This window comes from Mirounga angustirostris, unplaced genomic scaffold, assembly GCF_029215605.1.
Source record: "Mirounga angustirostris isolate CCGP_5_RB_7025 unplaced genomic scaffold, mMirAng1.0.hap1 SCAF_8, whole genome shotgun sequence".
In the NCBI taxonomy this organism is placed as follows: Eukaryota; Metazoa; Chordata; class Mammalia; order Carnivora; family Phocidae; genus Mirounga; species Mirounga angustirostris.
In genome coordinates this window covers 29,438,400-29,510,488 of record NW_026991716.1, presented here as the reverse complement: position 1 = coordinate 29,510,488, position 72,089 = coordinate 29,438,400, and the positions used below count along the sequence as shown (strand labels likewise).

Sequence of the window (72,089 nt, the reverse complement as noted above, 5' to 3'; positions counted from 1 at the left end):
CACAGCAAGCTGAGGAGAAGCAGCAGTAGAAGCATCCAGAAAGAACTCAAAGTAACTCACAGGGCTGGAACTTCTCCTTCCGCCAATCTATAAGAAAACCACAAGTTTCATGTTAAGGCTTTGAGAAGTCTAAACACATTGGTGTCTATATCTGGTCTTCTGAAATACAGTGATGCAAGAGTCACAGGGAAATATCTTTTGGAAATATTCAACTGATGTGTTTATTTCTTTTTCACATGCACACACAGCCATCATGCTACAGCCTTCATATGAAAGCCAAGCCATAAAACTTCACACCACTGAGAGGCTGTATAACAACCTGAAAAGAAGAATCTATGCCCTGATTTCACTTTTAAATTATGCTTTCTCAATCCCTAGCCACATATCCATCTTGAAAACTAGGTTTTCTTGAAAACAATGAGGGAGATCAAAATATAGGTACACAAGGCATACTTTAAAACACATGCACTACAGTGGTCCCTGCGTGGAACAGTCAGTTAAACATTTGGTTGTTGATTTTGGCTCAGGTCATAATCTCAAGGTGGTTAGATCCAGCCCCCTGTTAGGATCCACACTTCACATGGAGTCTGCGTGAGATGCTCTCTCTCCCTCTGCCCCTCCACCTACTCCAACATGCTCTCTAAATAAATAAGTAAATAAAATCTTTTTGTAAAATTTTTAAAAATTAAAACACATGCACATCAATTCAGCAGAGAAGGGGGAGATTCTAAAGAATGACTATTTGATCATTGTTTTTTCAAATAAATCCCAAAATCAGTGATGCTCTCTAAGAGGCCTCACACATCTGGACCCCTGGCTGCCTTCATCTCTGGCTTCCCCTTCTCTGCTCTCACAGTCTATATCCCTGACCATAAACAGAAATGAATCATTGAACACTAAAAATTAATAATAATAATAATATAATAATAATAAATAAAAATGAAACAGCCAAACAGTAAAAGCACATATTACACAGGTTAAAAGGGTCCAGATTCTTAACCCATCCCAGTGCTAAAGGATCCTCTTTTCATTGCTTTAGGATCCCCACACTCCTGTCCCAATGCCACTGGAAGATCAATATGATCTCATTATCAGAGGCAAACTTAGTTAGATGATTATTTCCAAACAGCTGAAAACAAATATAAGTCTTTTCAGAAATCTTTCAGACGGTGTCAGGGATTTATTACTTTTCGTACACACAAATAACTTGCACACCCTCTGTGTATGTCCCACTCAAACCGCCATGGCTGTGATTTGTGGTCTCATTTCTACCACTTTTATCTGCCCAAAATCTCTCCAAAGGAATCTCAGGCCCTCTATTTTCCTTCTCATCTCCTCCTCTTTTCCTAACACATTTTTTTTCCTGATTTGAACCCCACTTTTCCCTGGTAAAGAATTTTAACACCTCTAGGTTTCTCCTTTTGCAATCTTCACACATTGCCTCTAATAAGCCCAACCAAGTTCAAGCCCATCAGATAAGTGCAATATTCTCCTAAAAGGAAGGATAATGGTTGTGAACAATTATTAGTAGCTATTTTTAAAAATACATACATAGATTATGGAAAATGGAGAAGGAAAAGATGGCAGAAGAGGACCAATTGGTCCCCTGAATTGAACTGGATATCTACCAGACCAACTGAACACCCACGAAATCAGCCTGAGATGTAAGAAGATATATCTGGATCTCTACTAAGAGAATATTGCAGGTGGTTGGTTTCGAGGTATGAAGTGGGGAGCTGTGATTCCACAGGCAATTATCAGAAGATAAATGGAAGGGGGAGGGAGCCTTGGGTATCCTGCACCATCAGTGAGCTAAAGCCTCCCGATGGGGACAGGGCACAGACTCTTAGATTGGTAGCAGCAAGGAAAGGACTTTAGGGCAGCCCCCCAGACTGAAACCTGGAGCAGCGGGGCCATGTGTGCAAAGGGGGGGCGGCTGGCAGTTTTAGAAGCACAAAGGGCAGAGACGTGTCCCCCAAAGCCCCGACCTAGAGGTGAGGACTAGGAGCCCTGCTGAGGGGCACACAACCCAGGACACTGCAGTTTATACCAGCACAGACAGAAATGGAGATAGTGTGGCCTGGAGAACTCACTGAAGAACAGACTGCGATCTCTCTGCTCTGAGGCAGAGGTTTGGAAATGATCTCTTCTGCTGACTCTCAGAAGAGATGCAAAAGCCGCCAGAGAACAGAAGCCACCAAAAACCAGTTTCCACTGAACCCATCCCTTCCCACACACAGGGGGCAGGGCAACTCTGCCCAAACAGGGTTGACTGAGTAACAGCAGGACACATCCCTCCCCCAGAAGACAGGCTGGGACAACAAGAGGCCAACAACCCTAAGGTCCCTATAAGACAGATGCATCTTGCTTGGATTGTGCTCAATAATTTGGACTCTATACATTCCCTCAACCACCCCTCAACAGAATGACTAAGAGGAGGAACCCCCAAAATAGGAAAGACTCAGAGAATGTGACTTCCGCCACAGATTTACAAATGGATACAGATATAACCAAGATGTCTGAAATGGACTTCAGGGTAACAGTTATGAAGATGATAGCTAGAATGGAGAAATCAATCAATGGCAACCTAGAGTCTCTAAGGGCAAAAATGAAAGCTGAACTGGCAGAATTTAAAAACACTATCAGTGAGATCCAATCTAATCTAGATAATCTAACAGCTAGGGTAAACAAGGCAGAAGAACAAATTAGTGATCTAGAAGACCAACTGATAGAAAAGAAGGATAAAGAGGAGGCCAGGGAGAAACAACTCAAAATCCATGAAAACAGAATCAGAAATAAATGATGCCATGAAACATTTCAATGCCAGAATTATTGGAATCCCTGAGGGGGTGGAGAGAGAGAGAAGACTAGGAGATATATTTGAGCAAATCATAGCTGAGAACTTCTCTAACCTGGGGAATGAAACAAACATTCGTGTTCTAGAGGCAGAGAGGACCCCTCCCAAGATCAAGGAGAACAGACCAATGCACCAGCATGTAATTGTAAAACTCACAAATCTTAGAACCAAGGAAACCATCTTATGGGCAGTTAGGGAGAAGATATTTCTTAAGTACAGAGGGAGGAATATCAGAATAATGTTTGATCTATCCACAGAGACCTGGCAAGACAGAAAGGGCCAGCAAGACATATTCAGGGTACTAAATGAGAAAAACATGCAGCCAAGAATACTTTATCCAGCAAGGCTGTCATTTAGAATGGATGGAGAGATGCAGAGCTTCCAAGACTGGCAGAAACTGAAGGACTATGTGACCACTAAGCCAGCCCTGCAAGAAATATTAAGGGGGTTCTATAAAAGGAGAAAGACCCCAAGAGGGATATAGAACACAAATTTACAGAGACAATCTATAGAAACAAGGACTTCACAGGCAACATGATGATAATAAATTCATATCTTTCAATAATCACTCTCAACGTGAACAGCCTAAATGCTCCCATAAAATGGCACAAGGTTGTAGATTGGATAAAAAGACAGGACTCATCCATATGCTGTCTACAACAGACTCATTTTGAACCTAAAGATACATCCAGGGGCACCTGGGTAGCTCAGTTGTTAAGCATCTGCCTTTGGCTCAGGTCATGATCCCAGGGTCCTGGGATCGAGCCCTGCATCGAGCTCCCTGCTCTGCAGGAAGCCTACTTCTCCCTCTCCCACTCCCCTGCTTGTGTTCCCTCCCACCCTATCTCTCTCTCTCTCTGTCAAATAAATAAATAAAATTTTAAATAAAATAAAATAAATAAAGATATATCCAGACTGAAAGTGAAGGGATGGAGATCCATCTTCCATGTCAATGGACCTCAGAAGAAAGCTGGGTAGCAATTCTTATATCAGACAAAAGATTTTAAGCTAAAGACTGTAGTTAGAGGGTGCCTGGGTAGCTCAGTCATTAAGCGTCTGCCTTCTGCTCGGGTCATGATCCCAGGGTCCTGGGATTGAGCCCTGCATTGGGCTCTCAGCTCCACGGGAAGCCTGCTTCTCCCTCTCCTGCTTGTGTTCCCTCTCTCAAAGTGTTTCTCTGTCAAATAAATAAAATCTTTAAAAACAAAAAAATGGGGGGGAAAAGACTGTAGTTAGAGACACAGAAGAACACTATGCCATTCTTTTTATTCTATTTTATTTTATTATGTTATGTTAGTCACCATACAATATATCATTTGCTTTTGATGTAGTGATCCACAATTCATGGTTTTCAGATAACACCCAGGGATCCATGCAGTACGTGCCCTCCTTAATACCATTCTTAAAGGGTCTATCCAAAAGAAGATCGAACAGTTGTAAATATCTATGCCCCCAACATGGGAGCAGCCATCTACATAAGCCATCTGTTAACCAAAATAAAGAGTCATATTGATAATAATACGTTAATTGTAGGAGACCTCAATACTCCACTCTCAGCAAAGGACAGACCATCTAAGCAGAAAATCAATGAAGAAACAAGGGCTTTGAATGACACACTGGACCAGATGGACCTCATAGATATATACAGAATATTCCACCCTAAAACAACAGAATACTCATTCTTCTCGAGTGCACATGAAACTTTCTCCAGAATAGACCACATACTGGGTCACAAATCAGGTCTGAATCTATACCAAAAGATAGAGATTATTCCCTGCATATTCTCAGACCATAATGCTTTAAAACTGGAAGTCAACCATAAGAAAAAAATTGACAGAGATTCAAATACTTGGAAGCTAAAGACACTCTGCTTAAGAATGTATGGATCAACCGGGAAATCAAAGAAGAACTTAAACAACTCATGAAAACCAATGACAATGAAAACACATCCATCCAAAACCCATGGGATACTGCAAAGGCGATCCTACGGGGAAATACATAGCCATCCAAGCCTCACCCAAAAAAATAGAAAAATCCAGAATTCACCAACTAACTTTACATCTTAAAGACCTAGAGAAAAAGCAACAAACAATGCCTAAGCCACACATTAGAAGAAAAACAATTAAGATTAGAGCAGAGATCAATGAATTAGAAACCAGAAACACAGTAGATCAGATCAACAAAATTAGAAGCTGGTTCTTTGAAAGAATTAACAAGATCAATAAACCCTTGGCCAGATTTATCCAAAAGAAGAGAATGGACCCAAATTAATAAAATTATGAAGGAAATAGAAACAATTATTAGAAATTATTATGAACAACTAAATGCCAATGAATTAAGGAACCTGGAAGAAAGGGATGCCTTCCTGGACACCTATAAACTGCCACTATTAAACAGGAAGAAATTGACCACCTGAATAGGCCAATAACCTGTAATGAGGTTGAAGCAGTGATAAAAACCTCCCAAAAAAACAAGAGTCCACGGCCTGATGGATTCCCTGGGGAATTCTACCAAACATTCAAAGAAGAAATAATACCTATTCTACTGAAACAGAAGGAAAGTTTCCAGACTCATTCTTTCCAGCATTACCTTAATCCCCAAACCAGGGAAAGACCCCATCAAAAAGGAGAATTTCAGACTGATATCCATGATGAATATGGATTCCAAAATCCTCAACAAAATCCTAGCTAAAAGGATCCAAAAATACATTAAAGACAGCATCCACCATGACCAAGTGGGATCTATCCCCGGGATGCAAGGGTGGTTCAACATTCACAAATCAATCAGTGTGATAGAACACATTAATAAGAGGAGAGAGCAGGACCATTTAGTCCTCTCAATTGATGCAGGAAAAGCATTTGTCAAAATACAGCATCCTATCCTAATTAAAACTCTTTACAGTATAGGGATAGAGGGAATATTCCTCAAGTTCATAAAATCCATCTATGAAAAACCCACAGTGAATATCATCCTCAATGGGGAAAAGACAAGAGCCTTTCCCTTAAGATCAGGAACACATCAAGGATGCCCACGCTTGCCACTATTGCTCAACATAGTACTAGAAGTCCTAGCAACAGCAATCAGACAACAAAAAGAATTAAAAGGTATTCAAATTGGCAAAGAAGTAAAACTCTCTCTCTTTGCAGGTGACATGATACTTTATGTGGAAAACCCAAAAGACTCCACCCCCAAATTACTAGAACTCATACAGCAATTCAGTAGTGTGGCAGGATACAAAATCAATGCACAGAAATCAGTTGCTTTCTTATACACCAACAATGTAACTGTAGAAAGAGAAATTAGAGAATTGATTCCATCTACAATAGCACCAAAAACCGTAAGATACCTCAGAATAAACCTAACCAAAGAGGTAAATGATCTGTACTCTAGGAACTACAGAACACTCATGAAAGAAATTAAAGAAGACAACAAAAAGATAGAAAAACTTTCCATGGTCATGGATCAGAAGAATAAACATTGTTAAAATGTCTATGCTGTCCTGACCAATCTATACCTTCAACACCATCCCAATCAAAATTCCAATGACATTTTTCAAAGTGCTGGAACAAACAATCCTAAAATTTGTATGGAATCAGAAAAGACCCTGAATTGCCAAGGAAATGTTGAAAAAGAAAAACAAAGCTGGGGGCATCACGTTGCCAGATTTCAAGCTATGAGACAAAGCCATGATCACCAAGACAGCATGGTACTGGCACAAAAACAGACATATAGACCAATGGAACAGAATAGAGAGCCCAGATATGGACCCTCAACTCTATGGTCAAATAATCTTTGACAATGCAGGAAAAAAATATGCAATGGAAAAGACAGTCTCTTCAATAAATGGTGCTGGGAAAATTGGACAGCCACATGCAGAAGAATGAACCTCGACCATTCTCTAACACCATTCACAAAGATAAACTCAAAATGGATGAAAGACCTAAATGTGAGACAGGAATCCATCCAAATCCTAGAGGAGAACATAGGCAGTAACCTCTTTGACATCGGCCACAGCAACTTCTTTCAAGATACATCTCCAAAGGCTAGTGAAGCAAAAGCCAAAATGAACTTCTGGGACTTCATCAAGATAAAATGCTTCTGCACAGCAAAGGAAACAGTGAACAAAACAAAGAGGCAACCCAAAGAATGGGAGAAAATATTTGCAAATGACACTACAGACAAAGGGCTGGTATCCAAGATCTATAAAGAACTTCTCAAACTGAACACCCAAAAAACAAATAGTCAAGTCAAAAAATGGGCAGAAGACATGAAAGACACTACTCCTAAAAAGACATACAAATGGCTAACAGTCACATGAAAACATGTTCAACATCATTAGCCATCAGGGAAATTCAAATCAAAACACATTGAGATACCACCTTACACCAGTTAGAATGGCAATAATTGACAAGGCAAGAAACAACAAATATGGAGACGTTGTGGAGAAAGGGGAACCCTCTTACACTGTTGGTGGGAATGCAAGGTGGTACAGCCACTTAGGAAAACAGTGTGGAGGTATTCAAAAAATTAAAAACAGAGCTACCCTATGACCCAGCAATTGCACTCCTGGTTATTTACCCCAAAGACACAGATGTAGTGAAAAGAAGGGCCATATGCACCCCAATGATCATAACAGCAATGTCCGCAATAGCCAAATTGTGGAAACAGTCGAGATGCCCTTCAACAGACGAATGGATAAAAAAGATGTGGTCCATATATACAATGGAATATTACTCAGCTATCAGAAAAGATGAATATCCAACTTCTACATCAACATGGGTGGGACTGGAGATTATGCTAAGTGAAACAAGTCAAGCAGACAAAGTCAATTATATGGTTTCACTTATTTGTGGAACATAAGGAATAGCATGGAGGACATTAGGAGAAGGAAGGGAAAAATGAAGGGGGGGAAATTCAATGGGGAGACAAACCATGAGAGACTATGGACTCTGAGAAACAAACTGAGGGTTTTAGAGGGGAGGAGGGTGGGGGGATGGGTTAGCCCTGTGATGGGTATTAAGGAGGGCACATAATGCATGGAGCACTGGATGTTATATGGAAACAATGAAGAATGGATCACTAATCAAAAACTAATGATGCAGTGTATGGTGACTAACATAACATAATAAACTTAAATTAATATTAAAAAACTATATGCCAATAAATTAAGCAACCCAGAAGAAATGGATGCCTTCCTGGAAACATATAAACTACCAAGACTGAAACAGGAAGAAATTAACAACCTGAATAGGCCAATAACCAGTAACGAGATTGAAGCAGTGACCAAAAACCTACCAAAAAACAAGAGTCCAGGGCCTGATGGATTCCCTGGGGAATTCTACCAAACATTCAAAGAAGAAATAATGCCTATTCTCCTGAAGCTGTTTCAAAAAATAGAAAGAGAAGGAAAGCTTCCAGACTCATTCTATGAGGCCAGCATTACCTTAATCCCCAAACCAGGCAAAGACCCCATCAAAAAGGAGAATTTCAGACCAATATCCCTGATGAATATGGATTCCAAAATCCTCAACAAAATTCTAGCTAATAGGAGCCAACAATACATTAAAAGGATCATCCACCGCGACCAAGTTGTATTTATCCCCGGGATGCAAGGGTGGTTCAACAGTAGCAAATCAATCAGTGTGATAGAACACATTAAGGAGGAGAGAGAAGAACGAGATGGTCCTCTCAATTGATGCAGAAAAACATTTGACAAAATACAGCATCCTTTCCTGATTAAAACTCCTCAGACTAAGAGGACAGATCACAACCAACACCAAAGAAATACAAACAACTATAAGAATATATTATGAGAAACTATATGCCAGCAAATTAGATAATCTGTAAGAAATGGATGCATCCCTAGACATGTATCAACTACCAAAACTGAACCAGGAAGAAATAGAAAACTTGAACAGACCTATAACCACTAAGGAAATTGAAGCAGTCATCAAAAATCTCCCAACAAACAAAAGCCCAGGACCAGATGGCTTCCCAGGGGAATTCTACCAAACATTTCAAGAAGAATTAATACCTATTCTTCTGAAACTGTTCCAAAAAATAGAAATGGAAGGAAAACTTCCAAACTCGTTTTATGAGGCCACCATTACCTTGATCCCCAAACCAGACAAAGACCCTATCAAAAAGGAGAATGACAGACCAATATCCTTGATGAACATGGATGCAAAAATTCTCACCAAAATACTAGCCAATAGGATCCAACAGTACATTAAAAGGATTATTCACCACAGCCAAGTGGGATTTATCCCTAGGCTTCAAGGTTAGCTCAACATCTGCAAATCAATCAATGTGATACAATACATTAATAAAAGAAAGAACAAGAACAATATGATCCTTTCAGTAGATGCAGAAAAAGCAATTTGACAAAGTACAGCATCCTTTCTTGATCAAAACTCTTCAGAGTATAGGGATAGAGGTACATATCTCAATATCATAAAAGCCATCTATGAATATCCCACAGTGAATATCATTCTCAATGGGGAAAAACTGAGAGCTTTTCCTCTAAGGTCAGGAACGCGGCAGGGATGTCCACTATCACCACTGCTATTCAACATAGTACTAGAAGTCCTAGCCACAGCAATCAGACAACAAAAAGAAATAAAAGGCATCCAAATCACCAAAGAAGAAGTCAAACTCTCACTGTTTGCAGATTATATGATACTTTATGTGGAAAACCCAAAAGTCTCCACCCCAAAACTGCTCGAACTCATACAGGCATTCAGTAAAGTGGCAGGATATAAATTCAATGCACAGAAATCAGTGGCATTCCTATACACCAGCAACAAGACAGAAGAAAGAGAAATTAAGGAGTCAATCCCATTTACAATTGCACCCAAAACCACAAGATACCTAGGAATAAATCTAACCAAAGAGGCAAAGAATCTGTATGCAGAAAACTATAAAATACTCATGAGAGAAATTGAGGAAGACACAAAGAAATGGAAAAAAGTTCCATGCTCACAGATTGGAAGAACAAATATTGTGAAGATGACAATGCTACCTAGAGCAATCTACACATTTAATGTAATCCCTATCAAAATACCATCCACTTTTTTCAAAGAAATGGAACAAATAATCCTAAAATTTGTATGGAACCAGAAAAGACCCCAAATAGCCAGAGGAATGTTGAAAAAGAAAAACAAAGCTGGCAGCATCACAATTCCGGACTTCGAGCTCTATTACAAAGCTGTAATCCTCAAGACTGTATGGTACTGGCACAAAAACAGACACATAGATCAATGGAACAGAATAGAGAGCCCAGAAATGGACCCTCAACTCTATGCTCAACTAATCTTCAACAAAGCAGAAAAGAATATCCAATGGAAAAAAGTGTCTTCAACAAATGGTGTTGGGAAAATTGGACAGCCACATGCAGAAGAATGAAACTGGACTATGTCCTTACACCACACACAAAAATAGACTCAAAATGGTTGAAAGACCTCGATGTGAGACAGGAGTCCATCAAAATCCTAAAGGAGAACACAGGCAGCAACCTCTTCAACCTCAGCCGCAGCAACTTCTTCCTAGAAACATCGCCAAAGGCAAGGGAAGCAAGGGCAAAAATGAACTATTGGGACTTCATCAAGATAAAAGTCTTTTGCACAGCAAAAGAAACAGTCAACAAAACCAAAAGACAACCGACAGAATAGGAGAAGATATTTGTAAACGACATATCAGATAAAGGGCTAGTATCCAAAATCTATTAAGAACTTATCAAACTCAACACCCAAAGAACAAATGATCCAATCAAGAAATGGGCAGAAGACATGAACAGACATTTTTCCAAAGAAGACATCCAAATGGCCAACAGACACATGAAAAAATGTTCAACAGCGCTCGGCATCAGGGAAATCCAAATCAAAACCTCAATGAGATACCACCTCACACCAGTCAGAATGGCTAAAATTAACAAGTCAGGAAATGACAGATGTTGGAGGGGATGTGGAGAAAGGGGAACCCTCCTACACTGTTGGTAGGAATGCAAGCTAGTGCAGCCACTCTGGAAAACAGTACAGAGGTTCCTCAAAAAGTTGAAAATAGAGCTACCATTTGACCCAGCAATTGCACTCCTGGGTATTTACCCCAAAGACACAGATGTAGTGAAAAGAAGGGCCATATGCACCCCAATGTTCATAGCAGCAATGTCTGCAACAGCCAAACTGTGGAAAGTGCTGAGATGCCCTTCAACAGATGAATGGATAAAGAAGATGTGGTCCATTTATACAATGGAATATTACTCAGCCATCAGAAAGGATGAATACTCAACTTTTACATCAACATGGATGGGATTGGAGGAGATTATGCTGAGTGAAATAAGTCAAGCAGACAAAGTCAATTATCATATGGTTTCACTTACTTTTGGAACATAAGGAATAGCATGAAGGACATTAGGAGAAGGAAGGGAAAAATGAAAGGGGGGAATCGGAGGGGGAGACGAACCATGAGAGACTATGGACTCTGAGAAACAAACTGAGGGTTTTAGAGAGGAAGGAGGTGGGGGAATGGGTTAGCCCGGTGATGGGTATTAAGGAGGGAACATAATGCATGGAGCACTGGGTGTTATATGAAAATGATGAATCAGGGAACACTACATCAAAAACTAATGATGTACTATATAGAAACATAATAAAATAAGTCAAACTACCTCACTATGACTTACACAATGAAACATAATAAAATAAAATAAAATTTTAAAAAATAAAATAAAATACATATATATCATAAATCGTAATGTTAAATATTTAATATATAATACATATTAAATAATATAATATGATTATAATATATGTAAGTTATTGCTCTTGTTACACAAAAATATACAAAAGATATTGTATATAATTGCAGGTGGCTCACAGACCCCACCCCCAGGAATCCATAAATATCCTGGTGGCTCTGGATCTCAGATTCAGAACACCTGCTCTAAAGTATATAATTCCTCAGCAACCAAGCATGTTTAAAGGAAGAAACCCAGTTTGGACAGGGAGTTAGAGCATGAAGACCAATATGCCAAAGGTCTAGTAAGAAACAGGAAAACCAAAACCACAGCCAAAAAAGGTAGGAATTTCAGGGTAAAATGGATTCAGAACCAAGGATCCACTTAGAAGACCTGAGTCCTAAGCAGGAAAGCTAGATTTCTGAAATCCTCTACAAACAACAGTTTCTGATTTATACAGTCACTACCCTGTTCCAGACTCTCCTTATAAATGAATTCTCTGTTGTCAATGCACCAATTAAAAGTATAGTTGAACAAAGTATGTTCAGAGGGTGTCATTAACCCTAACCTGCACTAGAGGATGGGTCAGAATGGAGGCTGATCTGTGTTCCCAAGGACAGTCCTTGCAGTCTTCAGAGGAAGAAGACAAAAGTGACAAAGGGAGCATGGACACCAACCCCATCCTGGTGTGGGGTCCATGACATAGAAGGGAGCTGAACTGAGCCAGGGGAGGTAAGGAAACTGAGGAACATACCTGCATACAGCTGTGCCTTCCTCCAGGCTGAAAGGGAACACACCCTGGTTAGACCTGAGTCAGAACAAGCCTGCTCAGCATTGTTGGTGGGAATTTATCTACTGGCCCTTGCCTGCCCTCTGGAATACAGGTGACACTAACTGCAGAGTGGGGAGAGGCTGGAGAGGAGATGACCTCAGGCCACATGCTGACAGCAGGGTGTTGTGGGAAATTCTCTGGACCACAGGTCAGGAAGTCTGCCTTGCAGGCTGAGTTCCAACCCTGCCTGCTGATGCTACGTGTCCTTTGCCAAGTCAAGTAGTTCTCCCTGGCCTCAAAAAAACTCAAAAATTTTTATTCTATCTGTGGTCAATTTTACTACAATATATCAAAAATTATACAATGTGAGGCACCAGGGTGGCTCAGCCAGTTAAGCTCCCAACTCTTGATATTGGCTCAGATCATGATCTCAGGGTCATGAGACAAGCTCCGTATCAGGTTCTGCACTGAGCATGAAGCCTGCTTATTCTCTCTCCTTCTCCCCTGTGCCCCCCACCCGCCCCCCAACTGGCTCAGTCCACTCTCTCTCTCTCTCTGTCTCTCTCTCACTCTATCTCTCTCAAAAAGAGTGTAAAATATAATAATTTACATAAGAAAATTATACATTGTATGAAAATATTATAGGGATAAAATATACATTATTTGATATTTGTAAAAAATCATTACTACATCCAGTGATTTTGAGCATAGAGATATTTGAGAAATAACCCAAAAGGAGAGATGATTTCAGGCAGGGATTTGAGATGAACTCTAGGGTAAAAGTGGCCAATCTTTCTGAGATAACACAATCGCTATTTGGCGGCATTGACAGCTCATTCCACCACATTCTCACACATAGTCTGTCCAGACCTCTACCCATCAGTTTGTGATCACAACTTCCAGAAACTGGAGAGAACACACTCTCCCTAGTTGGTATTATATAGCTGAGGTCACACTCCTAACCTTAATGACCACATTAATTTATATAGTTCCTTTACTAAAATCTCAGAGCAGCTGGCTTTTGGATTCCAAGTGCTGACAGAACTAGTTGCACTGAAGGCTAAAAAGTTAGCAATATGGCAGGTAGGTCAGCACTGGAATAAACCCAAGACGCACGACAGACTCCAGGGACCACCATCACCCTCAGGTTCTCAAGCACTGGGTGGGAAACAGTGGCCCAGATTGAGGAAAGCTCAAGGAACAGGGTTCTGCTTCCCACCAGCTTCCACTTCTGCCCCAGGGAAGGGTCCTCAGTCCCTGCCTGAAACAAGGAGAGGGGACACCTTGACTTAGGTGGAACAAGAGACCCAAGGACATCTGGACAGTCACTCACCAGCCAGGTAAACAGATTTCCTCCAGTCTGAAAGGCAACACAGGAAACAGGTGAGCTAAGAACCAGAACCTCTCCTACAAAGAAGACACAGAAAGTTCTAGAGGAAAAGCAGAACTTACCAAGATCCGCTTGGAGTTCATCTGAAAGAGAGTGAGAAGTAAACATGAACTCCCATGTCTAAGAACAGCAAAGATTGCACCTGACAAACCCACAAATGCTCATCTCAGTACCCTAGAAGTTATACCCTAGATCCATTGAGCCTCCACAGCTCCAGCTGTCCTCTCTGGACCTCGTCAGCCACCCAGTCCAGGGCAAGGGTCCTCTGTCCACTTTTCCTCTGCACCAGCTGCCACACTCACAGGCCTTGGCCACTGTCCTGCCTTACCTCTGGCCTTCAGTGCCTCCTCCTTTGCCCACTGGTCCTCCTCCTTTTCCCTGTGGAGTTTCTCCCATTCCTGCATCTCCTGGCACTTTGCAGTATGTTCTCTCTTGGTGTAGTAGGCAGTCCCAAGGAGTAAGAGCATCAGCAAGGTCAGGATCGCCACGAAAGCTGACATCCAGGGAGAAGTCCGGGGAAAGAAGTCCTCTGTGTCCGGTCAAACACACAGTCAGGGTCACAGCCCAGGACAGCCCACCCAGCACACCCAGGGACTCCCACCCCCTCCCTATGGTCCTACTGGGAGAGGGAAACAGCACTGACCTGGGATGAAAATGGCCATCGCCTTCTCCTGGCTCAGGATTGGGTTGAGGAGGGAGCAGGTCACATTCCTTGAAGACCTGTGTTTCACCACCAGAGCAGCCTCCACACTGAACAGCCCTTCAGCATTTTGGACATGGGTCTCAGAGAACATCAGGAACTTCTCTTCACTGAGGGCTCTCCACTGCACCTGGGGCTTTGGGAACCACCCCGATGCCTTACACACCACTCGGACCCCGTCCTCCTCTGGCCCTGTGATGTGCACTTGAGGGGCAGAGCCCACACCTGCAAGAGAGAAGCTAGAGAGCACAGGGAGGCCACCCAGAGCCCAGGGATGCAAGCAGAGCCTTCCCATGCACAACTCCAAGGGCAACATTGCTTTCTGGAGGCCTCATTGAGGAGTGAACACAGCAGGGAGCAAAACAGGGGTCCTGCCACAGAAAATAGAAGGAAGGAGCATGGGGACCTGAGCACATACAGAGGGCAGGACCCTTCTCCCCAACCATGAGGGTGGGAAATCCATCCCCCAGAGTGACAGAAAGAGGAATTTGGTCTCAGGATCCATCCTTCTCTGCTCTTCTCACCTCACACGCTCTCCAGGGCATCTGCTTGCACACACACTGCCACTTGGTACATCACTTCCACCTTCAACAACCCTACCTACCTCCTGAGCTCCTTCCCTAATATCCACATCCCCGGGTTAGCCCTGCCAGGATTGCTCACAGATGTTTCAAACTCAAATCCTGAACTAATTCATGTTTGGCCCCATCTGTGATAGGCTGATGATGAAAATATTCCCAAATCCTTCGGCCTTCTTTACATCCAGCTCGCCCTCTGCCACATATTCTTAGTGACTTCACACTCTGCTTCTGGGCTCCATCCCGTGACTTGACTCAGCCACTGTTAGTTCAGGAAATGTGACTCTAGTGGAGGTTGGAAACTGCTTGTACCATTGCCTCACCCTCTGCCACGGGAGGGGCATGCTCAGGCTAGCGCAGCCTTTCCAGCTGCAGCTGTCCTAGACCAGCCAACAGCCAGATGAACAACAGCTCTGTGAGCAAACCAAGCCAAGGTCTACTGTTAGCACAAAATATATTAAAAGTAAGGGGCTTATTGTCCCTGTTGAAAATAAGGAAAGAGAGCCCCTTCCCATCCTTTTCTTATAGCATTTACTTGAGGAAACTTGTGGTTGTGGGTGCTTTCTTCCCTCTTTGAAATGTATATAAGTCCATTGAAAAACACAAATAGGCCCTTAGCCAGCTTTGTGATCCAGGAGTGTCTTTCCCAAGGACCTGGGAACCCTCTCTTTGAACTGCTCACACCAAGGAAGACAGCACACCTCTCTCCCCCTTCCTGTGCCAGGGTAGGAGCCTAACCTGAGTGGGCACCAGGATCCACGTGTAAGACCACCTCCTGTCATGAAGACTGAAAATGCATTTTTTTCAGGATGAAGCCAATTAGCTAACATGTATTGTCACCCAATTACCAAGTAAATCTAGGGTGATCTGTTTGTGACAGTTGGTGCTGTCATGTCCACTTACTTGAGAGCTAGTAACTGTACCCTGAGAATACGTGTGTTCATTTGTGTCTGCATGCCTATGAAAAAGGGTGATCTTCTTTGTCTTTGCATCTCTTCAAAGATTGTCTATGATACACATCACATTATGGTAAATCTAATTCTATAATAAAAGAGTTTTCTTTCCTGCTATTTTTGTGAAGATGATTTCTCAGCGATTTCCTTTTAATTGTATTTCCCCAACATGACCAAAGATGTATGAGCAAACCCAGTTAAATTCACCTAACACCCAAAATAAGTAAATGGCTATATGCCACTTAGATTTCTGTGGCTGTGTTACACAGCATCATGACAATTGGGAAATAACATATAATTATCAATATTTCTACTACTATTTAAAAAATAGTCAAAGAGAAACCTTAGGACTCTCCATAATCCCCTCTTCCTCATCCAAATTCTAGGTCCCCAAATCCACTGACTCACTTGAGTCTAATTTCCAAACCTCTCTGAAGCCAAATGTCTCCCACCCCACTGCCCCTACATGAAGTCAGACAGCCAACCTTCCACTGTGTACTATATCCATGCCTCCAGTCTTTCTCTCCTCCCATCCATCCTGCCTTGTGCTCTCAAAGCAAATTCCCCACCCCTGTACCAACCTGTTTAAAATTTCCTCACCTCCACATCCAAAACTCAGTATGCAGCACAAAGCCTTCTACTCTCTAACATCTTCCTCCACCTCCAACAAAGCTCCTGTCCATTTCTCCCCAATTTTCTCACCTATGCCCCTCAGCATTCTAGCCCCAGGACTTCATAACCACAATCACCATTCTCTCTGTGCCCCTGATAGTCCAGAACACAAACCAGAAAGGCCCTTTGGAAGAATCTGGTGATCCCAAGTACCTGTTCAAGTGTGTACTCCTCATGAACTTTCCTGCTCAATCCCTTCTCTGTGCACCTGAATCAGGAATACCTCTTTATTCTAGGATTATCCACTTGCTCCTATCCACTTGTATTACCAACCATGTGGCCTCCCTGTGTGCCCTAAAACACCAGCCACACTCCTACCTCAGTTCTTTCACATGGGCATTTCTCTGATTGGAACTCTCAACCCCAGATATCCATTTGGTTAAGTCCCTACTCATCACCATCTAACATCATCTATAACCCATCTTGTTTACATTTTTATTGCTTTTAGAAAATAAACTTTGCAGGGCAGGAACTTTGTTTGGTTCAGTGATGCCTCCAAGTGCCCAGAAGGGGAGTCAACACTTCATAGGGATTCTATATATTCACACTGAATTAATGAATAAGTGAAGACCCTCTTTTCCCTAATCTGTAAAATGAGGGCTGATTTACTTGGCCCCGAGTTTGTTCCCAACTCCAATACTACAGCACCCTAAATATAGATCAACAACCCACCTACTTACCACCTTCAGTTCCAAATTGGCAGATTCATAGAAGCTTCCCTTTCTGAAGAAGCAGGTATATAGGCCATCGTCAAAAGCCTGGACATTGTGGATGTGCAGGATGGCCTCCCCCCAGGTGAGGAATTCCTTCACCAGTGAGGTCCGCCCTGTGTACTGGGCCAACTGTTCCTCTCTCTGCTCCTGCTGGTTTTGATAGATGAACACAGCTTCTGTGAAATTTGAGTGGAACCACCGCAGCTCCATGTTCTCCACATTCATGGCCGGGGACACGCTACACGGCAGCGTGATGTTCCCACCCAGCACTGCCACAATGGGGTCCGAGGAGCCAATCACCACGAACTCCTCTGTGGACACAGACATAGGAGTGAGAAAGCTGGAGAGATGAAGGATAGGGGCAGGGAACACACTGTCAGGTGGGAGGCCCAGGCAGGAGGAGGTAAGTGTCAGGTAGGAGGCCCTGATCTGAGGGACTCAGCTGTGACCACTCTGAATCAGGGCAAGTTTGTGCTTTAACAACTTAGAGACCCAGCAATGATGTCAAAGAGACTCCCTCAGCAGCCTGTGCTCCTGGCTCCAGGTCCTCCATGAAGGACTCTCTAACTCAGTGGTTCTAACCTTCCACAGGTATCACAAACACCAGGAAAACTTGAGAAACACAAATTTCTGAGCTCCAACTCCAGAGCATCTGCTTCAGCAGTTTTCGGGTGGATCCAAGAATGTGCATTTCTAAGGAGGTAGTGGGGATGCTGATGCTGTGGTTCCAGGGACCACACTCTGAGATCCACAGCTCTAACCTGCCTCCTCTTAGGACAGGTCCAAAAACTGACCAAAGAGCACACCCTAGGCTTAGGTGGGAACTCTCTGCTTCTTGGAACATACCCAGGAACTTGCCCATGACCTCTCCTAAGTTTATTATGTCTGCCCATGTGTTTCTCCTCTGCTGAATTACATGTGCACTAATAACTAGAGCCCACAGCTATTTCTGTTAAAACCTGCCCCCACTCCATCAATCACAGGACCCAAATCACTACTTGTTACAAAGGAAGGTTCACTTCAGTGGCACACCCTTCACAGGCCTTGGTCTTCTGAGAACTGATGGGCATGTCACGACAGGACACTTCTGCAGAAAGACCCCAGCTGGACCTCAGAAGAGTGACATCTCACCTCCTGTGCTACTCAACTTCAGCTGAGTCACTATGTGTCTCACCTGTGGGATGACAGTGACTAGGCTCCCTGTGACTATTCTCTCCCCAACTATTCTCTCTCAACCTGTAAGCAAAACCATGTCCTTCCTCTGCTCAAAGCCCTACAATGGCTCCACAGTTCTCCCACGTGGCCTACGGGCCCTGTAGGGATGACACCCCACACACACACTGCTCTCTGACCCCTAAGGCTTGCTTCTCTCCCTCTCACTCACTCTGCTCCAGCCAACACTTACCTCCTTGGCTCCTTGAACACCCAGGCACACTGCTGGCTTTGCTCTGGCTGCTCCGCATGATAGAAAGCCTCAATCCAGGAGGATCCTCACAGGATGACACACAACCTCCACCAAATTTCATTCCCATCTCACTGCCTACACTGACCACCTTATGGAGCACCTTGTGGAGCCTGCCCACAGCCCTCCTGCACCCCTCACTTCCACACCCTGCTCTACTTCCTTGTCCCATGCTCTCCACTCCTGTAACAGACGTAGATCATATGGGGTTGTGGTATTTACTGCTCCCTGTCTCCTGCCAGAATGAGCTGTGTGAAGACAGATACTCTCTCATTTTGTACATAGAGTAGCACCTAACACACATTGGACACCCTGTCAGTATCTGTGCGTGTAACGAATTAATCACAGAATAAATGGTTAGATACCAATAGAGCCAGGAAACAAGAAATGAGGGGAAATTCGTTTTCACACTTTTCATAGAGAAATGCACAATTTTACTTTATAAGACATAAACTCCTCATTAGACAACTGTCATGGTCCCCTGTCCTTGTTTACAGTTTTGGAACTCTTCTTAAAAGTTTAATTATAATTAGCAGTTGGAGGATCACCAGAATCTCTCTAAAGCCAGGGCCTCCACCAATAGCCATCCATCCTGGAGACAGGGAGTAGTAAATACCACAACCCCATACTATCTACGTCTGTTAGAGGACTGGAGAGTGCAGTGGGGGTAGGTTTTAACAGTCTTGGGGTCTCTCACCCACCCCAGGGAGACACAGGAAGAGGGAGGGGGCACACTCACCTGCAGAACCCCCAGCGGGCAGCTGGAAGAGGAGAAGCAGGAAGGGGAGATGGGAGAGCAAAGAGCCCCTGCAGCAATCCTCCATTTCCTCGGAGCTGGGGAGACACAGGGCAGGAGGCAGGTGAACATCAATGGAAAGGAGGCAGGATGAGCCCACAGCTCTGGGCCTCAGAGCAGACAGCCAGGCTCAAGGCTATCAACAGTCCCCAGCAGGAACAGAGCATTTCCTACTGCTCATTATGCTGGGCAGGGTGGGGGGGTGCCGACCACAAACCTGATTCCAAGAAATCCCTCCCAGCCCTTTAGAAACTTTCCCAGGCTGCTCTGCCCACAGGACCAGACCTTCCCAGCTCAACACAGGGGTCTTCTCCATGTCTGCATGAGTCTCAGGCCACCACAGGGACACAAGGCCCAGACTCAGGGCCCTCCCCACGAAGGACACACCAGCTCCTTCATGGTGTTCTTCTGCTGCTCCCTAATTATGACCAGGGAATGACTGAGAAGCATGAGAGTCAGACTGTGTCCTCCTCAATGACACTGTGGCTCCCACCACATGCATGCTGTCCTGGGGTCCTTTGCTTGTTGAGTTCACCTGAATTTCAGGCCCCTCCCCACACCAGCCCTTTCTTCTCAGGACCAAGAACCTGGCCTTCCATACAGTCAGTGCCCAGTCAATACCCCATGATGAGATAATAATCTTCATCTTCTCTATCTCTGAGAAGTTTCTTCCTCAGGATAAAGGATCCCAGAGAGACAGAGCAGCAGAAGATAAAATGAGTCCTGGTCAGAAAAAAAGAGCTTCAAACCGGTTATACATGGATAGCAGCCAATGGTCCTGGGAAGGAAAGAAATTAGGGTTGACTGCTGACGTCTCCTCCACACTCAGCCACTTTCTGTGTGACTTTCTTAGGAAAGATTCTTAACCTGCTCTGCCTCAGCTCCTCATCTGCAAAATGGGAATAGTAACAGGATCTCACCCGAAGATATAAGGAGAATCCTAGAAATTTATTTATCAACAGTCAGTACATGTCATTAGAACTGTCCCTGGTCCTAATAATGCCACAGAAATGTCGTTAAATATGAGTAAAAGTGCAGCCCTCCCTGTAGTTGCCCTGGGTCTTCTCAGAGCCTCATTATTATCCAGCACCACCACCCCCAGTCCCACCACAACTTCAGCCTCCTCCTCTCAGCCAGCTGCTCCCAGCTTTCCTCTTCTTGGCCACAGATGTCTTCAGAACCCACTCACCTGCTTGAAAACATGACACTTCATAAGTGTCTCTAACTTAGCAGTGCAAGATCTTAGCCGACCCCAAATCTGTTTTCAGAAATTGCATCTGCAGTTCGCTGCTCAAGTCCCACACCCTGCTTCCAGACCCAACCCTGGTGCTACAGGCTCCTCTTGTCTGAGAGGCAAGTGGTTCCCAGGAGAGCAGAGAGGCAGAGCCTGAGACAGGTTGCAGGGGCCTGTCCCGAAACAGGGACCTGGGGCACTCAGCACTCCCAGACAGAAGAATCCACCTTATGCTGACTCCTTCCACCATTTGAAAGTGAAAACTTACAACAAGAACTCGCAGCAGACTCTGCTCTGCTCTCTGGACAGTGCACCCTAGTTATCAGGAAGGAAACAGCATGATCAGAGCCATGAAACAGGGCAGGGACAGGTACACTGACCCACTCTGCAGGAGGACACACAAGACACAGACTCAGCAACAATTTATTGAACAACTACTACTCTTCAGGTTGCCTGACTGTTTGCTACTAAGATGATACCATGTCTGTGGGTCTATCACAGGTGCAAGAGCCTTTGTGGAGCCACCAGCATAGCTGCTTTGCTTTTCTTCAGCAGGAGACCAACCACATCATCCCACAACCTGGCAACGGACAGTTTAATACTGGGCATCAGGATCTTTCAGGACCAGCTCCAGGAACCTGTCCCTGCAGAAGCAAATGCACAGTGCTGTGTGGCTTCTTAGTACTTTACTATCACACATGGCCTGAGTACACCATTCAGCCCCTCCCTGCCAGGCCACAGTGTGCACCAGGAAATGTGGACTCTATGGTCTCTGAAGGAAAACCATGGAGCACTAGGGCTTCTTCCCCAGCCCCTCCATTCCTGTAGTTCCCAATCTCAATAAAAGATACCTGGGTTCAGGCATTTATGTCTGCTAGAAAGTTGTAGGACATTCCTGACATTCTACTTTCTCACCCAGTCTACTTCCATTGTACTAGAAAGTTCAAGACTTCTCAAATCCATATTCACTGCCAGTACCTACCTACAATACACTCTTATTTCCTCCCTGATTCTAGAAGGGTGTCCCTGCTTCCCCATGAGTGTCTCCTGTCACCTCAAGCCTTACCTCCTCAAGTTCATTTTCACTCCAAGGTTATGACCTCTCAAATCAGCTTATGTCAGGTCACCTCATCCTTTCAGAGAATCCTCCTGCTAAACCTCTTGTCTATGACTCCCAGACCCCGGCTTCCTCTCTGACCTTCCATCACTTTCCCATTTACTCCCTCACTGGCCTGTTCAAGTTCCTCCAGTTCATGGAGCTTTCCCAGCCTCAGGCCTTCTCACAAGCCACTGAATGCTTCTCTCTCTCTCTCATCGCTCAAAGTGATCACCATTCCAGTCTCACCTAAAGTGACCTTCCTCAGAGGGGCCTTCACCAACCTGCTCATCCCCATATGTGCCCCATACACGTGCTTACTGGGGTTTTAGTGGCACCCTGTTCTCCTCCACAGCCCTGACATGCAGTCTTCTGTGGAATGTCTGTGGCATCCACAAAGGGAGGCACTGTGTGCCCTGTTCACGTGTCCAGCACACTGTAAACACTCAGGAAACTTTGCTTGAGCTCATGTGCAGAGGACTCACTTCAGCAGCACATTGGCTACTCAGCCCTGTCCAAATTCAGAAAACACTTCAGTCCACTGAGAAACAGGAAGACTGTTAACTCTGACCTAAACAAGTCAGCCCCTGGGTGGATACAACACCTCCACCATCTTCTCTGCTCTTTTTTTCTTCCTACCCCAAACATATATGCAACACTGAAGCATCACCAGAATAGACATTCAGATTTAACCACCTTACTTATGTTTGCTCCCTCAAGCCTGCCCAGTGCTCAGGTGTTCCTGTGTGACTGGTGTTAAGACACTAGTCTGGGCCAGCTCTTTGTGGCCACACTTCTGCCAGCTTCCTGTCATTACTGTCTTCATTCTACAGGTGAGGAAACCAAATCTCAGTTTCACAACCACACTCCCAGCAAAACCTCTCCCAGCCTGTGTTCACTCTCAATTGTTTTGAATGATCCACTATATTTATTTTCATGAAGCAAGGACTGACAGACCCATTGATGCCTGGGAGTGATTGGTTTCTGCTCAGATGTCTGGTCTGAGATATTACAAATATGAGCAAACCCAAAACATCTGGATATATCTGAACACATCCCATGCAGTCATCCCCAAAGGTCCATTCTGCCAATATCCACTTAGACTCAGAAGTATGGGGGGAAAGCATCTTAATTGAAAAATAATGATCTGTTCTACTGAAGCTGTTCCAAAAAATAGAAATGGAAGGAAAACTTCCAAACTCGTTCTATGAGGCCAGCATTACCCTGATCCCAAAACCAGACAAAGACACCATCAAAAAGGAGAATTATAGGCCAATATTCCTGATGAACATGGATGCCAAAATACTCAACAAGATCCTAGCCAATAAAATCCAACAGTAAATTAAAAGGATTGTGCACCATGACCAGGTGAGATTTATTCCTGGGATGCAAGGGTGGTTCAACATTCACAAATCAATCAATGAGATAGATCATATTAACAAAAGAAGAGACAAAAACCATATGATTCTCTCAATTGATGCAGAAAAAGCATTTGACAAAACACAGCGTTCTTTCTTGATTAAAACTCTTCAAAATATAGGGATAGAGTGAACATACCTCAATATCATCAAATCCACCTATGAAAAGCCCACAGTGAATATCATTCTGAATGCAGAAAAACTGAGAACTTTTTCTTTAAGGTCAGGAACCAACAGGGATGCCCACTCTCACCACTTTTGTTCAACATAGTACTAGAAGTCCTAGCTTCAGCAGTCAGACAACAAAAAGAAATAAAAGGCATTCAAATTGGCAAAGAAGAAGTCAAACTCTCTCTCTTTTCACAGATGACATGACACTTTATGTGGAAAACCCAAAAGACTACACCCCCAAATTATTAGAACTTATACAGAAATTCAGCAATGTGGCAGGATATAAAATCAATGCACAGAAATCAGTTGGATTTCTATACACTAACAATGTGACTGAAGAAAGAGAAATTAAGGAATCAATTCCATTTACAATTGCACCAAAATCCATAAGATACCTAAGAATAAATCTAATAAAAGAGGTAAAGGATCTACACTCTAGAAACTACAGAACACTCATGAAAGAAATTGAAGAAGACACAAAAAGATGGAAAAACATTCCATGTTCATGGATTGGAAGAATAAATATTGTGAAAATGTCTATGCTGCCGCGAGCAATCTACACTTTCAATGCAATCCCTATCAAAATACCATCGATATTTTTCACAGAACTGGAACAAACAATCCTAAAATTTGTATGGAACCAGAAAAGACCCCAAATAGCCAGGGAATTGTTGAAAAAGAAAACAAAAGCTGGGGGCATCAAAATGCCTGACTTCAAGCTATATTACAAAGCTATGATCATCAAGGCAGCATGGTATTGGCACAAAAAAGAGACACATAGATCGATGTAACAGAATAGAGAACCCAGAAATGGACCCTCAACTCTACGGTCAACTAATCCTTGATAAAGCAGGAAAAAAATGTGCAATGGAAAAAAGACAGTCTCTTCAATAAATGGTGCTGGGAAAATTGGACAGCTACATGCAGAAGAATGAAGCTGGACCATTCTCTTACACCATACACAAAGATAAACTCTAAATGAATGAAAGACCTCAATGTGAAATAGGAATCCATCAAAATCCTAGAGGAGAACATAGGCAGTAACTTCTTCAACATTTGCCACATCAACCTCTTTCAAGACATGTCTGTAAAGGCAAGAAAAACAAAAACCAAAATGAACTTTTGGGACTTCATCAAGATAAAAAGCTTTTGCACAGCAAAGGAAACAGTCAATAAAACTAAGAGGCAACCCACGGAATGGGAGAAGATATTTGCAAATGACATTATGGATAAAGGGCTAGTATCCAAGATCTATAAAGAACTTATCAAACTCAACACTCAAAAAACAAATAATCCAGTCAAGAAATGAGCAGAAGACATGAACAGACACTACTCCAAAGAAGACATACAAATGGCTATCAGACACAAGAAAAAATGTTCAACATCACTAGCCATCAGGGGAATACAAATCAAAACCACAGTGAGATACCACCTTACACTAGTTAGAACAGCCAAAATTAACAAGACAGGAACCAACAAGGATTGGTGAGGATATGGAGAAAGGGGAACCCTCTTGCACTGTTGGTGGGAATGCAAGCTGGTACAGCCACTCTGGAAAAAACTACAGAGGTTCCTCAAAAAGTTAAAAATAGAGCTACCCTATGACCTGGCAATTGCACTATTAGGTATTTACCCCAAAGATACAGATGTAGTGAAAAGAAGGGGCATATACACCCCAATATTCATAGCAGCAATGTCCACAATAGCCAAACTGTGGAAGGAGCTGAGGCGCCCTTCAACAGATGAATGGACAAAGAAGATGTGGTACAATGAATCATGGAACACTACATCAAAAACTAATGATGTACTGTATGGTGACATTACAGAATAAAAAAAATAAAAAAGAAGATGTGGTACATATATACAATGGAATATTACTCAGCCATCAGAAACGATGAATACCCACCATTGACATTGACATGGATGGAGCTGGAGGGGATTATGCTAAGTGAAATAAGTCAAGCAGAGAAAGACAATTATCATATAGTTTCACTCATATGTGGAATATAAAGAGTACTGCAGAGGACCACAGGGGATAGGAGGGAAAACTGAATGGGAAGAAATCAGAGAGGAGATGAACCATGAGAGACTCTGGACTCTGGAAAACAAACTGAGGGTTACAGAAGGGAGGGGGTGGGGGGATGGGGTAACCTGGTGATGGGTATTAAGGAGGGCACGTGATGAGCACTGGGTGTTATACGCAACTAATGAATCATTGAACACTACATCACTACATCAAAAGTACAACACTACATCAAAAAGTAATGATGTATTGTATGTCGGCTAATTGAACATAATAAAAAAAAGAAAAAGAAAAAGAACAAAAGAACAACAACCAATATTGGCTTCCAGGTCCACCCCCCACCGTCCCTGCCAATCCCTACCCCACAGGGATACTCCTCAAAGCTTGATAGATATTAGGGTAATTTTATTAAAAGACACAGGGAAGAAACTCAAATTTTATTGAGTACTTATTAAGTGCCAGGAACTAGGCTACACAAGTTGTATTTATGAAACTTCATTCTCATACATTCAAACAGAGAAGAAGGAAGATGTGAGCCCTGCCATCTAGTAACATTTCATCCAGGAACATCCCAGAGGAGGGAAGGCTGGAGCTGCAGGGATACTACCCCCCATACCTCCACACACCCTAGTCCTCAAGCCCAGCCCAGCCCCCAGCTTCACACAATTCAGGGTGAAAGAGGAGCAGGAAGGGGACCTTGGACTCAGAAATGGCCCAGGATGATATGGCCAGAAGCTTATCTCCCCTGAATGCCAGCCCTTGGATCCCATGGTGGGAGGGGAGGGGAAGGAAGGACAAAGCACAGGGAAGATTTTCCTGAAGGACACTTGGAAGGACATCTGAAGACACTGCAGGAAGGACACCAAACAGCAAACTTCACTGCATCCCCCAGCTCAGCAGGCTCCCTTTCAGGTTGCTTTATCAACAAACGCTGTTCTCTGGCCACGAATGATTTTTCTTGCTCAAATATAAATCATCCTAATTGTAGTGGGGTTAATATTGTACTTCTACTTTAACAGCCATATAGTACTTCTTATCTTTAGTTGCTCCAAGTGAATTTGAAGCAGTTCCAGAGAAATATGAAAGCCATAAAACTAGGGCTAAGGTAGAACGAAGTATGATTCTATAATGTGCCACTTGGTGGAAAGGATTAAACCCACTTATTAAAAACATGACATAAAGCTTAATTTATTTTAATTTTTTAAGACTTTTTATTTTAATTTTTTATGATTTTTTTTAATTTCAGTGTAGTTGACAGACAATGACACATTTGTTTCAGGTGTACAACATAGTGATTCCACAAGTTAAACATTATGCTATGGTCACCACGAGTGTACCTACCATCTATCTGGGAGCCTATCTCTCACTCCCCTTCCCCCATGTTGCCCATCCCCCTACCCTGCCTCCCTTCCAGCAACCATGGGTTTGTTCTCTGTGTTTATAGATCTGATTCTGCTTTTTGTTTGTTGTTTATTCATTTGTTTGGTGTTTTAAATTCCACATATGAATAAAACCATATGATATTTGTCTTCCCCAGTCTGACTTCTTTCACTTAGCATAATACCTTCTAGGTCCATCCATGTTGTCACAAACAGCAGGATCCCATCCTTTTTCCTGGTTGCATACATAATATTCCATTGGGCATATACCTCTTCCTCCTTATCCATTCATCTATCAGTGGACTCTTAGGTTGCTTCCATATCTTGACTATTGTAAAAAATGCTGCAGTACACATAGGGGTGCATATATCTTTTCAAATTAGTGCTTTCATTTCCTTTGGGTAAATACCTGATGAGAGAAAACAGAACAAAGGCTGGACTTTGCTGCAGCTTGTAGTCTTCAGGCTTACAGATGGTTAACACTCCTATAGCTCCCTCAAGGACTTCCTTTCATGTTTGACCACTATAGCTTTGTTCTTACTGGTATTGCTTCCCTATGATAACCATAAACACCCCCCGCAATATATATGCTATCAATCATCCTTCAAACATATGGCCCACTGATATATATCTGAAGGGTCTCAGGACTAATGTTTTACTAGACAGTAGTAAATAATCTTATCTTAACAGCAGCTAGTCCTTCAAGATCCTGGAAGCCTTGCTTCCAAATTCCTCACAGATTTATGCTTTTCCTAACCCCCACTAAATAAAAAATATATAATCAGTTACACCTCACAATACCCGTGCAGCTCTTTCTGACCATGGGTCCTGTCCCTGTGCTAAAATAAAAGCATCTTTTTGCACCAAAAACATTTCAAGAATTATTTCTTGACTGCTTGCTCACGGACCCCACATCAATATCCCTAGTAATATTATTGGATCACATGGTCTTTCTATTGTTAATTTTTTTTTTTTTTAGAAACCTCCATATTGTTTTCCACCCAGGCTGTACTAATTTACATTCCCAACAACAGTGTGCAAGGATTCTTTTTTCTCATCATCACCAAAATTTATTTCTTGCCTTTTTTATTTTAGCCATTCTGACAGGTGTGAGGTGATATCTCATTGTGGTTTTGATTTATATTTCCCTGATGATGAGTGATCTCAAGTGTCTTTTCATGTGTCTACTGGTGATCTTTATGTCTTCTTTGGTAATTATCTGTTTTGGTCCTCTGCCCATTTATTAATCAGGGTCACTGGGGGCTTTGGGAGGTTGACTTGTATAGATTCTTTATATAATGGATATTAACACCTTATGGAATATATCGTTTCCAGATATATTCTCCCATTCAGTAGGTTACCTTTTGTTTTGTTGATGGTTTCCTTTGCTATGAAAAAGCATTTTATTTTCATGTATTCCCAATAGTTTGTATTTCTTACCCTATCCCTTGTCTGAGGAGACATACCTAGAAAAATATTCCTATGGCTGATGTAAAAGAAATTATTCCCTATGTTTTCTTCCAGGAGTTTCATGGTTTCAGGTCTCACATTTGGGCCTTTAATCCACTTTGACTTTTTTCTTGTCTACAGTGCTACAAAGTGATCCAGAGTCATTCTTTCATATGTTGCTTCCTACCTTTTCCAGCATCTTTTTTTTTTTGAAGAGACTGTCTTTTCCCTTTTGTGTGTTCTTGTGTCCACTGTCATAGATTCACTGATCACAGGATTGAGTTTATTTCCATGCTTTCTATTCTCTTCCATTAACCTATGTGTCTATTTTTTTGCAAGTGTTGTACTGTTTTCCTTACTACAACATCATAGTATATCTTGAGATTGAAATTGTGATCCCTCCAGCTTTGTTCTTCTTTTTCCACATTGCTTTTGCTATTCAGGGTCTTTTGTGGTTCCATAAATTTTTAGTCTTATTTGTTCTAGTTTTGAGAAAAATGCTACTGGTATTTTTATAGGGATTACCTTGAATCTGCAGACTGTTTTGGGCAGTAGGTATAGACATTAATGCTTCCAATCCACAAGCATGATGTATCTTTCCATTGGTTTCTGTCATCTTTGATTTCTTTCATCAATATGTTATAGTTTTCAGAGTACAGGTCTTTCACCTCTTTGGTTAAGTTTATTCTTAAGTATTTTTGTCCTTCTGGTGCAATTGTAAATGGAATTGTTTTCCTTACTTTCTCTTTCTGCTCCTTCGTTATTAGTGTATAGAAACACTACTGATTTGTGAGTATTAATTTTGTATCCTGCAACTTTACTGAATTCATTTAACTTCTAGGAGTTTTCTGGTGGTGTTGTTAGGGTTATCTATGTATATTATCATGTCATCTTCAGATAGTGACAGTTTTACTTCATTAACAGTATGGATGCCTTTAATTTCTTTTTCTTGTCTGATTGCTATGACCAGGACTTTCAGTATTATTTTGAATAAAAGCAGAGAGAATGGACATCCTTGTCTTGTTGCTGAACTTAGAGGAAGAACTCTGAATTTTTCTCCATTGAGCAAGATGTTGGCTGTTGGCTTCTCATAGATGGCCTTTGTTATCTTAGGGTATATTCCCTCTAAACCCATTCATTGGAGTTTTTAAAATAAATAGATGTTGAGTTTTGTTAAATGAATTTTTTTCTGCATCTATGGAGATGATCACATGATATTCTCTTTTTCCAATGGGATTTATCACATTGAATTATTTGCAAATATTGAACCATCCTTGCATCCCTAAAATAAATTGCACTTGATAATGGTGAATGATCCAAATAGTGTACTGTTAAATGTGGTTTGCATCTATAATTATGTGAGATATTGGCCTGTGGAGTTCTTTTTGTGGTGTCTTTCCCTGGTTTGAGTATCAGTTTAATTCTGCTCTCATAAAATATATTTGGAGCTTCCTTCCTCTTCTGTTTTGGAGATCATTTAAGGAGAATAGGTGAAAACTCTAAATGTTTGGTGGAATTCACCTGAGAAGCCATCTGGTCCTGAACTTTTGTTTTTAGTAGTTTTTTTTATTACACTTCAATTTCAATTGGAATGGGTTGGCTTAGATTTTCTATTTCTTCCTGATTCAGTTTTGGAAGATTGTATGTTTCTAGGAATTTATCCATCTCTTCTAGGTTGTCCAACTTGCTGGCATACAGCTTGTCATAGTGTTCTCTCATAATCCTTTGCATTCCATGCTGTCAGTTGTTCCTTCTCCTCTCTCATTTCTGACTTTATTTATTTGGGTCCTTTCTCTTTTTTTCTTGAGGAGTCCAACTAACAAATTGTCAATTCTGTATCTTTTCAGAAAACCAGCTCTTTGTTTCACTGATTTTTTTTCTATTGACTTTTAGTCCCTATGCCATTTATTTCTGCTTTGATCTTTATTATTTCCTTCCTTCTAGTCACCTTGAGCTTTATATGTACTTCTTTTCTCATTTCTTTACAGATCATGTTGGATGGTTTATTAGAGCTTTTTCTTGTTTCTCCAGGTAGGGCAGTATCCCTCAACATTTCTCTCTTGAAACTGCTTTCCCTGTGTTTTGAAGATTTTTTTTACCATTGTTTTGTCATTTTCATTAGTTTCCATGTGTGTTTTTATTTCTTCTTTGATTGCTTTGTTGACTTTCTAGTTGTTTAGTATCATGTTGCTTAGCCTCCATGTGTTTGTGTGCTTTCTAGTCTTTTTTTTGTGATTGATTTCCAGTTACATACCACTGGGGTCAAAAAATTTGCATGGTATGCATTCAATGTTTCTAAACTTATTGAGGCTTGTTTTGTGTCCTAACATGTGATATATTCTAGACAGTGTTCCATATACACTTGAAAAGAATGTATAATCTGATGTTTTCTGATGGAATGTTCTTTATATGTCCATATGGTCTTTTGTCATTCAAAGACACCATTTCCTTATTGATTTTCTGCCTTGATGATCTATCCATTGATGTATGTGGTGTTTAAAGTCCCCTACTATTGTTGTGTTACATCATTTTGTCTCCTTCTCTCAGGTAATATTTGCTTTATGTATTTAGGTGCTTCAGTGTTGGGTGAGTAGATATTTAGAATTGTTATGTCCTCTTGTTGAATTGATCTGTTTGCATTATGTAATGTCTTTCTTTATCTCTTGTTATGGTCTTTGTTTCAAACTATTTTGTCTGAGATAAGTATTCCTGCTCCAGGTTCTTTATTTTGTTTTGTTTTGCTATTTTTTTGCTTCCAAATGCATGGTATGTTTTCCATCCCTTATCTTTTAGACTGTATGTGTCTCTGCATCTGAGATGATCTCTTGTAGGCACCAAATAGATAGATCTTGCTCATTTATCCATTCTCCACCCTATGTTATTTGATTGGAACACTTAGGCCATTTACATTTAATATAATTATTGATAGGTATTACTTACTGCCATTTTGTTATTTCTTTTCTGTTTTGGTGTTTTTTTTTTTTTTTTTTTGGACTTCTCTTCTCTGTTCCTGTTTCCTTATCTCCCTCTTTCTTTGTAATTAATGTGTGTTTGTAGTGTTATGTTTGACTCTCTCTTCTTTAATTTTGTATATCTTTTACAGATTTTAGGTTTACAGTTACCATGAAGTTCTCATATAATATCCTGAGTATACAGCAGTCTAGATTAATTGAAAAGTCACTTGAGTCCAAACACATTCTTTAAAAAAAAAGTCTCTCTTCCTTTTTCTGTCTCTCCTCCATCTTTTATGTACATGTGATCATATTTTACATATTTTTTGTTTTACTTTTTTATTCATAATTTACTTATGCCATTTATGGCCATTCATTTTCTATCTTAATAAGTTAAATTAACATTTACTGTAAGGCTGGTTTGGTGGTGATAAACTCCTTTATCTTTTGTTTCTCTAGGAAGGTATTTATCTCTCTTTCAAATCTGAATGAGAGTCTTGCTGGGTAGATTCTTCCTGGTTGTAAGTTTTTTCCTTTCAGCCCTTTGCATATATCATGTCACTCATTCTGGCTTGCAAAGAGTTTCATTTATTTTGACACTGTTAAGATGAAGAGTTTGGTGGATTATCTTCCACTGTAGGGTAAAGTTTAAAGAACTGTTTTCTACTTATTAGCTATCTAGAAAAAAGTGGAATATGAGAGAACACACACACATGCACGCAATGATAATATTTCTTTGGCCTTTCAAATTTTTCCTTCCTCCTCTAACTAGCATGGAACTGGCTACTGGGCTGAGTTTTGCCCTGGCAGCCTGCTATGAGAAGTCTAAGGCCACAGTGGGAATGATCACCATCCTCTGAGCTCACACATCTGCCCCCCTGGTGAGCACAGACCCTCGCAATGGAAATTGTCATCCCCTAACTGAAATATCCAACCAAAGGAGCCTCTAAAAATTCCTTAAGACCCTATCACTCCCAAGAGTTGGAGGTTTCTGAGGCCCACCCAGACATCAGCTGAACAGTGCATGTGACAGGAGTCACCTGCCCCAGCACCCTCTGAATAGGCAATCCACTCTGCTTCCAAAGGCTGAGATTCCAGGGGAGGTGAGGAGGCATCACTTCTACCCAAGCCCTGAGCTACATAAGATAAAAGTCTTACAACAAGGAAAAGACATTCTTATAGACACTTTAAGAAATTTTATTGTACTCATTAATTAGCAATAGGTAAATAAGATATTAGAAGAAAAATAAATAGACAAGAAGATGGTGTAAAAATGGAAAGAGCTTGAAGGAAGAAGGAACAGATGGAGGGAGAAAGGGAGAATAGATGGAGGGAGGAAGAAAAGGAGGAAGAAACAGAGAAAGTAAAAGGGAGGGGCAAGTACCTCCTTGCATTCAGCCCTGATATATGTGGGGACAGACACCTGAATGGACACAATAATGCCCAGAGTGTCTCAACCACATTCTTCAGTCACTGTGATGTCAGTGAATGATTTGCAGAGAGTGAGTGCATGTACTGCCCACATGGGTGCTTCAGTCAGTGACCTGGGAAGAATTTACTCATTCTCCCAATCCCAGTTCTGTAAATGTCTGTCATTTGTTCGAAAGTGTGGTTTCATTCCAATGTTTCCTTGCTGATTTTGTGTCTGGACGATCCATCCATTGTTCACAGTGTAGTATTGAGAACCCCTTAACTGGATTGTTGTCTATTTCTCCCTTAAGATCTGTATTTGTTTAATGAATTTCAATACCCAGGTATTGGGAACATATGTATTTATGGCTGTTAGATCTTAATGAATTGACCTGGTAATTAGTATACAGTAATCTTCTTTGTATTTTGTATTTATTTTTGACTTGATGGCTATCTTGTCTGACCTTGTATGGCTATGCCTGCTTTCTTTGCATTACTATTTGCTTGGGATACCATCATCCACTCCTTCATTTTGAACTTACATCTGTCCTTACAGCTAAAATGAGCCTTCTGAATGCATCATATACTTGAGTCTATGTTTTTATTTTAGGGAGGCACTCCGTGTCTTTTGACTGGTAAACTTGACCTATTTACATTTAGGTGATTTTTGATACCTAAAGACTTACTATTGTCATTTTATCTTTTGTTTTCTGGTTGCTTTGTATCCCTGTTATTTCTTTTTCCTTGTGTTTCTGTCTACCTTTGTAAGTTGGTAGTTTTTCCATGATGATTCACTCAGTTTCCCCCTTTTTAATGTTGTCTCTGCTCTAGGTGTTTGTTTTCAGTTCCCTTGAGGTTTATACAAACTGTCTCATAGATTAAAAGGTGCTTTTCTATGTTGGCAACTTATTGTCATTTGCCTACACAGTTGTTATCAATTTCCTCCTCCTTTTTTATATTTTTGCTGTCAAATTATCTCTTATCCTGTTGTGGGTTTTTTACCAATTGTAGTAGCTATAATTGTTGTTAATAACTTTACCCATTATGCTATCCTAAAGTGTGGGAAACAACGCCATAACGACCACTAGTGCATGTTCGTTCAGACTCCGAGATCTCTGAGAAAACTTGAGATTGCAGAGTTAAAAATAACCCGAAAGGATCAGAGTGAAATGCCCTTGGGATGTGTGTGGTCTGTTCTAAAGTACGCAGCAGAAGATGTTTTGTAGATAGGAAGCCAGTTGTAAACAGCACACTGTGCATTCCCTTCTTTGTTCTCTTGTCCTGTGTTAAGGTCTGAGTACAATGGTGTTTACAATTAATTGATCACAGCCAGTTACAGATTTCTTTATTCCTTCTCCGCTCCCATTGCTTCACTTGACTAACCCTGTGTATGTGGAAGAATGTGCCTTATTAAGCCCCTGCTGTAAATTATTATAGATCTATATCGCTGTAGAAGGTATATAAGAGTATGGAAAATAAACCTCGGCACCTTGGGCTGTTTGTTCGGGGTCCCCTGTGCCTCGCTATACTGACGTCTCTTTTTCTCAGTTCCTTCGCTGACCCAGGTCCCCGACTCTCTGAGGTCGACACTAAAGTGTTTAATACCCAATTTTAAAATAGAGTTAGTTTCTGACTCTGTCCATCAGCTTACTCAGAGTTCTCTGTATGTTCATTTTTTTCGTTTCAGTATAAAAGCTCCTTTCTTTTTTTATTTTATTTTATTATGTTATGTTAGTCACCATACATCATTAGTTTTTTATGTGGTGATCCATGTGCTCCATGCAGTATGCGCCCTCCTTAATACCCATCACCAGGCTAACCCATCCCCCCACCCCCCTCCTCTCTAAAACCCTGTTTGTTTCTCAGAGTCCATAGTCTCTCATGGTTCATCTCTCCCTCCGATATCCCCGCTTCATTTTTCCCTTCCTTCTCCTATTGTCCTCCATGCTGTTCCTTATGTTCCACAAATAAGTGAAACCGTATGATAATTGACTTTGTCTGCTTGACTTATCTCACTTAGCATAATCTCCTCCAGTCCCATCCATGTTGATGTAAAAGTTGGGTATTCATCCTTTCTGATGGCTGAGGAATATCTCATTATATATATGGACCATATCTTCTTTATCCATTCATCTGTTGAAGGGCATCTCGGCTCTTTCCACAGTTTGGCTGTTGCAGACATTGCTGCTATGAACATTGGGGTGCATATGGCCCTTCTTTTCACTACATCTGTGTCTTTGGGGTAAATACCCAGGAGTGCAATTGCTGGGTCATAGGGTAGCTCTATTTTTAATTTTTTGAGGAACTTCCACACTATTTTCCAAAGTGGCTGTACCAACTTGCATTCCCACCAACAGTGTAAGAGGGTTCCCCTTTCTCCACAACCTCTCCAACATTTGTTGTTTCTTTCCCTGTCCATTTTTGCCATTCTAACTGATGTAAGGTGGTATCTCAATGTGGTTTTGATTTGGATTTCCCTGATGGTTAATGATGATGAACATTTTCTCATGTGTCTGTTAGCCATTTGTATGTCTTCTTCAGAGAAGTGTCTGTTCATGTCTTCTGCCCATTTTTTGACTTGATTATTTGTTTTTGGGGTGTTGAGTTTGAGAAGTTCTTTATAGATCTTGGATACCAGCCCTTTATCTGTAGTGTCATTTGCAAATCTCTTCTCCCCTTCTGTGGGTTGCCTCTTTGTTTTGTTGACTGTTTCGTTTGCTGTGCAGAAGCTTTTCATCTTGATGAAGTCCCAAAAGTTCATTTTTGCTTTTGTTTCACTAGCTTTTGGAGATGTATCTTGAAAGAAGTTGCTGTGGCCGATGTCAAAGAGGTTACTGCCTATCTTCTCCTCTAGGATTTGGATGGATTCTTGTCTCACATTGAGGTCTTTCATTCACTTTGAGTTGATCTTTGTGAATGGTGTTAGAGAATGGTCGAGGTTCATTCTTCTGCATGTGGCTGTCCAATTTTCCCAGCACCATTTATTGAAGAGACTGTCTTTTTTCCATTGCATGTTTCTTCCTGCTTTGTTGAAGATTATTTGACCGTAGAGTTGAGGGTCCATATCTGGGTTCTCTATTCTGTTCCATAGGTCTATATGTCTGTTTTTGTCCCAGTACCATGCTGTCTTGGTGATCATGGCTTTGTCTTATAGCTTGAAATCGGGCAACGTGATGCCCCCAGGTTTGTTTTTCTTTTTCAAAATTTCCTTGGTGATTCAGGGTCTTTTCTGATTCCAGAAATTTTAGGATTGTTTGTTCCAGCACTTTGAAAAATGCCATTGGAATTTTGATTGGGATGGCAATGAAGGTATAGATTGCTCTGGGTAGCATAGCCACTTTAACAATGTTTATTCTTCTGATCCATAAGCATAAAATATTTTTCCATCTTTTTGTGTCTTCTTCAATTTCTTTCATGAGTGTTCTGTAGTTCCTAGAGTATAGATTCTTTACCTCTTTGGTTAGGTTTATTCCAAGTTATCTTATGGTTTTTGGTGCTATTGTAAATGGAATCGTTTCTCTAATTTCTCTTTCTACAGTTGCGTTGTTAATGTATAAGAAAGCAACTGATTTCTGTGCATTGATTTTGTATCCTGCCACACTTCTGAATTGCTGTATGAGTTCTAGTAATTTGGGGGTGGAGTCTTTTGGGTTTTCCACATAAAGTATCATGTCATCTGCGAAAAGAGAGAGTTTGACTTCTTCTTTGCCAATTTGAATACCTTTTATTTCTTTTTGTTGTCTGATTGCTGTTGCTAGGATTTCTAGTATTATGTTGAACAACAGTGGTGAGAGTGGGCATCCTTGACGTGTTCCTGATCTTAAGGGAAAGGCTCTCAGCTTTTCCCCATTGAGGATGATATTTGCTGTGGGTTTTTCATAGATGGATTTTATGAACTTGAGGAATGTTCCCTCTATCTCTACACTCTGGAGCGTTTTAATCAGGAAAGGATGTTGTATTTTGTCAAATGCTTTTTCTGCATCAATTGAGAGGACCATATGGTTCTTCTCTCTCCTCTTATTAATGTGTTCTATCACATTGATTGATTTGCAAATGCTGAAGCACACTTGCATCCCGGGGATAAATACCACTTGGTCATGGTGGATAATCCTTTTAATGTATTTTTGGATCCTATTAGCTAGGATTTTGGAATCCATATTCATCAGGGATATTGGTCTGAAATTCTCCTTTTTGATGGGGTCTTTGCCTGGTTTGGGGATTAAGGTAATGCTGGACTCATAGAATAGGTTTGGAAGTTTACCTTCTGTTTCTATTTTTTGAAACAGCTTCAGTAGAATAGCTATTGTTTCTTCTTTTAATGTTTGGTAGAATTCCCCAGGGAATCCATCAGGCCCTGGGCTCTTGTTTTGGGGAGGTTTTTGATCACTGCTTCAATCGCGTCACTGGTTATTGGCCTATTCAGGTTGTCAATTTCTTCCTGTTTCAGCCTTGGCAGCTTATAGGTTTCCAGGAAGGCATCCATTTCATCCAGATTGCTCAGTTTATTGGCATATAGTTGTTGATAATAATTTCTAATCATTGTTTTTACTTCCTTGGTGTTAGTTTTGATCTCTCCCCTTTCATTCATAATTTTATTAATTTGGGTGCTTTCTCTTTTCTTTTGGATAAGTCTGGCCAGTGGGTTATTGATAATATTAATTCTTTCAAAGAACCAACTTCTAGTTTTGTTGATCTGATCTACTGTGTTTCTGGTTTCTAATTCATTGATTTCTGCTCTAATTTTAATTATTTCTCTTCTAATGCATGGCTTGGGCATCATTTGTTGCTTTTTCTCTAGTTCTTTAAGGTGTAGAGTTAGTTGGTGAATTCGGGATTTTTCTATTTTTTTGAGTGAGGCTTGGATGGCTATGTATTTCCCCCTTAGGACCGCCTTTGCAGTATCCCATAGGTTTTGGACTGATGTGTTTTCCTTCTCATTGATTTCCATGAATTGTTTAGGTTCTTCTTTGATTTGCTGGTTGACCCAAACATTCTTGAGCAGAGTGGTCTTTAGCTTCCAAGTGTTTGAATTTCTGCCAAATTTTTTCTTGTGATTGGGTTCCAGTTTTAGAGCATTGTGGTCTGAGAATATGCAGGGAATAATCTCAATCTTTTGTTATCGGTTGAGACCTGATTGTGACCCAGTATGTGGTCTATTCTGGAGAAAGTTCCATGTGCACTCGAGAAGAATGAGTATTCTGTTGTTTTAGGGTAGAATGTTCTGTAAATATCTATGGGGTCCATCTGGTCCAGTGTGTCATTCAAAGCTCTTGTTTCTTTATTGATTTTCTGCTTAGATGATCTGTCTATTGCTGAGAGTGAAGTATTGAGGTCTCCTACAATTAACATGTTGTTATCAATAGGACTCTTTATTTTGGTTAACAGTAGGCTTATGTAGATGGCAGCTCCCATGTTGGGGGCATAGATATTTACAATTGTTAGATCTTCTTGTTGGATAGACCCTTTGAGAATGATATAGTGTCCTTCTGTGTCTCCAATTACAGACTTTAGTTTAAAATCTAATTTGTCTGGATGAATGGATAAAGAAGATGTGGTATAGATATACAATGGAATATTATGCAGCCATCAAAAGGAATGAGATCTTGCCATTTGCAATGATGTGATGGAACTGGAGGGTATTATGTTGAGCGAAATAAGTCAAACAGAGAAAGACATGTATCATATGATCTCACTGATATGAGGAATTCTTAATTGCAGGAAACAAACTGAGGGTTGCTGGAGTGGGGGGTGGGGTGGGAGGGATGGGATGACTGGGTGATAGACACTGGGGAGGGTATGTGCTCTGGTAAGCACTGTGAATTGTGCAAGACTGTTGAATCTCAGATGTGTACCTCTGAAACAAATAATGCAATATATGTTAAGAAAAAAAAAGAAGAAGAAGGTAGCAGGAGGGGAAGAATGAAGGGGGGGAAATTGGAGGGGTAGACGAACCATGAGAGATGATGGACTCTGAAAAACAAACTGAGGGTTCTAGAGGGGAGGGGGTGGGAGAATGGGTTAGCCTGGTGGTGGGTATTGAGAAGGGCACATTCTGCATGGAGCACAGGGTGTTATTCACAAACAATGAATCATGGAACACTACATCTAAAACTAATCATGTAATGTATGGGGATTAACATAAGAATTAAAAAAATCTAATTTGTCTGATATCAGAATTCTACCCCAGCTTTCTTTTGAGGTCCGCTGACATGGAAGATGGATCTCCATCCTTTCACTTTCAGTCTGGATGTATCTTTAGGTTCAAAATTAGTCTCTTGTAGGCAGCATATGGATAGGTCCTGTCTTTTTATCCAATCTGCAACCCTGTGCCATTTTATGGGAGCATTTAGGCCATTCATGTTGAGAGTGATTATTGAAACATATGAATTAATTGTCATCATGTTGCCTGTGAAGACATTGTTTTTATAGATTGTCTCTGTAAATTTGTGTTCTATATCCCTCTTGGGGTCTTTCTCCTTTTATAGAACCCCCTTAATATTTCTTGCAGGGCTGGCTTAGTGGTCACATATTCTTTCAGTTCCTGCCAGTCTTGGAAGCTCTGCATCTCTCCATCCATTCTATATGAAAGCCTTGCTGGATAAAGTATGCTTGGCTGCATGTTCTTCTTATTTAGTACCCTGAATATGTCTTGCCAGGCCTTTCTGGCTTGCCAGGTCTCTGTGGATAGGTCTGACGTTATTCTGATGTTCCTCCCTCTGTATGTAAGGAATCTCTTCCCCCTAACTGCCCTTAAGATGGTTTCCTTGGTTCTAAGATTTGCAAGTTTTACTATTACATGCCAGGGTGTTGGCCTGTTTTCCTTGATCTTGGGAGGGGTCCTCTCTGCCTCTAGGACACGAATGTTTGTTTCATTCCCCAGATTAAAGAAGTTCTCAGCTATGATTTGCTCAAATGTATCTTCTAGTCCTCTCTCTCTTTCCACTCCCTCCGGGATTCCAATTATTCTGACATTGGAACGCTTCATGGTGTCACTTATTTCTCTGATTCTATTTTCATGGATTCTGAGTTGTTTTTCCCTGGCCTCCTCTTTCCCCTTTTTATCTATTATCATGTCTTCTAGGTCGCTTATTTGTTCTTCTGCCTTACTTACCCTAACTGTTAGATTATCTAGATTGGATTGGATCTCATTGATAGCATTTTTAAGTTCTGCCAATTCACGTTTTATTTCTGCCCTTAGAGACTCTATGTTGCCATTAATTGACTTCTCCATTCTAGCCATTGTCTTCACCATTGCTAGCCTGAATTCCATCTCTGACATCTTGGTTATATTTGCATCCATTTGTAAATCTGCAGCATAAGTCATAATCTCTGAGTCTTTTCTATATTGGGGGCTCCTCCTCCTAGTCATTCTGTTGATGGGTGGTTGAGGGAATGTATAGAGTCCAAATTATTGACCAAAACCCAAGCAAGATGCACCTGTTTTCTTGGGACTTTAGGGTTGCTGGCCTCTTGTTTTCCCAGCCTGTCTTCTGCAGGAGGGGCCTGCCCTGCTGTTACTCAGGCAACCCTATTTGGGCGGAGTTACCCTGCCCAGCTGTGGTGGGGTATGGCCTCAGGGGGAATCAGTTTGGGGGGCTTGTGTTCTCTGGCGGCTTTCCCTGGTGGCTTTCTGTGTCTCTTCTGCAAGTCAGAGCAGAAGAGACCGTTTCCAACCCTCTACCTCAAAGCAGAGAGACTGCAGTCTGTTCTTTAGTGAGCTCTCTAGGCCACACTGTCTCCGTTTCTGTCTGTGCTGCTATAAACTGCAGTGTCCTGGGTTGTGCGTCCCTCTGCAGCGCTCCCAGTCCTGCCTCCAAGTCGGGCCCGTCTCTGTCCTTTGTGCTTCTAAAACCGCCAGCCACTCCCAGTTCGGGCACGTGACCCCATGGCTCCGGGTTCCCGCCCTAGAGGCTGCCCTAGAGTCCTTTCCCTGCCACTACCAGTCTGCAAGTCTGTGCCCAGTCCCCAGCGCGCCAGGCTGTCACTCACTGGCAGTGTAGGATCCCCATGGCCAGGCAACCTTCCGGTGCCATTTATCCTCCAATATCTGCCCACAGAATCACGGCTCCCCGCTTCGTACCTCAAAACCAACTGCCTACGATATTCTGTTTGTAGAGATCAGATCTTCTTACATCTCAGGCTAGTTTCATGGGTGCTCAGAGTGGTCTGGTAGATATCCAGCTCAATTCTGGGGACCAGTTGAAATAGAGTCCCCTACTCCTCCACCATCTTCCCCCCTCCCAAGAATCATCGTTTTCTTTCAGCAAAATCATGTTACCATGATTTTTCATGCTCTTTAATGAGATTTTCCTCTGCCAGATCATTTGAAGTAGTAAACACTTTTTGCATGTACGTAAGACAATTTTAACAGTTCACAGGTTGGCAATTAGAGGCTCTTCTTTTGTATTATAGCAGGTAGCAGAATAGCACAAGTTTTTTATTTCTCTTGCCAGAGCTGCTTTGGTGGCTATTTAAGACCAGGCTCAAAAGGAAAGTGGGAAGCTGGCAACCAAGTACAGGCATGATGTACTAATCCCCTGGGCTTTGGGGGTGCCCCACAGTCCAAGAGGGGGATCCTCAAGTTCAGGAGTCCTGGTGGGGCTGGGTGTTCTCTTGCTGAATTCCCATGACAGATGGGGCATAAACTGTTTCATCTTGTCTGCCTCCTTCCATTGAATTTTCTTTCCCCTCACCCCCACCCAGTCACAGATGCTTTGCCTCAGAGGACCTGCTCTGCAAGTTAACAGCTCTGGAGTCCTCCAGATGGAGCCCACAGGGTCAGGTAGCTCTTCACTCACCCCTTTCCACCCCCACCCTCTCTGCCAGAGGGGTCACAGATGTTGCCACCAGTGTAGAAGCCAAGGTAATAGGCCTTACCACTGCTGCCTGGGCTCTGGTCTCCATGAGGCCCAATCCACACCCCTTCAGATGTAAACATGGATGGATCTCTTTGGCGTCTGGGTGTGCTATGCAGAGGAACCTCTGTTGGGGTTTGGATGTCCTACTAATTGTAAATCAAAGGGGAGAAACAAATGGAAGGACTCATGCTGCCATGATGCTGACCCCACTCCTCACAAGAGTGATGATTTTAACTATTCTTTCTGGAATTACATGGACAATTTGTCCACTTGTTTCAAAAGATTCCTCTTATGTGTGTGGATAATTCATATCACATCCATACCTTCCTTCCCTCTCTATTTCAAAGGAAAGTGCCCATAGACCATCCAAAAGTAATCCAGTGTCATAAAGCCACAAGGTATATGGAAGGGGAAGAAAACATGTCAGAATATATTAACATATAAAGTATTTAAAATACATACAAAGGTCCCAAAGAGTACATCTATGACTTTATTGTTGAGGTGAACCATTTTAATAAATTTGAAAATTCCTCCACTACCCTCCCCACATACTGCAAGCAGTCCAGTGCCCTCCTCCAAGATACAGTTCAGTTTAGATGTTCATATCAGTTAGCGTCCAGTCAGGAGGCAGAAATCACATCAGTCATTTTGACAGGGAAAATTTGACATAAAGATTTATTAACTAGCAAAATGTGTTTAACTATGAAAGAGGTAAAAGAAAGCTCTAAAGAAATCAGAAATGGGAGATACAGGAAGCAGACACTACATCTAAGGCTGAGGTAGAGCACCCAAAGAAGGAAGACATTTGGAAGAGGTAAGACAGAGATTCTGTTTATTGGAGAAGGTGGGACCAGGGTCCCCAGGAAGGGAAAGGAGTTTGCCATCATGCCACAGGTCAAGCCTGTTTGGCAGGAAAAATCCTACTAGTGAACTGGCAAGACTCCCCGGGAAGCAGCCTCCTCTGGTATACAGCCTGTTCCAATGCCATACTCATTCACTAAAAGGTGAGAGAAGCTAGGTCTTCTCCAGGCCACTAGCAGTAGTATTGTAGCATCAAGAAAAAAAGCACCAGAACAAGAAGAGCTTTTTCCTCTGCTATTTCTTGCTGTGTCCTTCTGGTGCACTGTACTGACAATGGCTAACATTCTTCTGAATAGCAAGAAAGAAACTATTCTGGGTTCCTGCTTCAGGATCAGTAAGTTGGGCAAATACAGGGTAGATGTGAACCCAAAGGCAATAAACTGATAATGGGCACAGACCACAACTTTAGTTACTCAGCTTCCATATACACCACTTTACCCACATTGGAAGTTCCATTTAACAACACATCTCCATATTTTCACCCAACTACAAAGCTACACTTACACATGAAGAAGTTCTCAGTCTTTCCCCAAAATGAAATACACAGGCAGTCCCAGCCACTGAATCCAACAATTTTATATTATTTAATCCTCAAGTTTAGTCACAATCCCCTTGACTATTCTGTTACCTAGAGACTATATTTTTTTTCTCCTTTCAGCTGAGCTGTTCACTTTATTCAATAATTAGTTTAATAAAGAAGAACAGGACCTAGCAATGCCCAGAGATTTTCTCCATTCCCTCCCACAATACATTCAAGCAATCCTAAAGTTTTTAAAGTAAAAACAAGTATTGCTTCAGGAACATTGAAATCCATGTTAACAAAATTACAAGATACATTTATTTACCTTATTCAAGAATTTCTTCTCCAACCTAAATTCTATTTAGTTGACAAACAGTTCAAAATTGGTTTCAGGAGTAGTGTTCAGTGGTTTATCATTTACGTATAATGCCCAGTGCTCATTACAACAAGTGCCCTCCTTAATAACCATCACCAATCTATCCCATTCCCCACCCACCTCCCTCCATCAACCCTCAGCTTCTTTTCCATAGTTAAGAGTCTCTCGTTGGGGGAGGGGGGTCCCTGGGTGGCTCAGTCAGTTAAGTTTCAGCCTTCAGCTCAGGTCATGAACCCGGGGTCCTGGGATCCAGCCCCATGTCCTCCTTCTCCCTGCTCATCAGGGAGTCTGTTTCTCCCTCTCCCACTGCCCCTCTCCACTCCGCTCGTGTTCTCTGTCTCTCTCTCTGTGTGTGTCTCTCTCTCTGTCAAATAGATGAAATCTTTAACAAAAAAAGTCTGTCATCATTTGTTTCCCTCTCTCTTTTACCCCTTCCGAATGTTCACCCGTTTTGTTTCTTACATTCCACATATGAGTGAAATCATATGGAATTTGTCTTTCTCTGACTGCCTTCTTTTAATTAGCATAATACACTCTACCTCCATCCATGTCATTGCAAAAAGCAGGGTTTCATTCTTTTGGATGGCTGAATAGTATTCCATTGTGTGTGTGTGTGTGTGTGTGTGTGTGTGTATACCACTTTTTTTTTTAATTCATTCAACATTCCAAGGGCATTTGGGCTCTTCTCATAGTTTGGCCACTGTTGATAATGCTGCTATAAACATCGGTGTGCGTGTACTCCTTCAAATGTGTATTTCTGTATGCTTTGGGTAAATACCTAGTAGTGTAATTGCTGGATCATGCGGTAGATCCATTTTTAGCTTTTTTGGAACTACCATACTTTTCTCCAGAGTGGCTGCACCAGTTTGCATTCCCACCAAACAATGCAAGAGGATTCACCTTCCTGCACATCCTCACCAACACCTATTGTCTCTGGTGTCATTAATTTTAGCCATTCTGAACTATGTGAGGTGGTATCTCATTGTGGTTTTGATTTGTATTTCCCTGATGTGAATGATGTTGAGCACCTTTTCATGTTTCTGTTAGCCATCTGGATGTCTTTTTGAAAAAAGTGTCTAACTTCTACCCATTTCTTAACTGGATTATTTGGTTTGTGGTTGTTGAGTTTAATGTGTTCTTTATAGATTTTGGATAAGACCCTTTAGCAAGTATATCATTTCCAAATAGCTTCTCCCATTCTGTACCCTGCTTTTTAGTCTTGTTGATTGTTTCCTTTGCTGTGCCAAAAACTTTTTATCTGGGTGAAGTCCCAATAGTTCATTTTTGCTTTTGTTCCCCTTGCTTCTGAGACATGTCTAGTACCAGGTTGCTGTGGCCAAGGTCAAAGACTATTCTGCCTGTGTTCTCCTCTAGAATTTTGCTGGTTTCCTATAGAGGCTCTATTTTAAATATAACCATCAACAACTTGAATAAAATCATAAGGGTTAGAAGAGAGAGGAAGAAAATAGATCATAAATACAAATAAACACATCTATATGACAAAATATGCAAAGCTACTATTGTCCTTTTTCTCTGCCTGGTCACAGGCAGGAACTGATATCTGTGACTTCCTTCTTCCATTTCCAATTCTGTGTCTTCTCATCTCTCCCAGAAGCACAGCAGGTCAGAATTCTCTACCTGTGGAGTGAATACACCTTCATGCCTGAAGGTCTGAGTCCTAAATAGTCTGGTGTCTTTTTATTTTCTGTGATTGATACCTTATTCATTGGACTTGGAAGTACTGAGAGGCAGTACATAGATCCTGGAACTGTGCTCATGATCAATGCTTTCTTCAATTCACTGGGCATCTGAAAACTCTCTTCACCATTCACATCTTTGTTCTGGTAGCAATTCTGTTCTTTCCAGCTGGTGTTGACACAAAAGGGGAACCCAGATCCTCATCCTTAATTCCCTGATTTAACACAGCATTAGTTTTTCAAATAACAGAAATTTACTACGATATGATAAGTGTGTTTCATCCATTGCAGAATAGGAACTGTATACAATAGAATATTAGACTCATCTCTTCTTAAAGTCCATCCACCATTCATTTCTCCAGAAATTTTTGGATGGCCACTGTCTCTGGTCAGAGTGTAGATTTCCCAAAATAGAGCTGATGACCCACCTGTAGCCTCTGGGTTCATCTGCACAACTCAAGCTAGATAAAACAAACACCATGTAATCCTGCAGAGTCATTCAGCCCTCATCTCCTTTCATATCCAAACAATATAAAGACTCCATGAAATAATTTTCATTACCAAAAGAAACATGACTTCCAATAGTAAAATTCAGCCTACTCCAAACCAGCACAGACAACAGTCAACTTTTAACTTCTCACCTGAGCATAAGGCGTGAACTGACTATTCTCATAACCACACCCCAGGAAGTCTGCATCCAGAGCAGGAAGGCAAGACACCAGGTCATCCAGGGCTAAGCCCAGAGGCTTTTGCCCTAGGGAGTCTGCAGCTCCAGGAAGAGCCACCATGAGGAGTCTGGGACAGTGTTGGGGCTCTATGGGGACATAGCCTCAGGGCTGCAGGGGAGTAATGGACATTCAGCCCCAGGGAGAGCACCATCAACACCAGAGACTGAGTTGAACCCCACCCCTGAGAGGCTCACAGGCTCCTCCAAAGAAGAAGGAAGATTGTTAAGGGGCACTGGGGTCTCTGCAGGGCCACCCACTACAGAGCAGATGGTCAAGGACACATCTCCTGACCTCAACATGAAATATGGAAACAGAGCCCCAGAGGAGGAAGCTAGAGGGAAGGAGAACATGTGGGAGCCATCAGTCATGTTGTAGAAGGAGACATCCCCTTCCTTGAGGTCCAAGAAAACCCCAACCCTGTGGGGAACTTGCCTACAGGATAGCGGAATCACAAAGTTGGAATATACACAATAATATTGCAAATATTGTCCCACAGCCCAGAACCCCCTTTCTGGGCTCTCTTGGTACCAGTATGTCCTCTCCACATCTCCTCTACAGACACCCAGAGACCACTCACTTCTGTCTCCATTCCTGATCTCCACCACCCAATAACAGCGTCCTGATGTGATGCCCTCCCGACCTAAGATGCTACAGTGTTTTCCAGGGTCCTTAGTTGTATTCTTCCAGGTCACAGTAGACTTTTCATCAGAAACAGCAAGGTTTGGATGTGCAGACTCTGGATCCAGAGTAACAGACACTGCAGAGAGAGTTGCCAATCATTTGAGGTCTCCCCTTGATACATAACAAGGCACACATCAACGACCCCCTCTCCCAGACATCTAGATGCATGTGGGCAGGGCTAAGCCTCCTGAGATGAGAGTCTTGTGACTCAAGTGTAGACCTTTCCAATCAGGAGAAGTAACCAAAAGACTGATCTGGGGATTTAATATGTCACAGGCATTTGAGGAGCAGACTGAACTCCAACACTGAAGGGTATCTCTTTAACATCTGCTATCATCCACCCCCACCAATCCAAGCTATATGACTTTCACCGCCCCATCTGAACCCACCACCATTGGTGGGACCAGCATCTGTGTCACCACAGCAGGCTGAGGAGATGTCAGCAGCCATGGGGGGACCCAGAAAGAACTCAAAGTAACTCACAGGGCTGGAACTTCTCCTTCCGCCAATCTACAAAAGAACCACATGTTTCATGTTAAGGCTTTGAGAAATCTGAACACATTGGTGTCTATATCTATTCTTCTGAAATACAGTGATGCAAGAGTTACAGGGAAATATCTTTTGGAAACATGCCCTGATGCATTTATTTCTTACATACACACAGACACACACACAGCAATCATGCTACAGCCTTCCCATGAAAGCCAAGCCATAAAGCTTCACACCACTGAGTGGCTGGATAACAACTTGAAAAGAAGAATCTATGCCCAGATTTCAATTTCAAATTATGTTTTCTCAATCCCTAGCCACATATCCATCATGAAAGCTAGGTTTTCTTGAAAAGAATGGGGGGAGATCAAAATTCTAGTACACAAGGCATACTTTAAAACACATGCACTCTAGTGGCATCTGGATGGCTCAGTCAGTGAAGCATCTGGCTCTTGATTTTGGCTCAGGTCATGATCTCAGGGTGGTTGGATCCAGCCCCCCTTCAGGCTCCACACTCAGCATGGAATCTGCTTCAGATTCTCTATCTCCTGCTGCCCCTCCACCCACTCCAATGGCTCTTAAATAAATAAATAAAATATTTTCTTAAGATTTTATTTATTTGAGAGAGAGACAGAGATAGGGAGAGAGAGCAAGAACAGGGAGAAGAAGGAGAAGCAGGCTCCGATGTGGGGCTTGATCCCAGGAGCCTGGGATCATGACCTGACCCAAAGGCAGCTGCTTAACCAACTGAGCCACCCAGGTGCCCCTAAAATCTTTTTTTTTAATTAAAAAAAATAGCCAAACTGTGGAAGGAGCCAAGATACGCTCAACAGATGAATGGATAAAGAAGATGTGGTCCATATATACAATGGAATATTACTCAGCCACCAGAAAGGATGAATACCCACCATTTATATCGACATGAATGGAACTGGAGGGGATTATGCTAAGTGAAATAAGTCAAGCAGAGAAAGTCAATTATCATATAGTTTCACACATATTTGGAACATAAGGAATAGCACAGAAGACATCAGGGAAAGGAAGGGAAAACTGAAGGGGGGGAAATCAGAAGTGGAGACGAACCATGAGAGACTATGGACTCCAGGAAAAAATCTGAGGGTTTCAGAGGGGAGGGGGTGGGGGGATGGGGTAGCGTGGTGATGGGTATTAAGGAGAGCACGTGTTGTAATGAGCACTGGGTTTTATATGCAAATAATGAATCATTGAACATTACATCAAAACTAATGATGCACTGTATGGTGACTAACATAATAAAAATATTTTTTAAAATAATGAATAAATAATAAATAAAATAAATCATGCACATCAATTCAGCAAAGAAGGGGGAGATGCTAAAGATGATTATTTCATCACCATTTTTCACATAAATCCCAATAATCACTGAGGCTCTCTAAGGAGCCTCACACATCTGGACCCTTGGCCTTCTTCACCTCTGGCTTCCCCTTCTCTGCTCTCACAGTCTATATCCCTGATCATAAAAAGAAACAGCCAAAAAGAAAAATCACATATTACACAGGTTCAAAGGGTACAGACTCTTAACTCCTCCCAGTGCTAAGGATCCCCTGGATAACTTTTCATTGCTTTAGGATCCCCCACACCACACTTCCATCCCAATGCTGCTAGAAGATCAAGATGATCTCATTATCAGAGGTAAACTTGGTTACATGATTACTTCCAAACTGCTTAAAACAAATATAAAGATTTCCTTTCAGAAATCTCTCAAACAGGTGTCAGGAGTTTATTACTTTTCATACATGCAAATAACTTGCACACCCTCTGTGTATGTCCCACTCAAACCACCATGGCTATGATTTGTGGTCTCTCTTCTACCACTTATCTGCCCAAAATCTCTCCAAAGGAATCTCAGGCTCTCTACTTTCCTTCTCATCCCCTGCTCTTCTCCTAACACATTTTTTCTTTCCTGATTTGAACCTCACTTTTTCTGGTAAAGAATTTTAATTCCTCTAGGTTTCTCCTTTTGCAATCTTCACGCATTGCCTCTAATAAACCCGAACAAGTTCAAGCCCATCAGGTAAGTGCAATGTTCTCCTAAAAGGAAGGATAATACTTGTGAAAAATTATTAGTAGCTGTTTTTAAAAATACATACATATCATAAATCATGTTAAATGTTTAATATACAATAAATATTAAATAATATATGATTATAATATATATGTTATTGCTCTTGTTACACAAAAATATACAAAAGATATTGTATATAATTGCAGGTGGCTCACAGACCCCACCCCCAGGAATCCATAAATATCCTGGTGGCTCTGGATCTCAGATTCAGAACACCTGCTCTAAAGTATATAATTCCTCAGCAACTAAGCATGTTTAAAGGAAGAAACTCAGTTTGGACAGGGAGTCAGAGCATGAGGAAGCAAAATGAAGACCAACACACCAGAGGTCTGCAAGAAACAGGAAAACCAAAACCACAGCCAAAAAAGTAGGAATTTCAGGGTAAAATGGATTCAGAACCAGAGATCCACTTAGGAAAACCTGAGTCCTAAGCAGGAAAGCTTGATTTCTGAAACCTCTACAAACAACAGTTTCTGAATTATACAGTCACTACACTGTTCCAAACTCTTCTTATAAATGACTTCTCTGTTGTCAAAGCACCAATTAAAATTATGAGTTGAACAAAGTATGTTCAGAGTTCAGTGTTACTAACCCTAACAATGACCTGCAGTAGAGGATGGGTCAGAATGGAGGCTGATCTGTGTTCATAAGGACAGTCCTTGCAGTCTTCAGAGGAAGAAGACAAAAGTGGCAAGGGGAGCATGAACACCAGCCCCATCCTGGTGTGGGGTCCATGACATAGAAGGGGGCTGAATTGAGCCAGGGGAGGTAAGGTAACAGGAAACTGAGTAACGTACCTGCATACAGCTGTGCCTTGCTCCAGGCTGAAAAGGAACACACCCTGGTGAGACCTGAGTCAGAACAAGCCTGCTCAGCATTGATCTACTGACCTTTGCCTGCCCTCTGGAATATAGGTGGCACTAGCTGCAGAGTGGGGAGAGGCTGGAGAGAAGACCTTCTGCCATGTGCTGATATACATTGTATGAAAATTTTATAGGGATTAAATATGTAAAATTCCATAATTGTAAAAAAATCATTACTACATCCAGTGATTTTGAGCATAGAGATATTTGAGAAATAACCCAAAAGGAGAGATGATTTCAGGCAGGGATTTGAGATGAACTCTAGGGTAAAAGTGGCCAATCTTTCTGAGATAACACAATCGCTATTTGGCGGCATTGACAGCTCATTCCACCACATTCTCACACATAGTCTGTCCAGACCTCTACCCATCAGTTTGTGATCACAACTTCCAGAAACTGGAGAGAACACACTCTCCCTAGTTGGTATTATATAGCTGAGGTCACACTCCTAACCTTAATGACCACATTAATTTATATAGTTCCTTTACTAAAATCTCAGAGCAGCTGGCTTTTGGATTCCAAGTGCTGACAGAACTAGTTGCACTGAAGGCTAAAAAGTTAGCAATATGGCAGGTAGGTCAGCACTGGAATAAACCCAAGACGCACGACAGACTCCAGGGACCACCATCACCCTCAGGTTCTCAAGCACTGGGTGGGAAACAGTGGCCCAGATTGAGGAAAGCTCAAGGAACAGGGTTCTGCTTCCCACCAGCTTCCACTTCTGCCCCAGGGAAGGGTCCTCAGTCCCTGCCTGAAACAAGGAGAGGGGACACCTTGACTTAGGTGGAACAAGAGACCCAAGGACATCTGGACAGTCACTCACCAGCCAGGTAAACAGATTTCCTCCAGTCTGAAAGGCAACACAGGAAACAGGTGAGCTAAGAACCAGAACCTCTCCTACAAAGAAGACACAGAAAGTTCTAGAGGAAAAGCAGAACTTACCAAGATCCGCTTGGAGTTCATCTGAAAGAGAGTGAGAAGTAAACATGAACTCCCATGTCTAAGAACAGCAAAGATTGCACCTGACAAACCCACAAATGCTCATCTCAGTACCCTAGAAGTTATACCCTAGATCCATTGAGCCTCCACAGCTCCAGCTGTCCTCTCTGGACCTCGTCAGCCACCCAGTCCAGGGCAAGGGTCCTCTGTCCACTTTTCCTCTGCACCAGCTGCCACACTCACAGGCCTTGGCCACTGTCCTGCCTTACCTCTGGCCTTCAGTGCCTCCTCCTTTGCCCACTGGTCCTCCTCCTTTTCCCTGTGGAGTTTCTCCCATTCCTGCATCTCCTGGCACTTTGCAGTATGTTCTCTCTTGGTGTAGTAGGCAGTCCCAAGGAGTAAGAGCATCAGCAAGGTCAGGATCGCCACGAAAGCTGACATCCAGGGAGAAGTCCGGGGAAAGAAGTCCTCTGTGTCCGGTCAAACACACAGTCAGGGTCACAGCCCAGGACAGCCCACCCAGCACACCCAGGGACTCCCACCCCCTCCCTATGGTCCTACTGGGAGAGGGAAACAGCACTGACCTGGGATGAAAATGGCCATCGCCTTCTCCTGGCTCAGGATTGGGTTGAGGAGGGAGCAGGTCACATTCCTTGAAGACCTGTGTTTCACCACCAGAGCAGCCTCCACACTGAACAGCCCTTCAGCATTTTGGACATGGGTCTCAGAGAACATCAGGAACTTCTCTTCACTGAGGGCTCTCCACTGCACCTGGGGCTTTGGGAACCACCCCGATGCCTTACACACCACTCGGACCCCGTCCTCCTCTGGCCCTGTGATGTGCACTTGAGGGGCAGAGCCCACACCTGCAAGAGAGAAGCTAGAGAGCACAGGGAGGCCACCCAGAGCCCAGGGATGCAAGCAGAGCCTTCCCATGCACAACTCCAAGGGCAACATTGCTTTCTGGAGGCCTCATTGAGGAGTGAACACAGCAGGGAGCAAAACAGGGGTCCTGCCACAGAAAATAGAAGGAAGGAGCATGGGGACCTGAGCACATACAGAGGGCAGGACCCTTCTCCCCAACCATGAGGGTGGGAAATCCATCCCCCAGAGTGACAGAAAGAGGAATTTGGTCTCAGGATCCATCCTTCTCTGCTCTTCTCACCTCACACGCTCTCCAGGGCATCTGCTTGCACACACACTGCCACTTGGTACATCACTTCCACCTTCAACAACCCTACCTACCTCCTGAGCTCCTTCCCTAATATCCACATCCCCGGGTTAGCCCTGCCAGGATTGCTCACAGATGTTTCAAACTCAAATCCTGAACTAATTCATGTTTGGCCCCATCTGTGATAGGCTGATGATGAAAATATTCCCAAATCCTTCGGCCTTCTTTACATCCAGCTCGCCCTCTGCCACATATTCTTAGTGACTTCACACTCTGCTTCTGGGCTCCATCCCGTGACTTGACTCAGCCACTGTTAGTTCAGGAAATGTGACTCTAGTGGAGGTTGGAAACTGCTTGTACCATTGCCTCACCCTCTGCCACGGGAGGGGCATGCTCAGGCTAGCGCAGCCTTTCCAGCTGCAGCTGTCCTAGACCAGCCAACAGCCAGATGAACAACAGCTCTGTGAGCAAACCAAGCCAAGGTCTACTGTTAGCACAAAATATATTAAAAGTAAGGGGCTTATTGTCCCTGTTGAAAATAAGGAAAGAGAGCCCCTTCCCATCCTTTTCTTATAGCATTTACTTGAGGAAACTTGTGGTTGTGGGTGCTTTCTTCCCTCTTTGAAATGTATATAAGTCCATTGAAAAACACAAATAGGCCCTTAGCCAGCTTTGTGATCCAGGAGTGTCTTTCCCAAGGACCTGGGAACCCTCTCTTTGAACTGCTCACACCAAGGAAGACAGCACACCTCTCTCCCCCTTCCTGTGCCAGGGTAGGAGCCTAACCTGAGTGGGCACCAGGATCCACGTGTAAGACCACCTCCTGTCATGAAGACTGAAAATGCATTTTTTTCAGGATGAAGCCAATTAGCTAACATGTATTGTCACCCAATTACCAAATAAATCTAGGGTGATCTGTTTGTGACAGTTGGTGCTGTCATGTCCACTTACTTGAGAGCTAGTAACGGTACCCTGAGAACACGTGTGTTCATTTGTGTCTGCATGGCTATGAAAAAGGGTGATCTTCTTTGTCTTTGCATCTCTTCAAAGATTGTCTATGATACACATCACATTATGGTAAATCTAATTCTATAATAAAAGAGTTTTCTTTCCTGCTATTTTTGTGAAGACGATTTCTCAGCTATTTATTTTTAATTGTATTTTCCCAACATGACCAAAGATGCATGAGCAAACCCAGTTAAGAGTAGCCAAATACTGCTACCAATGGCTAACAGACACATGAAAAAAATGTTCAACATCTTTAGCCATCAGGGAAATTCAAATCAAAACCCATTGAGATACCACCTTACACCAGTTAGAATAACAAAAATTAGCAAGGCAAGAAACAACAAATGTTGGCAAGGATGTGCAGAAAGGGTAACCCTCTTACACTGTTGGTGGGATTGCAAGCTGGTACAGCCACTTTGGAAAACAGTATAGAGGTTCCTCAAGACATTAAAAATAGAGCCACCCTATGCCCCAGCAATTGCACTACTGGGTATTTACCCCAAAGATACAGATGTTGTGAAAAGAAGGGGCACGTGCATCCCAATGTTCATAGCAGCAATGTCCACAATAGCCAAACTGTGGAAGGAGCCAAGATGCCCTTCAACAGATGAATGTATAAAGATGTGGTTCATATATACAATGGAATATTACTCAGCCATCAGAAAGGATGAATACTCACCATTTACATTGACATGGATGGAACTGGAGGGGATTTTGCTAAGTGAAATAAGTCAAGCAGATAAAGTCAATTATCATATAGTTTCACACATATTTGGAACATAAGGAATAGCACGGAGACATTAGGGGAAGGAAGAGAAAACTGAAGGGGGGGAATCAGAGGTGGAGACAAACCATGAGAGACTATGGACTCCAGGAAACAATCTGAGGGTTTCAGAGGGGAGGGGGTGGGAAGATGGGGTAGCCCAGTGATGGGTATTAAGGAGAGCATGTGTTGTGATGAGCACTGGGTGTTTTTTTATATGCAAATAATGAATCATCAAATACTACATCAAAACTAATGATGTACTGTATATCATGACTAACAACATAACATAAGAAATAGCATGGAGGACATTAGGAGAAGGAAGGGAAAAATGAAGGTGGGGGGGAACCAGAAGGAGAGATGAACCATGAGAGACTATGGACTCTGAGAAACAAACTGAGAGTTTTAGAGGGGAGGGGAGTGAGGGGATGGGTTAGCCCAGTGATGGGTATTAAGGAGGGCACGTACTGCATGGAGCACTGGGTGTTATACAAAAACAATGAATTGTGGATCACTACATCAAAAACTAATGATGTATGGTGACTAACAAAAAATTTTAATTTAATTTAAAAAAAAAAGAGTAGCCAACTACATGATCACTGGGTGTTATTTGCAATTGATGAATTATTGAACTCTACATCTGCAATTAATGATGTGCTATATGTTAGCTAATTGAAGTAAAAAAATAAAACTGGAAAAATGAAGAAAAAAAGAAGAGTAGCCAAATATAGCCTAGATTAGCTAAATTCCTTTAATGCCCAAATTAAATAAACGGCTATATGCCACTGAGATTTCTTATGGTGTGTTACACAGCATCATGACAACTGGGAAATAACATATAATTATCAATATTTCTACTACAATTAAACAAATGGCAAAAGAGAAACCCTAGGACTCTCTGTAGTCCCCACTTCCCCCTTCACACTGTCCCCAAATCTACTGACTCATTTGTGTCTAGTTTCCAAACCTCTCTGAAGCCAAATGTCTCCCATCTCACAGCCCCCACATGAAGTCAGACAGCCAAACTTCCTCTGTGTAACTACATTCATGCCTTCAGTCTCCTCTCCTTCCAGCCATCCTCCCTCACACTGTCAAAGCAAACCCCCCACCCGACACCATTCTGTTTAAAATTTCCTCACCTCTACATCCAAACTCCGTCACACAGCACAAAAAGCCTTCTATACTCTCCCATCTGCCTCTACACCACAAAGCAGCTGTCCATTTCTCCCCAATTTCCACTCTTATACCCCCCTGGGTACACACATTCTAGCCCCAGGACTATTTGGTTAACTGTTCATAATCACAATCACCATGTTCTCTGTGCCCCTCATGGTCCAGACCACAAACCAGAAAGGCCCTTTGGAAGTCTGGTGATCCCAAGTACCTGCTCAAGTGTGTGCTACTCATGAACTTTTCCTGATCAATCTCTTCTCTGTGGACCTGGTCCAGGAAAACCTGTGTATTCCAGGATTCTCACCTCTCACCACCCTACCATTCACCTCTCTCACCAATCATGTGGCCTCCCTGTGTGCCCAAACACACCTGCCACACTCCTCCCTCAGTTACTTCACATGTGTATTCTGCTTGGAACTCTCACCCCCAGATAGCCACTTCTCTCAATGCCTACTCACCACCATCTAACATCCTCTATAACCCATCTGTTTACATCTTTATTGCTTTTAGAAAATAAACTCTGGTCTGGGAGGAGCAAGATGTCGGAGGAGCAGGAGACCTAAATTTTGTCTGGTCCCAGGAATTCAGCTGGATAGGGATCAAACCATTCTGAACACCTATGAACTCAACAGGAGATCAAAGAAAAGAATAGCAGCAACTCTCTGAACAGAAAAGCGACCACTTTCTGGAAGGTAGGATGTGAGGAGAAGTGAATCCAAGATGATATTCGGGAAGATAGATGGTGGGGGAGGGGGCCTCCATCAGCCGTTACCGACAAGTGATAAAGAGCGGAGCACAAAATCGGAACTTTTAAAAGTCGGCTCTGCTGAGGGATGTCGCTCCAGTGGCTAAGCAGGGGGTGGAACCCTTGTGGGACAGTGTGGTCTCAGGGCCCTTGGGGGTCACACAAAGACTGGGGGTGCCTGAGTGCGGCAGAGCTCCCAGATATCGGAGCAGAGAAGCTGGCTGCAGAGACGGAGCCAAGGCGCGGGCTCTCAGCTTGGGGTTGCCATAAACCATGATTCGCGCCACAGTCGGGCCACTGCTCCTCCAGCAGGGACCCAACAAGTGGCAGATCCGGGGAGACTCCCCTTCCTCCCCCAGGAGGAGCGGCACAGGAGCGCACCGCAGGGATCTGCTGGGTTTGGAAACTCCACATGGGGTCGGGTGCCAGAGATAGAAATACTCGGTCACAGGCTGGATGAGCATGGAGTGTGGCCGGAGACCGGAGAGACGGGAGTGATTGCTTTTCTCTGGGGGCTCACTGAGGAGTGGGCCCCAAGTTTTCGGCTCCTCCGGGGCAGAGATTGGGAGGCCACCATTTTCACTCTCGGCCTCCAAAGCTGTACGGAAAGCTTGTAGGGAACAAAAGCTCCCAAGAGCAAACCCAAGCAGATTACTTAGCCCCGCCTGGCAAGGGCAGGGCAATTCCACCTCCTGCAAAGACATTTGGGAACCACGGCAACAGGCCCCTCCCCCAGAAGATCAGCAAGAACAGCCGGCCAAGACCAAGTTTACTGATCAATGAGAATGGCAGAACTCCAGCGCTAGGGGAATAATCCACATAGAATTCATGGCTTTTTCCCCAAGATTCTTTAGTCTTTCAAAGTTAATTTTTTTTAACTTTCTTTTACTTTTTTTTTTAATTTTTCTTTTTCCCTTTTCAACCAACATCTTATCAAACGGTTTTTTAAAAACTATTTTTTGGAGAAGGGGGAAAGATGGTGGAGGAGTAGGGGACTCTATTTCAACCGGTCCCCGGAATTGAGCTGGATATCTACCAGACCACTCTGAGCACCCACGAAACCAGCCTGAGATGTAAGAAGATCTGGATCTCTACAAACAGAATATCGCAGGCAGTTGGTTTTGAGGTACAAAGAGGGGAGCCGTGATTCCGCGGGCAGATATTGGAGGATAAATGGCAGCAGGAGGGTGCCTGGTCATGGGGATCCTACACTGCCAGTGACTGACAGCCTTGCGCGCTGGGGACGGGCACAGACTTTCAGACCAGTAGCGGTGGGGAAAGGACTCTAGACAGCTCCCGGAGCGGAAACCCTGAGCGGTGAGGTCGTGCCGGGCAAACTGCAGCCCCCGGACAGAAACCCGGAGTGGTGGGGTCGCGCCTGCGAACTGCAGCCCCCGGGGCAGAAACCCAGAGCGGCAGGGTCCTGCACGCAAACTGGGAGTGGCTGGCAGTTTTAGAAGCACAAAGGGCAGAGATGGGCCCTGACGTGGAGGCAGGACTGGGAGCACTGCAGAGGGGCGCACAACCCAGGATGCTGCAGTTTATAGCAGCACGGACAGAAACGGAGACAGTGTGGCCTGGAGAGCTCACTGAAGAATAGACTGCAATCTCTCTGGTCTGAGACAGAGGGTTGGAAACAGTATCTTCTGCTCTGACTTGTGGAAGAGACGTGGAAAGCCACCAGGGAAAGCCGCCAGAGAACAAAAACCCCAAAAACTGATTCCGGGTGAGCCCATCCCCACCACAGGGGCGCAGGGCAACTCCACCCAAACAGGGTTGCCTGAGTAACAGTGGGGCAGGCCCCTCCTGCAGAAGACAGGCTAGGAAAACAAGAGGCCAGCAACCCTAAGGTCCCAAGAAAACAGGTGCATCTTGCTTGGGTTCTGGTCAATAATTTGGACTCTATACATTCCCTCAAACACCGATCAACAGAATGACTTCGAGGAGGAGCCCCCAAAATAGAAAAGACTCAGAGATTATGACTTATGCTACAGATTTACAAATGGATGCAGATATAACCAAGATGTCGGATGGAATTCAGGCTAACAATTATGAAGACAATGGCTAGAATGGAGAAGTCAATTAATGGCAACATAGAGTCTCTAAGGGCAGAAATAAAACGTGAATTGGCAGAACTTAAAAATGCTATCAATGAGATCCAATCCAATCTAGATACTCTAACAGCTAGGGTAACTGAGGCAGAAGAGAGAATAAGCGACCTGGAAGACATGATAATAGATAAAAAGGGGAAAGAGGAGGCCAAGGAAAAACAACTCAGAATCCATGAAAATAGAATCAGAGAAATAAGTGACATCATGAAGCATTCCAATGTCAGAATAATTGGAATCCCAGAGGGAGTGGAGAGAGAGAGAGGACTAGAAGATACATTTGAGCAAATCATAGCTGAGAACTTCTTTAATCTGGGGAATGAAACAAACATTCGTGTCCTAGAGGCAGAGAGGACCCCTCCCAAGATCAAGGAAAACAGGCCAACACCCCAGCATGTAATACTAAAACTTGCAAATCTTAGAACCAAGGAAACCATCTTTTTTTTTTAAGATTTTATTTATTTATTTGAGAGAAAGAATGAGATAGAGAGAGCATGAGAGTGGGGAGGGTCACAGGGAGAAGCAGACTCCCCGCTGAGCAGGGAGCCCGATGCGGGACTCAATCCCGGGACTCCAAGATCATGACCCGAGCCGAAGGCAGTCGCCCAACCAACTGAGCCACCCAGTCCCCCCCCCCCAAGGAAACCATCTTAAGGGCAGTTAGGGGGAAGAGATTCCTTACGTAGAGGGAAGAACATCAGAATAACGTCAGACCTATCCTCAGAGACCTGGCAAGACAGAAAGGTCTGGCAAGACACATTCAGGGTACTAAATGAGAAGAACATGCAGCCAAGCATACTTTATCTGGCAAGACTTTCATTTAGAATGGATGGAGAGATGCAGAGCTTCCAAGACCAGCAGGAACTAAAAGAATATGTGACCACTAAGACAGCCCTGCAAGAAATATTAAGGGGGTTCTATAAAAGGAGAAAGACGCCAAGAGGGATATACAACAGAAATTTACAGGGACAATCTATAAAAACAACGTCTTCACAGGCAACATGATGACAATTAATTCATATGTTTCAATAATCACTCTCAACATGAATGGCCTAAATGCTCCCATAAAATGGCACAGGGTTGCAGATTGGATAAAAAGACAGGACCCATCCATATGCTGCCTACAAGAGACTCATTTTGAACCTAAAGATACATCCAGACTAACAGAGAAGGGGTAGAGATCCATCTTCCATGTCAACGGACCTCAAAAGAAAGCTGGGGTAGAATTCTGATATTAGACAAATTAGATTTTAAACTAAAGTCTGTAATTGGAGACACAGATGGACACTATATCATTCTCAAAGGGTCTATCCAACAAGAAGATCTAACAATTGTAAATATCTATGCCCCCAACATGGGGGCATAACCAAATAAAGAGTTATTATTATTATTATAAGAGTTATTATAAGAGTTCTGTTAACCAAAATAAAGAGTCATATTGATAACAACACGTTAATTGTAGGAGACCTCAATACTCCACTCTCAGCAATGGACAGATCATCTAAGCAGAAAATCAACAAGGAAACAAGAGCTTTGAATGATACATTGGACCAGGTGGACCTCATAGATATTTACAGAACATTCTACCCTAAAACAACAGAATACTCATTCTTCTCGAGCGCACATGGAACTTTCTCCAGAATAGACCACATACTGGGTCACAATCAGGTCTCAACCAATACCAAAAGATTGAGATTATTCCCTGCATATTCTCAGACCACAATGCTCTAAAACTGGAACTCAATCACAAGAAAAAATTTGGCAGAAATTCAAACACTTGGAAGCTAAAGACCACTCTGCTCAAGAATGTTTGGGTCAACCAACAAATCAAAGAAGAACTTAAACAATTCATGCAAATCAATGAGAACGAAAACACATCGGTCCAAAACCTATGGGATACTGCAAAGGCGGTCCTAAGGGGGAAATACATAGCCATCCAAGCCTCACTCAAAAAAATAGAAAAATCCCGAATTCACCAACTAACTCTACACCTTAAAGAACTAGAGAAAAAGCAACAAACGACGCCTAAGCCACGCACTAGAAGAGAAATAATTAAAATTAGAGCAGAAATCAATGAATTAGAAACCAGAAACACAGTAGATCAGATCAACGAAACTAGAAGTTGGTTCTTTGAAAGAATTAATAAGATCGATAAACCCCTGGCCAGACTTATCCAAAAGAAAAGAGAAAGCACCCAAATTAATAAAATTATGAATGAAAGGGGAGAGATCACGACTAACACCAAGGAAGTAAAAACAATGATTAGAAATTATTATCAACAACTATACGCCAATAAACTGAGCAATCTGGATGATATGGATGCCTTCCTGGAAACCTACAAGCTGTCAAGACTGAAACAGGAAGAAATTAACAACATGAATAGGCCAATAACCAGTAGTGAGATTGAAACAGTGATCAAAAACCTCCCAAAAAACAAGAGTCCAGGGCCTGATGAATTCCCTGGGGAATTCTACCAAACATTCAAAGAAGAAACAATACCTATTCTACTGAAGCTGTTTCAAAAAATAGAAACAGAAGGAAAACTTCCAAACTCATTCTATGAGGCCAGCATTACCTTAATCCCCAAAGGAGGCAAAGACCCTATCAAAAAGGAAAATTTCAGACCGATATCCCTGATGAATATGGATTCCAAAATCCTCAACAAAATCCTAGCTAATAGGATCCAACAATACATTAAAAGGATCATCCACCACAACCAAGTGGGATTTATCCCCGGGATGCAAGTGTACTTCAGCATTCACAAATCAATCAATGTGATAGAACACATTAATAAGAGGAGAGAGAGGAACCATATGGTCCTCTCAATTGATGCAGAAAAAGCATTTGACAAAATACAACATCCTTTCCTGATTAAAACTCTCCAGAGTATAGGGATAGAGGGAACATTCTTCAAGTTCATAAAATCCATCTATGAAAAACCCACGGCAAATATCATCCTCAATGGGGAAAAGCTGAGAGCCTTTCCCTTAAGATCAGGAACACGTCAAGGGTGCCCAGTCTCATCACTGTTGTTCAAATAGTACTAGAAGTCCTAGCAACAGCAATCAGACAACAAAAAGAAATAAAAGGTATTCAAATTGGCAAAGAAGAAGTCAAACTCGGGGCGCCTGGGTGGCTCAGTTGGTTAAGCGACTGCCTTCGGCTCAGGTCATGATCCTGGAGTCCCTGGATCGAGTCCCGCATCGGGCTCCCTGCTCAGCAGGGGGTCTGCTTCTCCCTCTGACCCTCTTCCCTCTCACGCTGTCTCTCTCTCTCTCAAATAAATAAATAAATAAATAAATAAATAAATAAATAAATAAAAAAGAAGTTAAACTCTCTCTTTTTGCAGATGACATGATACTTTATGTGGAAAACCCAAAAGACTCCACCCCCAAATTACTAACTCATCCAGCAATTCAGTAATGTGGCAGGATACAAAATCAAGGCACAGAAATCAGTTGCTTTCTTATACACTAGCAACGCAACTGTAGAAAGAGAAATTAAAGAAACGATTCCATTTACAATAGCACCAAAAACCATAAGATAGGGCGCCTGGGTGGCTCAGATGGTTAAGCGTCTGCCTTCGGCTCAGGTCATGATCCCAGCGTCCTGGGATCGAGTCCTGCATCGGGCTCCCTGCTCCTTGGGAGCCTGCTTCTCCCTCTGCCTCTCTCTCTCTCTCTGTCTCTCATGAATAAATAAATAAAATCTTTAAAAAAAAAAAAAAACCATAAGATACCTCGGAATAAACCTAACCAAAGAGGTAAAGGATCTATACTCTAGGAACTACAGAACACTCATGAAAGAAATTGAAGAAGACAGAAAAATATGGAAAAATATTTTATGCTCATGGATCAGAAGAATAAACATTGTTAAAATGTCTATGCTACCCAGAGCAATCTATACCTTCAATGCCATCCCGATCAAAATTCCAATGACATTTTTCAAAGTGCTGGAACAAACAATCCTAAAATTTGTATGGAATTGGAAAAGACCCTGAATTGCCAAGGAAATGTTGAAAAAGAAAAACAAACCTGGGAGCATCACGTTGCCCAATTTCAAGCTATAAGACAAAGCCATGATCACCAAGACAGCATGGTACTGGGACAAAAACAGACATAGAGACCAATGGAACAGAATAGAGACCCCAGGTATGGACCCTCAACTCTATGATCAAATAATCTTTGACAAAGCAGGAAAAAACATGCAATGGGAAAAAGACAGTCTCTTCAATAAATGGTGCTGGGAAAATTGGACAGCCACATACAGAAGAATGAACCTCGACCATTCTCTAACACCATTCACAAAGATCAACTCAAAGTGGATGAAAGACCTCAATGTGAGATAGGAATCCATCAAAATCCTAGAGAAGAACATAGGCAGTAACCTCTTTGACATCGGCCACAGCAACTTCTTTCAAGATACATCTCCAAAAGCTAGTGAAACAAAAGCAAAAATGAACTTTTGGGACTTCATCAAGATAAAAAGCTTCTGCACAGCAAAGGAAACAGTCAACAAAACAAAGAGGCAACCCACAGGATGGGAGAAGAGATTTGCAAATGACACTACAGATAAAGGGCTGGTATCCAAGATCTATAAAGAACTTCTCAAACTCAACACCCAAAAAACAAATAATCAAGTCAAAAAATGGGCAGAAGATATTAAAAGACACTTCTCTGAAGAAGATATACAAATGGCTAACAGACACATGAAAAAATGTTCATCGTCATTAGCCATCAGGGAAATCCAAATCAAAACCACATTGAGATACCACCTTACACCAGTTAGAATGGCAAAAATGGACAGGGAAAGAAACAACAAATGTTGGAGAGGTTGTGGAGAAAGGGGAACCCTCTTACACTGTTGGTGGGAATGCAAGTTGGTACAGCTACTTTGGAAAACAGTGTGGAGGTGCCTTAAAAATTTTAAAAATAGAGGTACCCTATGACCCAGCAATTGCACTCCTGGGTATTTACCCCAAAGACACAGATGTAGTGAAAAGAAGGGCCATATGCACCCTGATGTTCATAGCAGCGATGTCCGCAATAGCCAAACTGTGGAAAGAGCAGAGATGCCCTTCAACAGATGAATGGATAAAGAAGATGTGGTCCATATATACAATGGAATATTCCTCAGCCATCAGAAAAGATGAATACCCAACTTTTACATCAACATGGATGGGACTGGAGGAGATTATGCTAAGTGAAATAAGTCAAGCAGAGAAAGTCAATTATCATATGGTTTCACTTATTTGTGGAACATAAGGAATAACATGGAGGACATTCAGAGAAGGAAGGGAAAAATGGGGAGGGGGAATTGGAGGAAGAGATGAACCATGAGAGACTATGGACTCTGAGAAACAAACAGGGTTTTAGACGGGAGGGGCGAGGGGGGATTGGTTAGCCCCGTGATGGGTATTAAGGAGGGCATGTACTACCCGGAGCACTGGGTGTTATACGAAAACAGTGGATCGTGGATCACCACATCAAAAACCAATGATGTATTGTGTGGTGACTAACATAACATAATAAAATTTTTAAAAATAAAAATAAAATAAAAATTATTTTTTATATTTCATTTTTAGAGTCATGTTCTATCCTTTCATAGTAGCTAACCTTAATTTGGTATATATATAAGTTGTTCCCTCTTTAAAATTTTGGGATACAGTTTCTTCTAACAGATCGAAATATACCTTAAATCTCTAGTGTATGGCTTTGTTCTAGTCTCCTGCCTGATCACATTCTCTCCCCTTTTTTTTTTAAATCCTCTTCTTTCTTTTTTCAACAAACTACTTATCTTATCAATTCCTTTTATAAAATCTTTTATAATTTTCATCTTTACAGTCATATCCCATCCCTTCATCATATTTACCCTTATTTTTGTAAATATGTAAGTTTTTCGTTCTTTAAAATTTTGGGAGGCACTTTCTTCTAACAGACCAAAATACACCCAAAATCTAGTGTGTGGCACTGATCTATGCACCAGCCTGATCATATTTGATCACATTCTGTTTTTTTGTTTGTTTGTTTTTCTTTTTTCTTTCTTTCCCTTTCTTTTCCCCCAGTTTCAGGTCTCTTCTGATTTGTTTAGTGTACATTTTTCTGGGGACATTGTTACCCTGTTAGCATTGTGTTCTCACATTCATCTGTTCTCCTCTGGACAAAATGACAAGACGGAAACATCACCTCAAAAAAAAGGCCAAGAGGCCGTACCGACTGCCAGGTTACAGATACTAATGTCTGTATTGATACAGAACTAGAGTTCAGAATGACGATATTAAATATACTAGCTGGGCTTGAAAAAAGCGTGGAAGTTATTAGAGAAACCCTTTCTGGAGAAATAAAAGAACTAAAATCTAACCAAGTTGAAATCAAAAAGGCTATTAATGAGGTGCAATCAAAAATGGGGGCTCTAAGTGCTAGGATAAATGAGGCAGAAGAGAGAATCAGTGATATAGAAGACCAAATGATGGGAAATAAAGAAGCTGAGAAAAAGAGAGATAAACAACTACTGGATCACGAGGGCAGAATTCGAGAGATAAGTGATACTGTAAGACGAAACAATATTAGAATAATTGGGATCCCAGAAGAAGAAGAGAGAGAGGGGCAGAAGATACAATGGAGCAAATTATAGCAGAGAACTTCCCTAATTTGGGGAAGGAAACAGGCATCAAAATCCAGGAGGCACAGAGAACCCCCTCAAAATCAATAAAAATAGGTCAACACGCTGATATCTATAAAACTTACCAGTCTCAGAGACAAAGAGAAAATCCTGAAAGCAGCTTGGGAGAAGAGATACGTAACCTACGATGGTAGAAACATTAGACTGACAACAGACCTATCCACAGAGACCTGGCAGGCCAGAAAGGACTGGCATGATATATTCAGAGCACTAAATGAGAAAAATATGCAGCCAAGAATACTATATCCAGCTAGGCTGTCATTGAAAATAGAAGGAGAAATAAAAAGTTTCCAGGCAAACAAAAACTAAAGGAATTTGCAAACACGAAACCAGCCCTACAAGAAATCTTGAAAGGGGTCCTCTAAGCAAAGAGAGAGCCTAAAAGTAACATAGCCCGGAAAGGAACACAGACAATATACAGTAACAGTCACCTTACAGGCAATACAATGGCACCAAATTCATATCTTTCAATAGTTACCCTGAATGTAAATGGGCTAAATGCCCCAATCAAAAGATACAAGCTATCAGATTGGATCAAAAAGCAAGAACCATCAACATACGTTCTGTAAGAGACTCATTTTAGACCCAAAGACACCTTCAGATTTAAAGTGAGGGGGTAGAAAACAATTTATCTTGCTAATGGACATCAAAAGAAAGCTGGGGTGGCAACCCTTATATCAAACAAATTAGATTTTAAACCAAGACTATAATAAGAGATGAGGAAGGACACTATAGCCTACTTAAAGGGTCTATCCAACAAAAAGATCTAACAATTGTAAATATCTATGCCCCTAACATGGGAGCAGCCAATTATATAAGGCAATTAATAACAAAAGCAAAGAAACACATCAACAACAATACAATAATAGTGGGGGACTTTAACACCCCCTCACTGAAATGGACAGATCATCTAAGCAAAAGATCAACAAGGAAATAAAGACTTTAAATGACACACTGGACCAAATGGACTTCACAGACATATTCAGAACATTCCATCCCAAAGCAACGGAATACACATTCTTCTCTAGTGCCCATGGAACATTCTCCAGGAGAGATCACATCCTAGGTCACAAATCAGGTCTCAACTGGTACCAAAAGATTGGGATCATTCCCTGCCTATTTTCAGACCACAATGCTTTGAAACTAGAACTCAATCACAAGAGGAAAGTCAGAAAGAACTCAAATACATGGAGGCTAAAGAGCATCCTACTAAAGAATGAATGGGTCAACCAGGAAATTAAAGAAGAATTTAAAAGATTCATGGAAACCAATGAAAATGAAAACACAACTGTTCAAAATCTTTGGAATACAGCAAAGGCAGTCCTAAGAGCAAAGTATATAGCAATACAAGCCTTTCTCAAGAAACAAGAAAGGTCTCAAATACACAACCTAACCCTACACCTAAAGGAGCTGCAGAAAAAACAGCAAATAAAGCCTAAACCCAGCAGGTGAAGAGAAATAGTAAAGATCAGAGCAGAAATCAGTGAAATAGAAACCAAAAGAATATCACATCAACAAAACTAGGAGTTGGTTCTTTGAAAGAATTAACAAGATTGATAAACCCCTGGCCAGACTTATCAAAAAGAAAAGAGAAATGACTCAAATAAATAAAATCATGAATGAAAGAGGAGAGATCACAACCAACACCAAAGAAATACAATTATAAGAACATATTATGAGCAACTGTATGCCAGCAAATTAGATAATCTGGAAGAAATGGATGCATTCCTAGAGGTGTATTGACTACCAAAACTGAATCAGGGAGAAATAAAAAACTTGAACAGACCTATAACCACTAAGGAAATTGAAGCAGTCACCAAAAATCTCCCAACAAACAAAAGCCCAGGGCCAGATGGCTTCCCAGGGGAATTCTACCAAACATTTCAAGAAGAATTAATACCTATTCTTCTGAAACTGTTCCAAAAAATAGAAATGGAAGGAAAACTTCCAAACTCGTTTTATGAGAACACCAGTACCTTGATCCCAAACCAGACAAAGACCCCATCAAAAAGGAGAATGACAGACCAATATCCTTGATGAACATGGATGCAAAAATTCTCACCAAAATACTAGCCAATAGGATCCAACTGTACATTAAAAGTATTATTCACCACAACCAAGTGGGATTTATCCCTGGGCTTCAAGGTCACGCAGGGATGTCCACTATCACCACTGCTATTCAACATAGTATTAGAAGTCCTAGCCACAGACAACGAAAAGAGATAAGGGCATCCAAATCAGCAAAGAAAAAGTCAAACTCTCACTCTTTGCAGATGATATGATACTTTATGTGGAAAACCCAAAAGACTCCATCCCAAAACTGCTAGAACTCATACAGGGATTCAGTAACGTGGCAGGATAAAATCAATGCACAGAAATCAGTGGCATTCCTATACACCAACAACAAGACAGAAGAAAGAGAAATTAAGGAGTCAATCCCATTTACAATTGTACCCAAAACCATAAGATACCTAGGAATAAATCTAACCAAAGAGGCAAAGAAACTGTACTCAGAAACTATAAAATACTCATGAAAGAAATTGAGGAAGACACAAAGAAATGGAAAAACGTTCCATGCTCATGAACTGGAAGAACAAATATTGTGAAGATTTCAGTGCTGCCTAGAACAATCTACACATTTAATGTGATACCTATCAAAATACCATCCACTTTTTTCAAAGAAATGGAACAAATCATCCTAAAATTTGTACGGAACCAGAAAAGACCCTGCATAGCCAGAAGAATGTTGAAAAAGGAAATCAAAGCTGGTGGCATCACAATTTCAGACTTCAAACTCTATTACAAAGCTGTAATCCTCAAGACAGTATGGTACTGGCACAAAAACAGACACATAGGTCAATGGAACAGAATAGAGAGCCCAGAAATGGACCCTCAACTCTACAGTCAACTAATCTTCAACAAAGCAGAAAAGAATATCCAATGGAAAAAAGTCTCTTCAACAAATTGTGTGGGGAAAATTGGACAGCCACATGCAGAAGAATGAAACTGGACCATTCCTTACACCACACACAAAAATAGATTCAAAACGGATGAAAGACCTCAATGTGAGACAGGAGTCCATCAAAATCCTAAAGGAGAACACAGGCAGCAACCTCTTCAACCTCAGCCGCAGCAACTTCTTCCTAGAAACATCATCAAAGGTAAGGGAAGCAAGGGCAAAAATGAACTATTGGGACTTCATCCAGATAAAAATGTTTTGCACAGCAAAAGAAACAGTCAACAAAACCAAAAGACAACTGACAGAATGGGAGAAGATATTTGCAAATGACATATCAGATAAAGGGCTAGTATCCAAAATCTATAAAGAACTTATCAAACTCAACACCCAAAGAACAAATGATCCAATCAAGAAATGGGCAGAAGACATGAACAGACATTTCTGCAAAGAAGACATCCAAATGGCCAACAGACACATGAAAAAGTGCTCAACATTGCTCGGCATCAGGGAAATCCAAATCAAAACCTCAATGAGATACCACCTCACACCAGTCAGAATGGTGAAAACTAACAAGTCAGGAAATGACAGATGTTGGGGGGGATGCAGAGAAAGGGGAACCCTCCTCCACTGTTGGTGGGAATGCAAGCTGGTGCAGCCACTCTGGAAAACAGTATGGAAGTTCCTCAAAAAGTTGAAAATAGAGCTACCATATGACCCAGCAATTGCCTTACTGGGTATTTACCCCAAAGATACAAATGGAGGGATCTGAGGGGGACATGCACCCCGATGTTTAGAGCAGCAATGTCCACAATAGCCAAACTGTGGAAAGAGCCGAGATGTCCATCGACAGATGAATGGATAAAGAAGATGTGGTATATATATGTATATATATACAATGGAATATTATGCAGCCATCAAAAGGAATGAAATCTTGCCATTTGCAATGACATGGATGGACTGGAGGGTATTATGCTGAGCGAAATAAGTCAATCAGAGAAAGACATGTATCATATGACCTCACTGATATGAGGAATTCTTAATCTCAGGAAACAAACTGAGGGTTACTGGAGTGGGGGGGGGATGAGGTGGCTGGGTGATAGACATTGGGGAGGGTATGTGCTATGGTGAGCAGTGTGAATTGTGTAAGTCTGTTGAATCACAGATCTGTACCTCTGAAACAAATACATTATATGATTAAAAAAAAAGAAGAAGAAGAAGAAGATAGTAGGAAGGGAAAAATGAAGGGGGGAAATCAGAGGGGGAGAGGAACCATGAGAGACAATGGACTCTGAGAAACAAACTGAGGGCTCTAGAGGGGAGGCTGGTGGGGAGTGGGTTCGCCTGGTGTTGGGTATTAAAGAGGGCACGTACTGCATGGAGCACTGGGTGTTATACGCAAACAATGAATCATGGAACACTACATCTAAAACTAATGATGTAATGTATGGTGATTAACATAACATAATAAATTTTTAAAAAGATTAACCACCAAAAGGAAAAAAAAAAACTCTGCAGGGCAGGGCTCGTGTTTTGGTTCAGTGATGTCTCCAGGTGCCCAGAAGGGGATCTGGCACTTAGTAGCGATTCTATATATTCACTCTGAATTAATGAATAAGCGAAGACCCTCTTTTCCCTAATCTGTAAAATGAGGGGCTGATTTACTTGGCCCTGAGTTTGTTCCCAACTCCAATACTACAGCACCCTAAATATAGATCAACAACCCACCTACCTGCCACCTTCAGTTCCAAATTGGCAGATTCATAGAAGCTTCCCTTTCTGAAGAAGCAGGTATATAGGCCATCGTCAAAAGCCTGGACATTGTGGATGTGCAGGATGGCCTCCCCCCACGTGAGGAATTCCTTCACCAGTGAGGTCCGCCCTGTGTACTGGGGCAACTGCTCCTCTCTCTGCTCCTGCTGGTTTTGATAGATGAACACAGCTTCTGTGAAATTTGAGCGGAACCACCGCAGCTCCATATTCTCCACATTCATGGCCGGGAACACACGACATGGCAGCGTGATGCTCCCACCCAGCACTGCCACAGTGGGGTCCGAGGAGCCAATCACCACGAACTCCTCTGTGGACACAGACATAGGAGTGAGAAAGCTGGAGAGATGAAGGACAGGGGCAGGGAACACACTGTCAGGTGGGAGGCCCTGATCTGAGGGACTCGGCTGTGACCACTCTGAATCAGGGCAAGTTTGTGCTTTAACAACTTAGAGACCCAGAAATAGTGTCAAAGAGACTCCCTCAGCAGCCTGTGCTCCTGGCTCCAGGTCTTCCATGAAGGACTCTCTAACCTTCCACAGGCATCACAATCACCAGGAAGCCTTGAGAAACACAGGCTGCTGGGCTCCAGCCCCAGAGCATCTGGTTCAGCAGTTTTGGGGTGGGTCTAAGAATGTGTATTTCTAGGGGTGGTAGGGATTCTGTTACAAATATTCCAGGGACCACAGTCTGACATCCACAGCTCTAACCTGCCTCCTCTTAGGACAGGACTGAAAACTGACCAAAAAGAACCTGTGGCCTAGGTGGGGACTTTCTGCTTCCTCAGCCACACTCAGGAACTTACCCAGAGCTGCTCATAAGTTAAATATTTGTCCCCCTATCTTAGTACTCTGCTGAATTACATGTGCACTAAACCTAGAGCCCACAGCTATTTCTGTTAAAACCTGCCCCCACTCCATCAATCACAGGACCCAAATCACTACTTGTTACAAAGGAAGGTTCACTTCAGTGGCACACCCTTCACAGGCCTTGGTCTTCTGAGAACTGATGGACATGTCACGACAGGACACTTCTGCAGAAAGACCCCAGCTGGACCTCAGAAGAGTGACATCTCACCTCCTGTGCTACTCAACTTCAGCTGAGTCACTATGTGTCTCACCTGCGGGATGACAGTGACTAGGCTCCCTGTGACTATTCTCTCCCCAACTATTCTCTCTCAACCTGTAAGCAAAACCATGTCCTTCCTCTGCTCAAAGCCCTACAATGGCTCCACGGTTCTCCCACGTGGCCTACGGGCCCTGTAGGGATGACACCCCACACACACACTGCTCTCTGACCCCTAAGGCTTGCTTCTCTCCCTCTCACTCACTCTGCTCCAGCCAACACTTACCTCCTTGGCTCCTTGAACACCCAGGCACACTGCCGGCTTTGCTCTGGCTGCTCCGCATGATAGAAAGCCTCAATCCAGGAGGATCCTCACAGGATGACACACAACCTCCACCAAATTTCATTCCCATCTCACTGCCTACACTGACCACCTTATGGAGCACCTTGTGGAGCCTGCCCACAGCCCTCCTGCACCCCTCACTTCCACACCCTGCTCTACTTCCTTGTCCCATGCTCTCCACTCCTATAACAGACGTAGATCATATGGGGTTGTGGTATTTACTGCTCCCTGTCTCCTGCCAGAATGAGCTGTGTGAAGACAGATACTCTCTCATTTTGTACATAGAGTAGCACCTAACACACATTGGACACCTTGTCAGTGTCTGTGCGTGTAATGAATTAATCACAGAATAAGTGGTTAGATACCAATAGAGCCAGGAAACAAGAAATGAGGGGAAATTCGTTTTCACACTTTCCATAGTTTTTACTTTATAAGACATAAACTCATTGTTAGACAACTGTCATGATCCCGTGTCTTTATTTTATGGCTTAGGAACTCTTCTTAAAAGTTTAATTATAATTAGCAGTTGGAAGATCACCAGAATCTCTCTAGAGCCAGGGCCTCCACCAAAAGCCATCCGTCCTGGGCGCCTGGGTGGCTCAGTTGGTTAAGCAACTGCCTTAGGCTCAGTCATGATCCCAGAGTCCTGGGATCGAGTCCCACATCGAGCTCCCGGCTCGGCGGGGACCCTGCTTCTCCCTCTGACCCTCTCCCCTCTCATGCTGTTTCTTGCTCGCTCTCTAATAAATAAATGAATAAAATCTTTTAAAAAAAAAAAGCCATCCGTCCTGATGGAGACACCAGCAGAGCTCCCAGGGGCTCTCACCCACCCCGGGAAGGGGGAGGGGACACACTCACCTGCAGACCCCCCAGCAGGCAGCTGGAAGAGGAGAAGCAGGGAGGGGAGATGAAAGAGCAAAGAGCCCCTGCAGCAATCCTTCATTTCCTCAGAGCTGGGGAGACACAGGGCAGGAGGCAGGTGAACATCAACGGAAAGGAGGCAGGACCAGCCCACAGCTCTGGGCCTCAGAGTCTGTCTGACATCCACAGCTCTAACCTGCCTCCTCTTAGGACAGGACTGAAAACTGACCAAAAAGAACCTGTGGCCTAGGTGGGGACTCTCTGCTTCTTCAGCCACACTCAGGAACTTACCCAGAGCTGCTCCTAAGTTAAATATTTGTCCCCCTATCTTAGTACTCTGCTGAATTACATGTGCACTAAACCTAGAGCCCACAGCTATTTCTGTTAAAACCTGCCCCCACTCCATCAATCACAGGACCCAAATCACTACTTGTTACAAAGGAAGGTTCACTTCAGTGGCACACCCCTCACAGGCCTTGGTCTTCTGAGAACTGATGGACATGTCACGACAGGACACTTCAGGAGCAGACAGCAAGGCTCAGGGCTGGCAACGGTCCCCAGCAGGAGCAGA

General features: G+C 42.4%; 2 protein-coding genes across 2 annotated transcripts in view; both read right to left on the bottom strand.

Annotated features, from left to right (window-relative positions):
* LOC135365649 (butyrophilin-like protein 1) overlaps positions 1-19,655 on the bottom strand; it is a 20,661-nt gene extending 1,006 nt beyond the window's left edge. The window contains 8 exon segments of the mRNA XM_064598336.1: positions 61-87; positions 12,346-12,399; positions 13,697-13,723; positions 13,816-13,836; positions 14,082-14,282; positions 14,397-14,678; positions 17,333-17,680; positions 19,571-19,655. Coding sequence (XP_064454406.1) covers positions 61-87; positions 12,346-12,399; positions 13,697-13,723; positions 13,816-13,836; positions 14,082-14,282; positions 14,397-14,678; positions 17,333-17,680; positions 19,571-19,655 — 1,045 coding nt within the window.
* A 26,169-nt stretch (positions 19,656-45,824) lies between these two features.
* On the bottom strand, positions 45,825-69,852 carry LOC135365648 (butyrophilin-like protein 1). Its single transcript, XM_064598335.1, has 10 exons — positions 69,783-69,852; positions 69,212-69,559; positions 51,459-51,740; positions 51,144-51,344; positions 50,878-50,898; positions 50,759-50,785; positions 49,870-49,896; positions 46,963-46,989; positions 45,993-46,555; positions 45,825-45,884 (listed from the first exon to the last, which is right to left on the bottom strand). The coding sequence occupies exons 1-10, from the start codon at positions 69,850-69,852 to the stop codon at positions 45,825-45,827; spliced, it is 1,626 nt and encodes a 541-aa protein (XP_064454405.1).
* Between the last annotated feature and the right edge of the window lie 2,237 nt (positions 69,853-72,089).

Bases quoted from the DNA above. Each gene is read 5' to 3' on its own strand.
- LOC135365648 (XM_064598335.1), bottom strand. From the start codon at position 69,852: ATGCTCTGGGGCTGGAGCCCAGCAGCCTGTGTTTCTCAAGGCTTCCTG. The intron at 46,990-49,869 runs GTACGTTACTCA...GTTCTTTTGTAG, and splicing joins CAAGGCACAGCTGTATGCAG to ATTGGCGGAAGGAGAAGTTC. The intron at 45,885-45,992 runs GTGAGCCTCTCA...ATGTCCCCATAG, and splicing joins CTTCTTCTTTGGAGGAGCCT to AGCCCCAACACTGTCCCAGA.